The following is a 72089-nucleotide window of genomic DNA, read 5'->3' as shown; positions in this document are numbered from 1 at the left end:
CTGCAATTGGAAGATCATTCACTAGTAAAAGCAAGTTCCTGTGCAGCGTCTTGGTTTTTCCTGAGGCATTATTCTCTGGTTGTATCACATATACTGGGTTATCTGTCAGTTTTCTCTTCACCATATAAATTGTCTTTTCCCAATAAGAGCGCAGTTTTCCAGGCCCTCCACGTTCTCCGACATTCTTAACTAAAACTCTGTCACCTGGTTTTAGTACAACCCCTCTCATTTTCTGATCATAATAGGACTTTCCCTTAGCACTCGAAGCAAAACTGTTTTTGCTAGCAATATGGTATGCTTCAGTCATTCTTCTCTTCCATTTTTCAACATACCCGTTTTGAGTCTCATTTTCTGTCTTTTCTGATAATTGAAACAATAGATCCAAATGATATAAGAGAAAATGTGGAGAGTAACCTGTGGCTTCGTGGCGCGTACAGTTATATGCATGTACTACCTTTGCAAGGTGTTCTTTCCATGATTCTTTCTCTTTGTCTGTCAATGTACGAAGCATCTGAATAAGCGTTCGGTTCAATCGCTCAGCAGGGTTCCCTTGTGGGTGGTAGGGAGATGTTCGGGAATGTCCCACTCCAGTCAGCTGTCCCAGGGTCCTAAACAGCTCGTTTTCAAACTCCTGCCCCTGATCATGATGGAGTTTGTTAGGGAATCCAAAATGGGGAATTTTTGTATATCCTTTCCGCTGCAGTGCGACCAGCCTTATTTTTCGTCGGGTACGCTTGTGCAAATCTTGTGAAATGATCGACTATGACTAATATGTACTCATAACCCCCCTTGCTCTTCTCAAGGTGTAGGTAATCTATATAAATTAGTTCCAATGGTGAGTTGCTCATGGGGGCACGTATATGGGTCAACACAGCTTTTCTTTGAATCAGTTTAGCAACTGCTCTGCGCTTGGCACAAATTGACATGTCAGGCTGTTCATAGCTTTTGGTTTGCTTCTCAACAAAGGAGTCAGTTAGCGGAGGAGGTGATTGACATCCTGGTTGATGGTGATCCGTCTGGGGCATTCCTTGACTTCCGATCACTGGTTCCCCTGTTGCAGTGTCCGGCTCTCGTTTCCCTGGTTCTTTTGCCTTTTGAGACAACCAACGGCTCTGTGACCCTCCTCTCCACACACAAAGCAGTGATTACAGTCCCGTCTGTTACGTTCACGACATGTCTGGCAGTCGACCTCTCTCTCTCTCTCTCTCTCTCTCTCTCTGGCGTTGTTCTGGGGTTGGCGATTCACAGTGGTCGGCTGGGATAATGCTTGTGGTTGTTGAGACTTTACCAGGTTCGTCAGTTCTTCCACCTTAGCCGTTAGCTCTTTAACAGGATGTGGTTTTGTTTTGACTTCTTGTCAGCTTGGCTGTGTTACTGCGAGAAGACCCTATTCTCCTCTGTCGTTCACTTTCTTCACTGGTGATCTGTGTTACTAGGCGCAAAATTGCCTCATCACTGACATCACAGTTTGTCAGGAGGGGTTTCAACTCAGAATGTAGGCTGCTGTGTTTCGCTCCTAGACCCTGATAAACCGTGTGTAGGAACACATCCTGAACTGTGGCAGCGGTGTATTTAATGCCTGCATCTGACAACTTGGACGTAAATAAGACCCTCTGTTTCAACCCAATGACTCTATAGAGAAATTGTTGAGGCGCTTCACCATCTTCTTGTTTAGCACACATTAACTCTTGAAATAATTCAGTACTGTTTTCCTCCCTCAGGTGTGCTTGCAGGAACCCCTTCAGCTCCACTACAGTCAAGTCATCCTTATCAATAAGCATGTCTTTGAAAATCCCTGGTTTCACTATTCGCAGTACCCCGCGAACGTTTCTCTGTATCAGAAAACCCTTCTTTTACTCCTTCCTCAATCTGTTTACAAATGTTATTGTAACTAATATCAGAGGAATGGTCTCCAAATTGACCACCTTGAATCTTGAACTCTTTTCTTTGAAAGTATGCCATGTCTCGAAGGGAGAAGCTTCCCTCACACCCTGGTTGAGGAGCAGATGGGGTTTGTGGCCCATTAAAGCCAGGCTCACAAGTCTGTGCTGATGACATAATAGTCTCTCTCAACCTCTGTCCCAGTTGCTCATAATTATTTATCATGTTCACCAACTCGTACCATCAGGCACACCCACTGTGACAGGACTAGCTCCGGCAACACCACTGTGAATGCTGGACATGGTCAAGCTAGTTGGTATAGTATTGTCTGTAGCCAGCATCATATGAGATTCCTTCGCATTTACATTTACAATAACATTTCCTTGGTTCTGAGTAAGAGTCACACAAGATGTCTCAGAATCATTCCTTCCACTCTTAAGGGCATCAATAGTATCATTGAGTATCAACAATTTGACCATCCCGCTATCTTCTAAGTCAAGTAATTGCTTACTGTGCAAATATGAACTGATGAAGTCCAAACACCCTTCATGATCAGTCGACGAGAGTTCGGGTTGGTCCTGTCCCACCTCCGTACTGACGTCCTTGGCAATATGGAACAGCTCCTGTGCCGAGAGGGTGAGAAGACTTTTCCCAGTGTCCCACAATAGGCTCTTCCTCTCGTTCTGCGACATCATAGCAACTCTTCCACTCTTGAAATGGGTCACAGCTTCAGCAATGACAACTCAACAGCCCACAACAGCTCACCGCTCCAACCACAGCAATTTTCTGGCAGTGTCTTGTCTTGCTCCCAGGTATGATGAATGGATCCGCAATACCGCCTCTGGTTAGGAGATGGCGCTAGATTCCGGACGAGCCCCCAAGATTTGTTACGGGTCCCAGGACGGTCAACCGTCGCAAATACTGTGTGCAGATGAAAGAAGACAACACGATATAAACAGGTGTCTCGTATGGAGTCCAAGTAGCGTCTGATGAAACGTGTTCCCAGAGCGCAGTAACACTTTTTGTCCCCCTCGCAACTCCGACCCCAGATAATAGTTCCGTTTCACCGTCTTATATCAGTAATTAAAAAAAAAACACTCGCAAAACTCCAAGAGAACACAATAGCCAAATGATCAACATAAATAACATATTACATTTTTGGCAGATTGTGGTCATCCATTTAGGGATGCCACATTGACGGGATACATTGTACGACTGAACAATTTATATCCCACTAGTACGCATTATTGTTAATTATGGGGGTATTGTGAGTTGTATTTGTTGGCAATATAGGAATATTGCAGTTGCATAACATTTTGTGAAAAAAGAAATGATCGTGAATACTTTCCAGATCTTTCATTCATCATCATCATAGTTTTTTTGGAATTGCAGTTATGAACATGATGGCAGCTGACGTGTGTAGCCACGTCAAGGTGGTGGTACGAGTAAGGCCTGCCACTGAAAATGAGAAACGCCGGAACGTGATCCAGGTCGTCGATAACCACATGCTCGTATTTGACCCCAAAGAAGAGTACCAGTCATGCTTTGGCACACAAAGAGTCCGAAACAGGAATATTAACAAGAGGGCTAACAAAGACCTCAAGTTTGTTTTTGACAATATTTTTGATGAGTACTCTACACAACAAGATCATTTTGAGAATACTGCCAAAGGTGTTCTAGATGGTGTGATGAACGGCTTCAACTGCACAGGTAGTTAAATGACTCTTAGTCAACCGTGGTACTCTGATGGATTTTGTCTTCCATTGACATATAGCTTTAAGTATATGTTGATACATATTCATTGTGGAAGATTTTTTTAGTAATTTCAAAATAGGTTAAATATCTTCGTTTATCATATGAATCCAGCTGTGCATTAAATGGTTTTAAAACACAAATACACTGTGCTGTTTCCATGAGAGCTGCTCATCTATACTGAAATTTCACCTCTGACCCTCGATCTGATCTCTTTCCATGAATTGTCAAGGACAAGTTAGCATCCATTTCAATAGAAAACACCATTGGATTTTTTTTATTTTCAACATTTATTTTAAGTAATATATTATATGTATAATCTTAATACATTATGATAGCGGAAATGGGATTGAATAAGTATAACGCTGGTTAATAGCCGACCATTCTGACTGAAAAGTTTCAGTTGGAATTTTTCTTCAAACTAACAAGTGAAACATCAGTTTCTTACTCGATATCAGGAAACGATGGCTCGCGAGCCGGATGTGGCTCTTTTGACAACCGCATCCAACTTGTAAATGGGAATAGCACGAGGTGTCATCACTCTAAAGCTCAGTGAGAACTTCCTATGATGTTGTTTTTCTTGAAAAAATCTCCAGGGTAGAATATCCTGGAATAAAAGGCCAAGTTGTGTTGTCAAGGAAGGCGGCCCTAGGCAAGGCCCTATTTCAGGGTTTCTTGGACATTTAAGTTTTCTAGGCGTGTTTGGGACGTTTAGGATGAGGAGAGTGACGCCACGTGAAGACATGCTGTTGTCTGGCGTGCTCGGCAGTAAGTCGAGCGGAAGTAACATCACGCCATACCTCTGGGCGACGGAGTGCTGTTGCTACATGACCTTTTCTTTGCTTTGCCATTTGCACCTATGGACAGTGGATTAGCAAAACAAAAACACAACACCAAAATGTCCAAATAAGTGCACAGTCACTGCAGGGCAAATTCTCGTGGTCCATGAGACGAGAAAAAGATAGGAGCGGTGCCAGATCCATGACACTCCCACCTCCTCTACTGTCATCCAAGTTCCTTGGTCTGTCACATGTCATGTCAGCATCCCGTTCCTCCCACTGGTCGGCGCCAGCCACCTCTGTCATGTGCAGGACCATTTTCTTCAGCTCCTGGTGCTCCAGCTCCTCCACTGCTCTCAGGGACCCGGCATCATGCTCTGATGTGAATCGCTGAGTGTAAGTATGCAGCAAGATGTTGACCATTCTGGTGGGGCAAAGGGCGGTTCGTTGAATCAAACACACACACACACACACACACACACACACACACACACACACACACACACACACACACACACACACACACACACACACACACACGACCGCACAGCAGAATGTGAAATCCTCAAGACAACACACTTTTGCTTGCGCTTGTTCTCCTGGTCCTGCAGCGTGGTGGGTCGGATCGTGGATGGGTCGGGAAACTGAAACTCACTGACTGCCCAAAATTAATCCATGGTTCAATTCAAAGGCTCAATATAAAGAATATAAATAGTATCTTATTGTGAGCCAATCAGAGGAAAGTCATGTGTCATTAAAAAGTAGAATTCTGTTCTTTTTGGATAATGGAAAATGTGTTAACTGCCTTTCCAGTATTTTCGTTGGCACACAAATATTGGATGTGCATTCTGTCGTCCTCGCAGTAGCGCTGGCACAGCTCCGTCTCCTTCAGCTGTCTCTCTAGTTGCAGATGCTCTCTCCTGATTTGGGCACGGCATGAGAATATTTCATGCAGAGCCTCTGCAGCGGTAACATCACACGGTTAATATCCAAAAAGGATATGACGGCAAAACTGAGACAAACAAAATGCGTTTAACAACTGACCACTAGAGAACACGAGCCATGTTTCACTTGCTGGTGGTGGTGGTGGGGATGGCGTAGCTTTCAGTCAGATTCTGTGCAACCTGACTCTGTTTTAAAATCATTGTTAAATATGCATTCAGAGACAAGACATTTGCACTTAACATTGCTATTGGTAGCTTGAAAGGACTTGTGATGTCATTTCCTCAAAGCAAATCAAACTGATCCTGCATTTGAGGACTAAAATCAGGACAGCGCAAAGGTGAGCGGAGCCTGAAGCAACACACTTGCGTCATCACAATCCACACCACCACTCATACTGTATTAGGGCTGCAACTGGGGACCATTTGGATAGTTATTTGGAGCAACCGCCAAGATCTAAAAAAAGCAAGCTATTCACACGTCTACTGACTTCTGGTACGTCTCACCGTTTTATCTCTGCTTGTTGCTGAGATGGGAGGGTGTTGGCGGTGCAAGGCACAGTTCCCCTCTCTTCATACTGTTTAAGTTTCTGCTTTAATTGCACAATCTGGAAGACCAAATTCAAAGTTAAAAGAATAGACATGCGAGACATTTGTGACAAATGCATCTGTGAGTTTCACTAGATAAAGGGAGTAATAAAACATTTTTGAACCGTATTAATACGTGAAACTATTAACACTCGTGAAAAATTACAGAGAAGTAGCCCAGTAAAAGCTTGGGAAACAACATCAGGAATTAGCACAAGAAATCACTTTAAAAAAATAAAAATAAAATCGAGATTTTGACATCACGCCATTTACCTCTTGCCACTGCTTCTCACATATCACTGCGCACTGGCCGATGTGACTGTCCAGACTCGTAACATTCCTCTTAAGCTGCTGGATGAAAGGGTGACGAGAGAGAGAGAAGAAGGAAACTCCAAAATGTCAAACCTGTATTGATTTATGGCCCCCTGGAGGTAATAAAACCCCCTCCCCTTCCGGAGGTAATAAAACCCCCTTGCCCCCTTTTTTATGTGAACAAGAAATTAAAATAATAACCCTCCCCTTTTTTTTATATCAACAGGAAATTAAAATAATAACCATCCCCCTTGTTTTATGATAGGAAGGGAAATAATTAACCTTATCCTCCCTTGTTTTATAACAGGAAGGAAAATAACGAAGGGAGGGGTTCGGATAGCTGTATAAACATCACCCTGTGTGTATATATATGTACCCTTCAGACTGTTGCAAGCAGCAAGGAACCGTCGAACACAAGCAACTTGCAATGTTTGTCCCGACACTGAAGCGTGGATCACCAGTGATCAGCGACACGGCTGTGACTGTTATCAAGGACCCGTGGATGGGTGCTGGGGCTCCCTGTAAATCTATAATGTACCTACGGCGTACGCAGGCACCACCCGGGGAATCATTGCAGAATGAGTGGTCTCTAGAGCCTTACAGACGCCGAGGGAGATGGGGGTACACGTTCAAGTATGAAACAGCTGAAATGTACATTTATCAGTTGGGCGATGACGAAACCTTGAATGCCTATACGGAGCTGGCTGTTATCGTCTAACGACTGGGGTGTGCTGAGCCGGAAAATCTTCCAAGGGCTGAAGAAGAACAACAACAACAACGTCAGAAGCCTGGAGCCGTGACTAACAAACCTGATCGAATGGAGAGCAAGCCGTCCTTCATGGCTATATGGCTGGCTAAAATCTCAGGATCAGGATGATGGTCCTTCAGGGCCATCCATAAAGTATCAACAGGAGTCACGGGTGAAGAAGAAGATTTCGTCCTGGAGTATTTTAATTCTGATTGCGGTGTATTTCGTACTCCGTTAGCAACACCGATGGATGCTTGGAGTAATAAAATTCAGGAGATTTCTCCGAAAATCGACGGCCTCTTCGACCATAGCCGCTTATGGAATGATGCCCTTGTGCTGAAAAAAGCACTGACCTTTTAGTCCTGCCCCCTTTGGACCGCCTACTCGCTGATGGCTGCTATAAAGAGGATTTTTTCCAGAGCGACACCCTGCAGATGTACCCTTTGGAACAAGCACGTCCAAGACAACAATGAGGACAGAAGGTATTATGAGACGTATCGCCAATATCTTCCTCGGAGCTGCTACAGGCGGCACTGGGTACGGAATGAACAACTCCTCGACGACCCCTCTATTTACTGTGGAACACGTTACGGGTGATGGTCATGAGTACGTCGGTTCTAACAACGACACGACAGCCGGAGCCTGACCTTCGTTGACCATCGAAGACGACACAGACGACTCTGATGCAACTGAAATGGATGAAGTGGGTGATGAGGAGGAACCTGTAGGGAGAGCAACAACCTCCTACCCCAAGAACGAAACTGTCGGCGTGTATCCGCCTGCTTCATCCTCAGCTTCTCAAGACCAAGAACCAGCAGCTCATGATGAAACGGATGGCTGGAAAAGCGGTTTCTTCCTGAAAGCTGTAAAGACAGTTGTATTTCATCTACTAGGTAAAACCATGCGCAGGTATTGGAGGGAGATCTGCTGCGGTTGCCAAGTAGATCATCCCAGCCAACTACAACACAGCTGTCTTGAAGAGGTGGAGGATGTTTTCTACAGTCTTAACTTCCACCCGTTGATGAAGAGACTCTGTAACAAGAACTTTCTGCCTGCTATACAACACTACTTGACCCTGAATGACATACAACCGGAGAAAATGAGAACCAAGGCTACGGCTGAGACAGTCATGCTCGAAATGAGGTCTCCAAAGTCAAGTGTCTGGAATGAATACATCAAACATGAGCCAGAGGATCCTCTAATTGAACGTCTGGAATCAACAAGTAGAATCTGGAATAGAACGCCGGTCCTGGTCCATGTCACAAACACGAGATTCCCTCGTATGTGATACTTTTTTTTTTCTCTTTGTATAACATTACGTTTGAATCCTGACATAACCTGTTTAATAAAAAACATTAAGAGGCATATTCGGATCTCAGCTCTTTCATTTCTCGTTTAACATGTCGGTGAAACACATCATTAAAGAGTTTCTTACAATCCTCTTCACCCCGGGAGCTATGGAGGTGTGGATCGCCTTCGTGGAGGGGTGCAGGTTGAGACTGGAAAACCAGTCAGTTCTAAATCTATTAAAGTTTTTTATCAAAACAGGATGCTTTGCATAACACCTTGCATAAACCAGCGAGAGTAAACTTTCCGAGAAACAGAGTATTTGTTCACAGGCCTCTTCAACAATTCCAGGCCGACCTATGCGACATGCAGGCATTGGCTAGATATAACGTCGATCAAAATTACTTCGATTGAGATTGAGACAGTGAAGGCGTTTGAATCAGTGCTGGAGGAGAGCTGGACGCCTGCAAAGCTACAGAGGATGACGGGAAATAATTTTTCAACAAGAGTTTCCGGGCTTTGATGGAAAGGATGGGTATTAATCATTTTTCAACAGCGAGTGACGTTACGGCCTCTGTGGTTGAGAGATTTAACCGCACTCTAAAAAATCGGATGTGGAGATATTTTACAGTTAAAAACACCCTACGTTACATCAAGGTTTTACAGGATATAGCAAAGAGTTATAATCACAGCTATCACAGTAGTATAAAAATGACACCGATGGAAGTAACTAAAGAAAATACTCTGTTTGACAATCTTTACAAGCCAAAATTTAAGGAGGGCGATCATGTTAGGATATCAAAACTACGAGGTGTATTTGACAAAAAGTATGAGCAGATTTTTACAGACGAGATATTTACGATAACTGAACATATTCACTGCAACCCGCCTGTGTATAAATTGAAAGATTTCGATCACAAACCCATCCAAGTATTTCACGTTGAAAAGATTCTCAAGGAACCCGTCGTTAAAGGAGGTGACAGAACTGGCCTGAAAAATTCAACAGCTGGGTAAAAGCTTCAGATATAAAAAATATATAAGACGATCGTTCTTTACACCAGGCATCATATCATTATGTACGGCTCAAAGAACGCTGGCTTCTATGTGACTTTACCATCAAACGCCAGTGCAAGAGTTTTTAAAGACAACTCGATTGGTACTTTCCGTGTTGATTTAGCATAACATATCGATTTAAACGGAAAATGGGAGGTTGCTTTGACGGAGATTACATGCCCTCACACATGGCATAATATTCCAGAGGATGCGGCGTCATTTTACTGGACACCGAACCCTGGAGGACCTGATTCCAACACAAACACGGTTCCCACGAGAGGTTCAGATTTAGATGCTAACACGTCGCGGCGGCATAAAGATGAATTTCATACAGCCATGGCGAGACTTAGGGCTCCGGATCCTGACGCCAGCGCCTCAGCTCAGAGGAAAAAAGACAAATCGCGAGGGGTTGATTGACATTTCAAAACTGCGGGAACAGATATTTCCAAACTGAAGTTCAAGGGTGGATATTACAGCTCGGTCAGAACCTAGTGCTTTTTAACTCTCCTTTGGCTTACATGCTAGGTGTAGAGCCTGGTAACTGGATCCATTTTTGCGAGTTCAGAGCGCCCCGTCCAGTTGATTTAAAAGCGGGGTTTTACCATCTCTTCTGTTACAGCGACGTTGTAAAGAGACGCCCTCCAGGACGACGTGTAACACAGAGCTCTAATAAACGTACAAACAAAAAAAGAAAGAAGTCAGTTGACAGAAGCAAACGGGCCAAGAGGAAGTCCAGAGGGAGCTCTGATATATTTTAAAAAACCTTATATACAGTAACATGGCACTCATACACCAGAAATCTGCTGAATGCACATTGGCAGAACTGGATTTATTCACGCCGCCGGTGACGCAGCTTTCCATCGAGGACAAAGTTTACACTGAAATTGCTCCAGTAGCCGCTATCAGCGATGGAGGACCGATTGAGTTTTTTATATCGGGAGACGGCGAAAAGTATCTAGACCTAAATGACACCCTTCTGCACGTGCGTGCAAGATTTACTAACGCCGATGGCACACCGCTGGCTAATGACGCAGCAGTCAGTCTCATCAATTACCCTCTAAACACAATCTTTGAGCAGTGCGAATGATTTCGCAGTCCAGTTCCACTCACTCATACAGAGCTATGATCGAAACAGTCAACTTTTCAGGCGATACTCTTAAAACACAGTTTAGCGCCGGTCTTTTTTACCAAGACACACTTGGGTCAGTTGACTTGATCATCACTGTAAACGGTCCCAACACTGGCCTTAATAAAGGGCCAGAATTCACGAGAAGATCCAGAGAAGTACATCTTCTCGGTCCTCTCCACAGCGACATATTTTTCTGTGAGAGACTGTTATTAAACTCGGTCGATTTAAGAATTAAACTCACCAGGGCGAATGATGCCTTCTGCCTGACCGGACCCCGCGATTCCAACTTTCTTCTGAAAATCCTCGGCGCCTCTCTGTTTGTGAAGAAAGTCACTGTTTCACCAGCTGTGGGAATAGGTCATGCAGCGGGTTTGTTAAAAGGAAATGCTCTCTACCTTCTCTCACGAGTCAATGTAAAAACATACTCCATTCCAGAAAACTCAAGAATATGCACCCAGGAGAATTTATTTCTGGGTTCAATACCTAAATACATGGTTTTAGGGATGGTGCATCATGAGGCATTTAACGGTAGGAAGATCTCTCCCCGTTTTTCATCATTACGATACTGAATATCTAGCACTCTGTCAGGATGGCCGACTGATCCCCGCAAAAGCTTTTCAACCTCAGTTTAATAACAGTATAGCGGTCAGAGAGTTTTATAACATGATTGTAGCTACAGGAAGAAATTTGAAGGATCTACCCTTAAGCATTGACCGCGAAGGTTTTAACGGTGGTTATTCACTGTTTGCATTTAATCTCAATCCAGCCGACGGCAACGACGCTCTCTCCCCTGTGTCAAATGGGAATTTAATACTGGAGATGAGATTCAGAGTACCCTTACCAAACACCCTAACACAAAATGTGTACGCTTGTTATGATTCCATTCTGGAGATTGATGCGAAAAGACAAGTGCTGGTGGACTACTATTAAAAAATTATGGATAGTCTCCAGTTACAGAGGCTGCTGAGAGGTCTTTTGGGCGACACATTTTATGGTGTATGACCGTCGGATAAGTTGCCTCAATTGACACACCCCCTCAGACTGCCTGCATATTTCATTGTCAACACACATCCGGCACATAAACCAGGAGAGCAGTGGCTGGCTTTAAGTCTCGAAGAAGACGGTAGAACAACTTTCTTTGACTCATTTGGAATGGGACCCTACTTTGCACATTACCCTGAAAATATTTTAAAGTTTCTCAAGAAACATTCAGGCGACATCAAGTACAACAATGGTCAACTACAGCACCCTCTATCGTTTGTATGTGGTCATCATTGCGTCTTCTACCTCTGTTATCGTGCTTGAGGGCTGTCTATCGAAGAAGTATTATGTCTTTACAGTGACGATACCAAAATGACCTCTTGGTAAACAACTTTGTGAAAGGACATCAACAATGTCTAAAAAGATGTGCACACTTTCCGTGGAAACAACAAAACTGTTCTCTTCTGTATTTTAAAGACTATTGTAACGTGTGACTAATCTTATTTTGTTTGTGCGTGTGTTTAAAAAAAAATCTGTAATCTCATAGTAATTCAATAAAACATTTTATTGATGAAAAGACAATAACTGTGTACAAGACAATTATTCAGGAAACCCATCGATGTGTTAGAGACAATTTCTTCCCTTTGGTCATTACTCGCATCAAGCGTCGTTGAGGTGTCACTTTAGGGTCCTTTGGGTCGGGAGACCAGCTCTCAGCTATACTTTTCTTTCGCGAGATAGACTTCGATTTAAGTCTCTGATATTGAGCCCTCGCTTCAGGATTGGACAGCAGTGTGAGAGGGATGTTTAGCTTTAATAATGAGATGAGAAACTTGGACCATCCCTCAGGTAATGATGAACTTGTTTTCTTATACGGTTGGGAAAGGTACTTGAATATATCACACGAGACCCTTTTACAGCATTTCCTTCATACATAAATTGGCCATTCATATTCCAACCATCACCGTTTTTGGATATCCTCAGGATAATGTAATGTATATGATAATGCATATATACTTTTGACGGAAGGCTATTTAGAATATCCTTACCCAAGTCATCTGTAACAGAGGGTGTTTTTAGAACACTTTCGACACGACTGTCAGAGTCGTGGGGATGATCGCTGACTCCGTCTCGTTTTAAAGTCAGAGTTACTCTCCTTTGGTCTCTCTGATCCTGTTTTGTAAAGGTTAAATATCTCTGCAATAGAGCATCATACTTTTTAATCTTCTCATACGAGTTTAACTGAGAATCATTTAGAATGGTCCTCATCTTCTCATTCAGTTCGTCTTCGGCAGTTTCACGGATGTGGGAGGTTGGAGGTTGGTGATAACTGGTTAATTTGCTGAGGAGAGACGAGATACATTTTCTGGATAGTCTTCATAGTGTTTTACTTCTTTACAAGTCCTCCTATTAGATTCCCAATGATTGGAACGGCAGCCGATAGCAACGGCAACAGGGATCCTCCCGATTGCTTTTTAAGAATCCTTCATTTACGCTTCACGCACGCCTTTTTATTAGCCAAGAGTCTGATGTTTTTCTTCTGTTTTTTTCAGTTTTTTGAACTGAGCCTGCGACAACGGTAAAAAAGAAAAAAAAAAAAAAAAATCTGTCAAATCTGCCGAGGCCTGCCTCCAATTATCCGCCCACCACGCTGGAATCCCAGGCAGCCTTAGTCCAGCCGAGCATTTGATGTTGCCACTCAACATTTGATGGAGAACAGGGTGGCTTTGAAAATTGAGTGTAAACTTGCCTGCCAAGTTTGACGTGAAGAAGGAGGGGACGGCGCTGGTGGGGAAGAGGAAAAGTGGGGAGACAAGGAAAAAGCCGCTGGATGGAAAGCAGCTGCTGACGGCTGGAAAACATCATTTTAAACGGACCCAAATGTGGCACTGGAAACCGGTGCCAAGTAGTCAGCGTTTCATTTTGCTGATGCATAGTAGAGCTGGAGACGATGTTTAGAAGAAGGCATAAACCTCCATTATTCTGAGGAAATAACCTGGAGTCTCCCTCAAACGTGACTCAGTTAAGCTTTCTTCATTCACACTGGAGCTGAGGCAGTGGGCAAAATCATGCTATCAGTCCTGTAGCTGTGAGGACCGACAACAGAGAGGATTCTGACAAACATGACGAATGAGTTCCTGCACTCGGCTTCTCCTCGCTCGCGAGAACCATGAAGCAGCCACACTGTACTGGCGCCTTGCGTCATTATTCAAAGGCAACATGATGGAATGCGTCAACTTTTTACCCTCATGTTGGCTTCTGACAAGTTCTGACAACTTAAATTAGGGTTTGCTTGTTATTCTACACTTTGAGTCGCTGAAAATCTAAGCAAAAAGCTGAAACATCAGAAGGTACAACAGGAATGTACGCGATTGCTTGTCAGTCTACCTGTGTCCTGCGTGTCATTTTGCAGTAACTAAGGTACACAGCTACAGCAAATCCTGCTGCCTTTGATCTTTGGCGTATGTTTCTGTTTAGCCCAGAATTTCATTCAAAAATTAAGAAGTGCAAGAGGGAGCAGCTGAGCTTGAAGCTTGGGAATCTAAACACACTCTGAAGGCATTAAATAGTAACCATGCAGCTCGAGGTGACACTGAAGTCAGCATGTCCCGTGGCACATCCTGATGTCCTGAGCACTGTGTCATGTGGAGGAAGATGGAGGTTGAGGCTATGCCATGGGGTGGCACTTTAAGTCTAAATACTCTCATGTCACCAGGACTTTGTGATGTGTTTAAGTCTTGAGGAGATATTTGAGTAAAGAGAGAACCAGGTCTCAAGACTCAATCAAAATAAAGTAATCAATCACTCGTCCATACTCTTCCATTTCAGCATCAGAACCTTGGGATAGTAGTGGGATAAGTCACTCACCACCCCATTATTTAAAACAGCGGAGAAGTTTATGAATCCAAAGTATTTTGAATGAAAGACAGAACAAAGTGAGAAGCCTATTCATCAGCCCCTATTTACCTCTGAGTCATATTCATGAAAAGCAATGACCTCACTCCTTGTTGGCTCAGGCAACAGGTAAGTGAAGAGGCTGAACCGGTCGTGTTCAAACTAATGACTGCTGAGGGCAGACCGATGACGGTAAAGTGAAACTTTTTTTTCAAAACATTCAGGGTGATCTCACCGAGAGCTTGAATAAAGTCTAAAGTTAAGGAGAACTATGCATCAAAATGTCTTTACGTTTCTTTGATGGAGCATGGTATTGTTCCTTCAGTAAACCTGCGTTTCTTTTTTTACGCGCTGACATAACTTAAGCAGACGTTTTTGGTATGTACACAGTGTGACGTTGATGAGGAAGTATCCCAGTCCTTAGTCTGTAGCGTTCTGGACATGAGGGTGTTAGATCAACAATTAAGTGCCTGTGAGCGCCAGCTGTAGTGTCTTCAATGCTTTCTAGAAAGAAAGCTCTTTGAGACGGTTAAACCTGTTGAGCAAGAACTTTCATCTGCATTTTATTGCTATTCTTAAACAATACAAAGTAATTGCCATTCAGACTAATAGTACGACTATATTGACCACGATGAAATAAGTTTTGCGTCAGCATTATAACACTCGTATTTTTATGTTGTCTGTACTGGGTAAAAATTCGAACAACCTCAGGGTTTTCAGAAGCTTCAAAAAAACATTGTCAAGAATAATCAAATGTTTTCTATCAGAAGGAAATACATCTTCATTTTCAAAAGATTCATGTAAACCTTCAATGAATTTGACATTTTTATTCATCTTTTGCAATTCACTGTACATAGGTTGAAAAGAAGTATAAAGCCATACAATATTTACATTGACATCATCCATGACATGTTCACAATTTTCAAGTATACATTTTACAAAATGGGTCTTTCCTGACCCTGATGGTCCCACCCCAACGTGGATCGAAATTAATTTATTCCATAATGACCCCTCATCCACTCAAAACTCAGAACCCAAAAGGTTTGGTTGTGCCGTCCGATAACAATCGCCTCTTATCGTACACGACCCGGAGTTTTTTCGTAACTGATCTGTTTTTTAAAGTGATGTTCTTTTTATCCCTCACAATGATGTGTTGACGGGTCTCAAGCACGCCGTCAGGAGAATACTCTAAAAACAAGTCATCCAGTGTCACCACAAACAACGGGGAACCCTTTACACATGACTGTTAGATTGTGGATGAAAGGTTTGAGGCCATCCTGAAAGAGGGATCATTGTTCAAGTTTTTTGATCCTCAGATTATCAATTAATGTGTTAATATTCTTCTGCGAGACGTACAGTTACTCTCTCCTCACTGGCATCAACAAGAAATATCTGTAAGGTCTCCTGCTGGTCCAGAACTCAATCATTGTTTCTCTGAATGAGCACCTTTGAACACATGTGTAACTTGTTGAATCGCCCAGGTTCTAGGTCTAAACTGAGGATACCACATATTGTTGTACTTGTTATTTAGAAACAATACAATACAAGGGACCTGCCATGATGTATGGTTGAGAGACTGCTACACAGGCAGACAAGCAGAGTCACATGTGTCTGAATTGATGGCCTGGTTTTCATAGGCGGAGTGAGCATCTAAGATCAAGATGGAGGTCGCCGATTTGTGATGGCTACTAGTGAGGAACAGATAAAATGTCATACATTGAAGATTTTGCAAGCTACTCACAAACATTCAACATAAATATTTGCCTGCATTCAACTTTTAATTTTCAATTTTTATCATTTCTATCTTTTGCAGGAGATAACTATTCCATCACTTATGTTTAAACCACATCATAGTGAGAATATATTCCAACAGCATTAGATTTAGCTCTTTCAAAATTTCAGATTTTGTTCAAGGATATTGTCGATATCCATTTGCCTTTGGAATTAATTGAGATTCCTTGCAAAAGTATCCTATTGACGCAAATGTTGACAGTAACGTTTGAAAATCGTAACATGGTCCTAGAAATTGCAGCACCTTCAAGAGTTTCTCCACAACCAACAGAAACACTACATCATTACAAAATATAACCCAAAAAGTACTGTAGTAACATGCAAACATGAACGTCAGTCTACACTTTGACTCCAAAGATCCAGTGGAAAAGCCTCATAGAACTTCATATCCAATATGTGTTCCTTCCTTCCGTTTAAAGTTCTTAAAGATGTTGATGAGATGTTTATGAGATGTTCATACAAATTCTACCAAGAAGAACACACCCAAACCAATGACAAGCATTGTCTAGGAGTTGTAAGTGATATGTTCATCAATTCCGCATTTACCTACGGATGCGTAGATCCAACAAGTCCAACATTTCCCCGCTGTGGGACAAATAAGGGGCACTCTGTGCTCAAGATTCAAGATTGTATTAATCACCGTGGTCACCCTCGACATTTTGGGTCCTCTCATTTGAAATGATATTTTCTATGTTCATATTTCGTCGTATGCAGTTACACTTTAAAACTTAACTGACTGATGGATGGATAGGTAGATGCAAGTTCATAAAAAGGAATAAAAGCCTTCTGCAGGATTCAGTGCCTCATTGAGAGACTACTAGCGTAAAAAAAAAAAAAAAAAAAATGCTTCCACGCAATTCGTACACCTTGTGAATGTAAACAGATAGAAGATAAAATACTATCCAGCTTGAAGATATGTAAAGAAAATGTAAGTCTAGGACGATTAAAAATGAAAAAACTGAACGTATGTCAGAAACTACAATGTCAACCCTGTGATTTGTTGTTTGTCAGTTAAAATTGGCAGTGATTAGTAAAAAGTTTTACTTGTAAAAAAAAAAATATATATATATATATATATATATATATATATATATTTATTTCATACTATTTCGTGAAAAAAGCGGGGGTTTGTGACTGGTAGCGAAAATAAAATGTTCTTGACATCTCAAAAGTTATACATCTTTTATGTTTTTCAAAATTTGAACAAATGAAAAAAGTTTGTCAAAATTTTTAAATAAAGTATATCTAGTTTCTAATAATATTTCTAATAATATTCATCTATTTATCCTATCGTAGATGGTTGTACAAAAACGTCAGGCTTTAATTCAGGATTACTAATACAATTTGTGTAAACAGACAGTTTCAGGTACATGAAAAGATTAAGAAGATTGGGAACATGCCAACACGTTTGTACATACTAAAATGGCTTGTTGTCTTATAGTGAGAATGGAATGTCTTAAATTTGATGCACGTGTGTGTGTGTGTGTGTGTGTGTGTTGAGAATCTAATGGATGGAGAAAAGCTTGAAGTAAAAGGAAAAATGTACTTACAGACTTCGGTGCTGCGATTATATTTTATAAGATGAACAGCCAGCCTACCAAAACTATTCTTTTATGGTTACTTGAGAACACAGACAAAACAGACAAGACAAAACCAGTTTCACAAACCTACAATGTCAACCAGTTTAACAAACAACTGGCAAAGTTGTTTGTTTTTAAAACACTGAAAAAAAAGTTTTAATATTTGAGACACAGGTGATAAATAATAACTGAGAATACACCTGTAACTTGTGAAAAAAATATGAAAATACAACATCTGAATTTGTTCACAAGCTTTACTTCAGCATTAAAATTTTGTGAAAATGAACAACAGAAACACTATTTTTTAAAATGGAAAGATTTAATCTAAACACTCGGGTTACTTTTTTATAATTCTCAATTCATACATTCAAAGTTTCACCTCAGCTCGAAGCAGGTTAGTCTCTGGATCTGATCTAACTATCACATATGATGTTGGAGTAATTGCGTCATTGAATTTCCTCCGCAGGGTGGCTGAGTGCACCCTTAGAGATAGGGTGAGGAGTTCGGTCATCCGGGAGGAGCTCGGGGTGCAGCCGCTGCTCCTCCACGTCTAGAAGAACCAGTTGAGGTGGCTCGGGCATCTGATCCGGATGCCCCCTGGACGCCTCCCTGGGGAGGTGTTCCGGACATGTCCTACCTTGAGGAGACCCCGGGGAAGACCCACGTCTCGCTGGAGAGATTATGTCTCCGGTCTGGCCTGGGAACGCCTAGGATCCCCCGGGAGGAGCTGGAGGAGGTTTGTGCGGACCGGGAAGTTTGGGCTTCCCTGCTCCAAATGCTGCCTCCACGACCCGACCCCGATAAGCGGTAGAAGAAGGTGAAGGTGAAGGTAATTGCGTAATGCATGCATAATTGGTTGATTCATCCTGATAATATAAACTATGATATTTGTTTTTATCCTTTGGTGCAACTTTTAAAGAGTTAAAACATTCAATTACTTCTACACTTGTTGCCTGGTTTTGAATAGATTTTTTAATTTTTTTTTTTTTTATTAGCATTTTTAAAAATGCTAAACACAAAATGCACACTACAAAACTAACATGTCGCACCGTACTGCTCCCGCATTTGGCTATTTTCACCTGAAAATAAAGAATGAAGACACATTTAAATCAATGAAAAGCATGGCTTGTAATATACACATTTTAGCCACTTGTAAGGCAAAAAAATAAAATAAAATAAAATTAAGGGTTAACATACTTTGGATATTTCTACACTACTTGTCTTACTAGCGATAGCATCAAGTATAAATGAATGTTCATTCAATGAATGTTCTGTCCCTCCTACATTGTAGATGTGTTACATGACAAGTTATAGGACGTTTGTATAGCTATTGTATCGCATTGCTTCACAATTGTTACATTGCAGGAACACATTCAGTCATTTCATCTTGCATGATATAGGGACTGAAAAGAAGCAGAGTGAAGAACAGTTCTTGTAACTTATTCTCACTTTCCCTCATTTTTGCCACAGTGTTTGCGTGTCGCTGTGTGAGTGTTAAGTTTGTTGTGTGTTAAGGTCTATTTTGCGCTCTCGAAGGCTCAAACGTTGTGTTGCTCAGTCTGGTCTGATCTAAATGTCACAGCTAATGATGAAGTAATTTTGTACTGCTCGCACGTTTGATCGTTTTACCCTTAAATTACAGGGTACAGTGCAAACTAAAAGTAGTCCATTTTTTTTTTTTACCTTTAGTGTGACTAGATTTTTTTTGAAAAGCATGACTCAGTCAAGCAACGACTGATGAAAATAGAATGTTTCTATATTTTATCGTCTGACTTGAAACAGCATCATGTAACTTTAAAATAATAAAATCTCTCTTTGTTCCAGCTCCAGAGGTCCTTCCATCGCCACCAGAAGGTTATCGGCTGACTCGAATCTAATATTAGAAGTGACAATGCATCTAGTACATAATATCATGAGATATTAACAGAAGCTTATAAATGATTAAATATATTTACCTGTATCACTCTGCGTTAATTATTACCCAGAGGGGTAATAATTCCTATAAAAGAAGAGATGAATATGATAAACCAACATGACAAAGTTTCTATAATAGTTTTTTATATTCACCTATAAAGCATCCGTGGCTAGACTGGTATCTATTGAAGGGAGCACTGCAGTCGGATCCGCGTGTACGCCACCGTCTTCAAAAGTTGGTCGCATTATTGCTCGAATAATGAAATCTTTTTACTTGTATCACTCTGCGTTAAATGAATGTCACACAGATGGGTGACGACATCTGTGAATGAAAAGAGATGTGATAAACATGACATAACGTTTTATATAATACTTATAATACTTGTATATGTAGATACACAGATATACTGTATATATATATAGATATATTCACCTATGGCGTGCAGAGGAAGAGGCATCCATAGCGAGACTGGAGTCCGTTTGAAAAGGAGTCCGATGAAGTTCTGGCAGGCCTGGTCAACAGCAAAGGTTACCCCTGAACTGATGTAAAATGTGGTCAGAATCAGGGTCATCGAAATACTCCATTTGTGTTAGGTCTTTTGTTGATTTTGGATAAAACAATGTTGGAAGAGCTCAGCATTTGCTAGATAGCTCAGAGGTGTGAACTTTTTCCCCTGTCAAATGATGCTATTTGGAAAGGAGGGGTGTGTGTGTGTGTGTGTGTGTGTGTGTGTGTGTGTGTGTGTGTGTGTGTGTGTGTGTGTGTGTGTGTGTGTGTGTGTGTGTGTGTGTTGTCTGAAGACAGCGAGGTTTGCCTTCAGACAGACCTCTCTGTCTTCAGATTGTCTCTTTTGAAGATTCAACCGGCCGGGAAAGAACTCACATCTCCTCAGCAAATTAACCCGTATCATGGACTCTGTTTCAGTGTCTGAGAAAGAGTCAGGCCTAGTGACTGTTGTTCCCCCACTGTTTGACCTCATTTTTGAAAGTATTTCCTGAGTAAGTAAAAAATCACTCACACAGGGTATAAAATTAAATAGACCGATTCAACAGAAACTCATATGAGTCGGATAGCTGTGTCATTTGAACTAATGCTGAAAACTAAAAGTATTTCTTTCTTTTGTTTTATCCCTGTTCACTCAACCTTATTTTCTGAAAAACTAAAAATATTTCTTTCTTTTGTTTTATCCTTTCATCGCTTTACCCTAGTTTCTGAAATCTAAAAGTTTTTCTCTCTTTTGTTTTATCCTTGTTCACTCAACCTTATTTTTTTGAAAACTAAAAGTATTTCTTTCATTTGTTTTATCCTTTCATTGCTTGACCCTAGTTTCTGAAAACTAAAAGTATTCCTCCCTTTTGTTTTATCCTTGTTCACTGAATGTTATTTTCTGAAAAACTAAAAGTATTTCTCAAACAAGTAGAAATTATCTGTTTTAAACACATTTTGAAAAAATGGTGCATGAGTTGGGTAGCTGTGTCATTTGAACTATTAGTGAAGACTAAAAAAGTGTTTTGTTTCTCCTGTGTTATCTTTAAGAAATATTTCAAGAATGAAAAACTGTTTCATAAGATGTTAAATAACTTCTAAAATGTTTAAACCAGAAATAATATTGTAGCTACTAACACTGTGAGGATGCAGCTGACCCCTCCCATGCATCACACAGGATGGAGCATCCGCCCTCGACCTTCATTATTTTCCTTCCTGTCATAAAACAAGGGGAATGGTTATTATTTTAATTTCCTGTTGATATAAAAAAGGGGGAGGGTTATTATTTTAACTTCTTGTTGATAGAAACAAAGGGGGAGGGGTTTTATTACCTCCGGAAGGGGAAGGGTTTATTACCTCCGGGGGCCATAAATCAATACAGGTTTGACATTTTGTGGTTTCCTTCTTCTCTCTGATGATGGATATACCCCCACAGCTCCACTCCCTATGACTTATCCTGAGAGTTTTCAATCGTTCCTTATTATTATTATCCTTATTATTTCTCTTTGACTGTAGTCCGAGCGTAGCGGAGATGGGAGAACCTTGGGCTAATGTGGAGATGAACTCGCCGGGGCTCCGCCCTTAACTACAGGTCCGCCATGCAGGTCAACTTGAGTAGGTGGAGAGAGTATCCTCACCACATAGTCTGACCCGAGATAAACCATGTGGAGTGCAAACAGGACAGAACTTCAACGTCCAGACCTCACGCCTTAAAGATTGCAGCCGAACCGTGGTGGCCACCACTGCGGATAAGTGCGCAGGAGAAGCGTCGCCAAAGTAGGTGAAGATTGACCGGTGGCCTGTCTCATATCAAAGAGGGGTGGCGTGCCAAGAGACCTGCTGCTATCTCCACACGCCAGGTCTCACGCCAGTCCTGCCTACTAGACGTCTTGCGCCAACGACCTCACCCCCAAGGTCCCTGCTCTGGCAACTACACAGGGGAACCTAAAGCCATCCCATAGCCACAGCACTTGTTTGAGACCAACGTGGATGAACACAATTGGCACAAATTAAACGTCCACATTTGAAGGGAAAACTCGCCAGTGGAGAAACGTTTGGCCCATGACGAAGCGCTGCGGAAGAGAATGATTCTTTCATCTATTGACCAGAGCTGCTGGAAGTACCTGTAAACAGGACAACATGAGGCAAAGAAGAAGCTGCTACGTCAGACAAATAGAAATCTGCAAAAGTTGAGGCGGAACCCGAGGAGGCTGCTCGGCCGGTTTCTGCCAAAGAAACTCCTCAGAAGGCAGCTATGGATGTTGCCCCTTTTTACCACCTGCCAGAGCCACCCACATCTTATCTGTTTTCCCGACGGCCTTGACTCCATTCAGACTAGCTCTCGACCTCACGGGACACACCTTGTGCAAGTGCCAGTGGTTCTCATCCGGGTGGGGGGTAGGACAGAAAGCCTTCACCGAAAAATTGCTGACCTCAGAAGAGGCACAAAGAAATTTGGGAAAAAAGACTAATCGAGAAGACACGTAGTTCTCCAAACCCTCCTGATGGAGGGCAGGACAAGTAGGAGAGCTGCTTTGTAAGCCACCAGCTCCAAAGGAGCCTGATCAAGTGGCTCGAAGGGAGCTTCAAAGAGAGACTTTAATACCAATTCAAGATCCCAATAGGGGCAGATGTGTCTGGAGGTGGGTCTTAACTGGACTAACAGTGGATGTTTACCCAACGGACAGCAGTCCACACCCATTGAGCATTATATACTTTGAGTGTTGCGGGTGCTTCAGCATTTCGAATAGTGAACTGCACCTCAGGGGGGCAGAGGACTGCCTGCTAGCCTTGAAGTAGCCATGCTTTGTTGGGGACACCCCTGGATCGGCGGACCCCTCATAATTTCTGCCCCCTGCTGCTGGACTGTTTGCAGGACTTGAACAGGTTGCAGCACACCCTCGTGTGAGTACTCCAGAACATCTCCCAGGACTCTGGAACTCCTATGAGGTCATCTTGACCACAAAGCTTAACCCCCAGCCTTGCAGTGTGGCCTGACCTGAGAACCATGGGCAATTACCATGGCCGTCCATACCGGACGTCTGACTGGCACCGCCGGCTCCTTTGTCAGACGGCTGTCAAGGAGATGCACGTTTTGCTGCACTAAACCGCCTGCAATGTCACCGGCTTTTCACTCCTCATGAAACGGCTCACTAGACGATGCTCGCCGACGGGGTGACCGTCCAGACCATTGTGTAGCATGGAAAGGGCTGCTACATATACCCATAATGTAGCACTGCACCGATGTTCATTAACCAGATGTTGGAGAAAAGAGAGGATTAGAGAATAGGTGCCGATTTTGGGGAGGCTGACAGGGTTCCACACCACTGGGGAAACAATGTCCATTTAGCATTGTATGCTCTGAGGGTTGACAGAGCTTTAGCGTTCTGAAGAATCAATGGGACATCCGGCATGTGACTGATTGTTAAGCCTGGAGAAGTCAAATCTTGAAGGGTCGTCCTTGTATTGGGGGAGCCCTCGGGGTTCCTGATGCTTGCAGAAGCGCTGACCTCGATGGAGGGAACTCCCAGGGGCCTTTGATCCGCATCTGACACATCTCCAGATACCAGCTGGAGCTGTCTGGAGCCACGAGAATCATTCTCACAGTCGGCAGCTGAATTCTCCTCATCAGAGAAAGAAGAAGGCAAGGAGGAGGAAGGGCAAACAGGAGGCCTTCTGAGTCCAGACTGAGTCCAGCATGACCCCACGAACGTCGTGCTCTGTCTGGGACTGGGACTCTGACTGGGAGTGCGCTTTTCAGGAGGTTTACTCTGTGTCTCAATAGCACGATGTGCTCCAACACCAAGCTGGTGTGCGCTCATGACTCCTGTTTCGACCTGGCTAGAATCAACCAGTACTCCAAGTACGTCAGAATTCGCAGACCTTGTCTCCTTAATGGATCGAGCCCCACCTCCACGCACTTTGCGAAGGTGCGAGGCACTAGAGTGCTGTATTAAACCTGACCCTCGAGCCCAAACCGGAAAAACTTTCTGTGACTCGGCCAAACCGTGTTGTGGAAGTTGGAGTGTGCAAGATCAAGATCCACTCTCACACTCTGACGCACTCCAGGAGTCTCGTGGTAGTCCAGAACCGCTGTCTGGTCACGAATTGGTTGAGGACACTGAGGTCCAGAACAGTTCTCCACTCTCCTGTCTTCTTGGGTTCCAGAAAGTACCAGGAGTAAAACCCAGTGTAAGAGGATCGCTTTGGCACTAGCTCGATTACTTCATCAGAAATGACCGCTGGTTCTCTGAGTTGACCCAGGTCCACTTGAAGTCGCGGAACCTGGGATTTGACTGTGAAACTGAAGGGCGTGTCAATGACCGAGTGTCTTCTCGATCCATATGGGCAGGTGGGGAGACATGCGCTTTCAATTCGGAAGATACTCTGTCAAGACAGGCGCCCTGAGCACAGGAACGTACCCGGCCTCCGGGGCAGGTCCAGGTCGAAAAGGCCATCGGTACTCAGCGCCCAATGTTCTTCAAAAACAGACTCGCTTTTGTCAGCTGGGGAAGTAGGGTCCCAAACTTGCAGTGTACCTTGATCTGACACTGCAATTCTCCTAAGATGGACACCCGAGGGACCGGCCCAATCATCCTCAGAAAGAGATGACTCTCTCGATGACGATGTCTTGCTTGCCTACGAGAGGTTTGGAGTGCTGCAGAGAAAAGAATCACAGACAGACATCGGATCAGCGCCTACTGTGTGATGAAGTGGTGGCTTTCGCGGTCCTGTGGCGAACCCTGCTGGAAACTGGCAAGTCTGAATAATAAGAAGAGTTAATGGCAAAATTGAAACTCTCCCGACTTTTGGCAAGAACCGGGATCTGTTGAGAGACTGGAAAGAGTTATTTGACGCCTATGCTTCTTATTGTGGCGAAGCTGAAAAAAAAACATAACTTCTTGGCTCCAGAAACTTCCCCGTCTCTAGAGACGATATCAAACAAAAACACATTTTGAAGCAGGATTCCGCATTGACTGGAACCGGAAGAGAACTTGGAGGGTGATAAACCCTAATTTTGGGCGGAGAAGAAACAGACCAAATACCAAAGTCATGCATCTTTTTTTTTTTTTTTTTGAGTTAGACTTTGGTTCAGATGCATACTTTTAGATACAAAGTTTTCTTCCTTCGCATTTGGAGGGTGCAGAGCTGAGAGACCGACTGGTCTCTCCAAGAGGAGCAGCGATGATCAGCGCGGCGATGATCCGGACGGCTGGGCTCACCCCTCCCCTTCGACCAGCGACGGTGTTCCCCCTGGGCGGCGGCTGTGTGAGGAGGCGCTGCGAGCAGAGCACCGACGGACTGTTGAATCTCCAAAATCTCTGGTGGAGTGAGAGAGGTTCTGCGATGGATGAGCCTGTCCACAGAGCTCATGAAGAGCCAGATCTCAAGCGCTATGAGCCGGTTGCAGACGGCGTAGACACCATTCCACTGCGCAATAGTGGCTCTGTCAGCGCCGGGTGGGAAGGTCACTCCTCAGGGGAGTAGTCGAGCTCCAGGGGCGAGGGTATCGCGCATCGCACATCGCGCATGACGGCTAAGCGAGATGAAACGCGGCGCCGCATATCCAAACCCTCCACCTGGCAGTAAGCTCTGTACCTGACCACGTGCGGTGCTAGTGCCAGTTTATTTATATTAATATATATATATATATATATATATATATATATATATATATATATATATATATATATATATATATATATATATACTGGGTGAAGAACTAATTCAACCTGTCTGAAGTGAGAGTGAGAGTTGAGAGTTAGTAACATTTTTTTATTTTTGTCGGTCTGTAAACCATCTTTACTTTTCACTAACTACAAGCCACGTGCCCCCCACACTCTGAACAACCTTGCTCTTGCACAGGACCAGAACAACTTCTATTGTCGCTTTGAGCAGCCATTTTGCACCAACACCTCTGTGGTCTCTCCAGCCCCATGTTCCACTTTACAACAAAGGACTATGCTGTCTCTTAGTGACACAACTAAGATGAACGATGTCACTGAGACAGCAACGTCGATCAAAGACACTTTTGATGAGCCACCCCCTCACCTCCCCCCTCTTCCTCTTTCTCTTGACATCATGGAGCAGGACGTGCGCACTCAGCTCAGGAGGCTGAACCTTCGGAAGGCGGCAGGTCCGGACAGAGTTTCCCCTGCCATCCTGAAGCATTGTGCTGCTGAGCTGGCTCCAGTGTTCACTGACATCTTCAATGCTTTCTTGGTGTCCTGTCATGTACCTGCCAGCTTTGAGTCCTCCAATACCATCCCTGTTCCCAAGAAGGCCAGGATCACAGGACTGAATGACTACAGACCGGTGGCACTGACGTCTGTGGTCATGAAGTCCTTTGAGCGCCTGGTTCTCTCTCACCTGAAATCTTTCACTGCTTCTCACCTGGACTCATTGCAGTTTGCCTACAGAGCCAACAGATCTGTGGACGATGCAGTGAACCAGGCCCTTCATTTTGTTATGGAGCATCTGGACTGCCCAGGAACCTATGGCAGGATCCTGTTTATGGACTTAAGCTCTGCCTTTAACAAAATTCTTCCAGCTCTGCTTGAATACAAGCTTCGCCAGCTTGACGTGCCTGACTCCCTCTGTAGATGGATTACAGACTTCCTGACCAGCCGAAGTCAGTGTGTGCGGCTGGGGACGACTGTCTCCGACACTCGGACCCTCATCATCGGGTCTCCTCAGGGCTGTGTTCTCTCTCCGTGGCTCTTCTCTATGTACACTAACTGCTGCACCTCCAGCCACGAGTCCATGAAGCTGATCAAGTTTGCGGATGACACCACCATCATCAGGCTCATCTCAGATGGAGATGAGTCGGCTTACAGGAGGGAGGTGGAGCGGCTAATGTCCTGGTGCAGCTACAACAACCTGGAGCTCAACGCCCAGAAGACAGTGGAGATGTTCATAGACTTCAGGAGAGTAACAGTTTCTCTGTCCCCTCTCATGTTGGCTGGTTTACCTATTCCTATTGTGGACTCCTTCTGCTTCCTGGGAACCACCATCACTGAGGACCTCAAATGGGAGCCAACCATCAGGTCCCTCATCAGGAAGGCCCAGCAGAGAATGTTCTTTCTGAGGCAGCGACGGAAACTACAACTGCCGACGAAGTTGCTGGTGGAGTTCTACACAGCCATCATCCAGTCCATCCTCACCTACTCTATCACCGTCTGGTACAACAGCGCCACCTCCTGAAAATGTGTTTCATGCACCGTTCACTCACTGCTCTGGGATGCCTGAGAACATGAAAATTTCACCTGCAAATATTGGAAAAACAGTCTTTCTAAAAAAAATTAATACTAAACCTATATTTCTGAACTGTATTTCAAAGGGTTATCAACATTTTTTTTTTTTTTTCCTGGTCAGAAACCGAGCTTGTCTCGGGCTGAAAACGCATTTTCTGTACTGTACATTCTCTGCTCAGCGAATGCCTCAGAACATGAAAATCTCACCTGAATTTACAGCAGAAGCGGTCTTTCTAGTAGCTGCAGAATTAATTCAACATATCTGAAGTGGTTTCAGAGCGATAACATTTTTATGTTTGTCAATTCTGAAAACCACTGTCACTCCTGCTGGAAACGCAATATCTGCACTGTTCAGTCACTGCTCAGGGTTGCCTGAGAACATGAAAATTTCTCCTGCATGTATAGGAAAAACACTCTTTCTAATATATTTAACACTAAACCTACATTTCTGAAATGTTTTTAGAGGGTTATCAAGAATTTTATTTTTGACGGTCCCAAACCCACTTTCTCTTCTCTCAGGCATACCACAGAACATGAAAATTTCACCTCCCACTAAAAGCAGAAGGGATCTTTCTAGTCGGTGCCAAACAAGTTCAACATGTCTGAAGTGGTTTCAGAGTGATAACATTTTTATGTTTGTCGGTCTGAACACCACCGTCACTCGGGCTGAAAAACGGTTTACTGCACTGTTCACTCACTAATCAGAATAGCCTCAGAACATGAAAATATCACCTGCCACTATAGGAAAAACACTCTTTCTGGTACATTCAACACTAAACCTACATTTCTGAACTTTCCTAAGAGGGTTATCAACGATCTAATTTTTGCCGATTGTTGGGAAATACACCTTTAATGTATCTTCCGCGTTTTCATTTACTCGTGACAATGACTACCAAAAACCTACAAGTTAAAATCAAAAAGAATTTATTCCTTGCCAGCGGAGTCTATTCACCTACTCAGGGCCCTGGGTCATCAACTATCTCTGCCTTAGCCTCAGCTCAAGTAGAATACTGTGACAAAACTTATCTGGGCCTGACCCTTTTTATATGCTTTCAGCCCATCTTGGGGTGTAGTCTCCACTGATTGGTCCTGGTCTTCTTATGGTCCTAGTCGTCATGGGTCAAATTCAACATGTTGTATTGACTCCACTCAGTCTGGAGCGATGTTGATGAATCCTCCCAAATGTTGCCTATAATAGGTGGTAGCTGAGAACCCGATCCATTCTTCTGATTGGCTTGCTTCTGTCATCTCATCCGTTCTCCATCTGGTCATTTGGTTTACGACCCCCATGGATGATCAAGTCCCATGACAATTGCCATTCCTGCCATTTAACACACACCATTTTTAGTCCACATATTCTTCCATGGATACAGGGTCAACTTGATGATACCTTACCCTTACTCACCGCATCTGTTGAATGCAATCTTTTTATTATTATTTAACAAAACATTCTAAAGTAATTCAATTCAATGATATATCTTTTTTTAATATATTTATTTAGTAATATATCATTATTCCTATACGGTCCGAAACCCACTTTCTCTGTGGCCGAAAACGCGTTTTCTGTGCTGTTCACTCACTGCTCAGCGATGCCACAGAAGATTCAAATTTCACCTCCCACTATAGCAGAAAAGGTATTCCTCATTGGTTCAGAACTAATTCAACCTGTCTAAAGTGATTTAAGAGAGTTATCAACAGTTTTATTTTTGTCGGTTTGTAACCACCTTTTCTTGGGCTGAAAACGCGTTTTCTGCACTGTTCACTCACTGATCAGAATAGCCTCTGAACATGAAAATATCACCTACAACTATAGGAAAATCACTCTTTCTAGTATATTCAGCACTAAACTTACCTTTCTTAACTGTATTTCAGGGGGTTATCAACATTTCTTTTACCTGGTTTGAAACCCAGCTTATCCCGGGCCGAAAAGGCGTTTGCCGAATGTGGACGTGTGTGTGCGAAGCTCCTGAGATAGAGTTGACTTTTCTCCCTCAGATCTTTATAAAAAAAAACGACTGAACACAAAGGTGCTGGAGTACTTTATTTTCTTTTGCTTTTTTGCTCTTTTGTAGAGCTGAGGCCCTTTTTGCCTCACTCGCGGATCTGGGAAGCAATGGAAAAGACTATACTGTCATGCTGGAGGTGGAAGAAAGCATTGAAGCCATGGATATCATTAGGGAGATTACCAAGCAATGTGGAAAGCTGGCGTCTCTGCGTCCTATTGGGGAAAATAAATATGAAATGACCATGAAAACTATTGAAGGAATGGAGCAAACTAAGGAAGGATTTACCTGTAGATACTGGCGACAAAAGACTTGGTCTGCAGGGAAATGGTTGTTTCCTTCCTTTATATGGCATCTTATATACCCGACGAGATAATCCTGCAGAAATTGGAATCATGGGGAGTGGAACCACTCTCCCCCATCAAGAGACGACTTTGGCCTGGAACAGATGTCGCCGATGGAACTAGATTTCTACAGGTTATATTCAACAAAGAGACAATTTCTTTACCTTATTCGACCAAGTTCGAGACAGAAACAGGTCCCCAATATATACGAGTATTACATGACTGACAGGTCAGGGTCTGCATGTCATGCATTAAGCTGGGGCACGTTTACCGCAATTGTCCAGAGCTGTCTTGCTTTCAATGTGGCAAAAAGGGACATTATAAAAGAGACTGCAACAAAAACATAGTATTAAGAAGACTTAAGGAAAGGAAGAAAGGAGCGATGAATAATATAGAAATGCAGGACCAAGATAGTGCTATACATACTGACTCCAGCGAAGAGGAAAGACAAACGGAAGAGGCGGGACAAACAATGGAGAAGAGACAGAAACAGGAAGACATGCCAGAGCAAACAACTAGCTGAAAGGAGATTGGAGAGAAAACGGAACTGACACAGCAAAGGGGGGTTTCTGAAGATATCCAGCAGATGTATGCAATGAAGATAACAAAAGCCAAGATAAAGATGCCTATTGAGAACCACCAGTGGAGAGCAAATGTGATGAAAGTGAAGATGAAGAAAGAACTGGAGCGGAAAAAAGATATTGATATTGATGGAAAAACGAAAAAAAAAAATAAAAAGATGTACAACCAAAGACAAGAAAAAAAACATGCCAGAAGAAAAACATGAAAAGAATATGTCTGATCAAGAAAAAGCAAGATCTGAGATGGACATGGACAAAATACATGACAAAATGCATGAGGAAGTAATGAGTGGAAAAATAGGAAATGGCTATAAACGAGTGAAGAAGAAAGTGAGATGAGTGAGATCTCTGGTGATGAATTGATGGTAGATATTGACGAGGAAAATCTCAATAAATATTAAAAAACCTACTGTGAAAAATAGAAGAGAGAAAGATGAGGAGAGAAAAATAATTTCTAAAATACCAACAAAGACATCAAGAAGATGATAGAAAGAATGCTTTTGTTTGAAATGTTTAGTCATCAAATACATTCAAGTGATTAAAACTTTTATTTTTTATCATTTTGGCGATTGATTTTGGGATTTATTTATTTTTTGTTATTTGGTCTTATGAATCCTCCTTTTTAAATTTCGGTACAATGACTACCATAATATCCTTTCACGTAAATGGCCTAGAAAGTAGTAAAAGAATGGAGAAAGCTATACAATTACTAAATGCGGAAATTATTTGTTTACGAGAAACACATTGGGATTCAGAGAAAATGGAATGTTTTAGAAAATAATGTGTTTTTTGTTTGTTTTTTAATGTTTTTTGTAGTAATGGAGACACGAGAACAAAAGGATATTTCCAAGGGTGCAGGAATGTGAAAAAGATGAAGTAAGAATTGTAGGCATCAAAATCATGAATGATAATACAGAATGGAAAATCTTTTCGATATATGCGCGAAATGATAAAGAAGAAAAGGTATTATTTTTTGAAAAACTGGATAAGAAATGTCATGGAAATTGTATTGTGATGGCTGATTTTAATGTATGGTGTGGAACAATAGATGTTGCTGCGAATATGGCTTTTAAAAATGATATATCAAGTAAAGTCTTAATGAATGTAATGAAAAAAAAGGATTGATTGATGTATGGAGATCAAAATTGAAAGGAAATATTCAAGGCATCAAATAGTAAATGGAGCATTAAAACAAAGTAGAATTGACTTTATTTTATGTAAAGAGGAAATGGCAAAAGATTTTAGAAATTTTAAATATATTCAAACCAAATTAAGTGACCATGTGATTTTCAAATGTGTATGGGGTAAAAAGGAAATAATCAAAGAAGGTGGGATATGGTGTATGAATGAGGACATTTTAAAGGATGAAAATTATCGAAACCCAATTACCCAAAATGTAATTGTAATTGCTATGGATTTTAAAACTGACGTGTTGAGCTGGTGGAAGAAATGTAAAGAATTGATAAAGTAAACATCAATAGAATATAGTAAAAAAAAGAACCATGAAAGAAAAAAAGATGACTTAAGAAAAAGACTAAATGAAGAGAGTAAGCTAATTGAAGAAAATAAAACAAATGAAATAGAAAGATATTTAGAAATTAAAAGATCAATTAGATAAAATGGAAGAGAGTAAATGTCAAGGAGCAATATTAAGGAGCAGAGCAAGATGTCTTGTGGGTGGGGAAAATGTACAGGATATTTTTTGAAAATTGAAAAGATAATGAGGCAAATCCACGATAAGAACGGGTAAAAAAAAACAGCAAAAAAATTAGACTGCATGTACAAGAATACTATGCAAATTTATTTCAAAAGGCAGAAGAGAAAGAGGAAGATATGAATAAAGTCTTGAAACATATAGAATGTGAATTAAACCAAGAAGAGAAGGAAAACTGTAATGAAAACGTAACTATGGAAGGGATAGAAATCGCAATAAGTGACCTATATAAAAATAAGGGTCCAGGAATAAATGGACTAGGAATAGAATTTGTTGTTTTTAAAGATTAAATGTCCCAATAATTCTAAAAAGAGTTTTCGATGAAATGGAAGAAAAAAATCAGATGGTTGAAGAAATGAACACTGGATGAACTCCCTCTTGGACATCAACAAGACTCGCCTCACTCGGAGAGCCCTGAGGATTACAAGAGACCCCACCTACCCGTCACACCGCCTCTTCACGCTGCTGCCATCAGGGCGAAGGTTCCAGAGTCACCGTGCATGAACTAGAAGACTGAAAGACAACTTCGTCCACCAGGCTGTCATGATGCTGAACTCCCTTCCTGCTCTGCCCCCGGGTCTGCACCAGGCACTTTTGGCTCCATCCATTGCACGTCTGCCCGTCCTGGGTGGGGGACCCCTCCTCTGACGCTCACCCTGAGGTTTCTCAGTTTTCCTCCCGATAGGGTTTTTTTCTGTTTCTGAGTGTTTCCTTAGCCAATGCGAGGGTTTAGGGTAAAGGATATGCAATGCTGCCCATGCTGTCATGAGCCATGTGCTCCCCCCGGTGGTTGATGGACTGATGTGAGGATGATTTTTGTTGCCATGTATCCTGCTGTGTATTTATCAATTCTTTATATTTGTTCCTGTCTGTGATTTTTATGCCATGCGTCCAGGTCTGAGAGAACAGATATTTCATCCATGCTGTATGTCTTGTACTGTAGCATATTTGACAATAAAGTTACCTAAATACCTAAATAGCTGGAAAATACGGAAACTAGGAATAAAAGGAAAAATATTTGTGACTAACGCACTATTAATAAGTAAAATTATTTATATTAGGAATGTTGTTCCCATTAATGAAAGAGTGTTAAAGCAAATTGACATTTTAATAAGAGATTTTATTTGGGAAGACAAAGGAGTAAGAATTAGTAAAGATATATCAGAAAATAGATATGAGGATGGGGGTTTAAAACTAGTCAATCTAAGGATTAAAAAAATGCACTAAGAGTTAAAACTATGTCGAATTACTTAAATAACAAGAATGATCAAATATGGAAAATGTTTTTGGGAAAAGCAATAAGTAAATATGCAGCGAATGAAAATACAGGAATTTTTATGATTTTTAGACGAAGTCTCATGGAAGATATATCGGAATACTATCAAGAGGTTCTGGAGGGATGGGGAGAAGCTCTTAATGAGCTTCATTATGATTGCAGAACACGAAAACAAATACTAATCCAACCGATCTTTCTTCACAATCAAATACGGACACTTGGGAAGGTGTTATTCAACATGAAAATGTGCAAAAGCACATTCAACACTAAACATACATTTCTGAACTGTTTTTAGAAGGTTGTCAACAATTTTATTTTTGCAGGTTCGAAACCCACTTTCTCTCTGGTTGAAAACATGTTATCCGCACTGTTCATTCACTGCTCACCGATGCCTCAGAACATGACAATATCACCTGGAACTATAGCAGAAGGGGTGTTTCTCGTAAGTGCCGAACTAATTCAACATCTCTGAAGTGGTTTGAGGTAGTTAACATTTTAATGCTTGTTGGTCTGAAAACCACAGTCCCTCGGGCTGAAAACGCGTTTTCTGCACTGTTCATTCAGTGCTCAGGGATGCCTGAAAATTTGACCTGCCAGAACAGCAGTCAAGGTCTTTCTAGAAGGTGCAGAACTAATTCAATCTGTCTTAAGTGCTTTAAGAGAGTTATCAACATTTTTATATTTGTCGGTCTGTAAACCAACTTTTCTTGGGCTGAAAACGCATTTAGTCATTGATCAGAATAGCCTCATGAAAATATCACCTGCAACTACTGGCAAAACGTTCTTTCTAGTATATTCGGCACTAAATCTACCTATCTGAACCGTTTTTCAGGGGGTTATCAACAATTTAATTTTTGCCAGTCCGAAACCCACTTTCCCTTTGGCCGAAAACGGGTTTTCTGCACTGTTCACTCACTGCTCAGCGATGCCTCAGAAGAAAATTTCAGCCGTCATGGGCGATACGTGATGCGCTCGCCCCGGGAGCTCAACCTCACCCCGAGGAGTGACCATCCCACCCGCCGCTGACAGAGCCACCATCGTGCAGTGGATTCGTGTTTATGCCGTTGGCAACCAGCTCACAGCGCTTGAGAACATCATCGCGCTCTTTATGAGCTCCGTGGACAGGCTCATCCATTGCAGAACCTCGCTCACTCCACCAGAGATTTTGGAGTTTCAACAGTCCGTCAGCGTGGTGCCCCGCTCGTGGCGCCTCTTCCACACACAGCCGCTGCCTGGGGGGAACACCGTCACTGGTCGAAGGGGCGGGGTGATCCCAGCCGTCAAATCATAGCCGTGCTGATCATCGCTGCTCATCTTGGAGAGACCAGTCAGCTGCTCTGACCTCTGCTCCCTAAGCGTAGGATGAAAACTTTGTATCTAAAACTATGCATCTGTAACAGGTCTGAATACTGTGGCCTTGTCTACAGTTAAAAAGTGGTGTCTTAATGTGGTCAGTAGAACGCCGTCTGAAACAATACGTGGAGTCACATGAGGCTTCCACATTTGTCGATGGTGAGAAAAGTAATCTTTATTTGACATTCTGTTTTTTCATTGCGGTAACCCACGCCATAATTCGATGTCTTACTGAAACATCACTCACAAACATCTCACTTTGTCATACAACAACTGTCAGACATCATGAACCACATGCATAATTCCTTTTCATCTGAATGTATAATTCTGCCATTAAACCTTTTGGCTAGTGTTGAGAAATAATAAAACTTTACTTTTCACCAAACATCGTTATTCACCACAAGCAAACCCAAGTCCACACAACTCAATCACCCGTGCCATGTCATCGTAGGTTGTCAGTATTAGCTTACAAGCGGCACATCCACACAGAGCGAACTCAACGTACAAAGGAAACACAGTATACTTAAAAAACGCGTCACCATCCACACACTTAGATCCCAAATCAGTCAACCCCAAGTGGAACAAACAAGTAAGTAGTTATGAACAAATTTATTTGACTAACCTGAAACAAAATGTGGACAGAGTCACACGAGGCTTCCACATTTGTCGGTGGTGAGAAAAGTAATGAAAAAAACTTCACTTCCTTTTTACCCACACATCTTCAATGCCCAGCCTCTGTCCTACCCTGCCCTCTACTTACTTAATCAACTCCATGTTGAACAATTAAATGACATCTAACACACACTCTGTGACCACACATAAGTGGGCGTCACACACTCCCCAACAAACAAATGACTCCTGACGTCATTAAGTTGATGAAATATGAACTTAAATACTATTCAAAAGACCTGTGTAATATAACCGCTAGGTGTAAACACACAGCAGGGAAACCACTGGTACATCGACAAGTAAGATAGGTGGTTTGGGTTGTGCTGTATTTCCCACACTGTCCTATGTGACACACTAAAGACACTTACTGCATTTACTTCCTTTTTCGATTGGTAGGAAGGCTCACCCATAGAATCCTACGTTAACCTCACAGCTGGCTTTCTGTCACGTCCTGATTTCCTGAGTGTCGGACTAGAATCAGTGTGAAGGTCTTGGGTGTCTGACTGACATGAAGGTGAAATATATGAATCACGCTCTTGTGAAGAACCTTCCAACTGTGTATTGTGTCATTCCTAATATCCCGTTCAATGTGTTCGATTATTATTTGTTTCTAACATTAGTATGCATTTTTAACTGCTTACAAAGTGTTTGCTTGTAGTACTCATTATATGCTGTGTTTTATTCAACCATGTTCACCTCAATCTCATGAATTTCACTCTTTAATTACATAAGGTTTAATCTTTATTGGCACATATGACTATTTGTATCAGTGCTACTTCGTGCTGTTTTTTTCTTGTATGTTGTTTTCAACTACTCATGTTTTTAGTTGACATTAAGGAAAAGATTGCTGTTTTTAGGTGGAACTAACTTTAAAAGCCAATATCATAGCTGTTTATATCACAAAACAAATTATTATATACACATTTTAAGAATGACTGTTTTCACAGTTATCAAGAATGGCGAGTCATGATCCTGGCCGACTGGCAGCAATCGTGGTGTCTGTCATCTTCTTTGCAGTAAGTTTGGTGTTCAACGCCCTGGCTGCGGTGGGAACAGATACGTCAAACTAACCATTCAAATAAAGAAGAGGCGATGGATGAAATTACGACACCATTATTAAGATGAATTGCTATAGGTCCGTACTCTTTAGCTTCACTTGTCCAGATCTTCATGCTCCTCACAACAGGCTTTGCCAGCTTCAGCTTCTGCTTGTATGTGGGAACAAGATGAACCATCAAGTGTTCAGAGAGACCCAGTGCAGCTCGAGGGAGGGCGGTATAAGAGTTGCGGAGCGATGAGTAACAGTGATCCAGCACGCTCTGCTCTCTGGTGGGACATTTTACAACCTGCCTGTATCTGGGAAGCTCCTCACTCAGATTTGCCTTGTTGAAGTCACCAAGCACAATCACAGGACAGTCCGGGAAAGTTTGCTCCACATGCAGAACCTGATCCGCGAGCGCACTCTGAGCCTCACATACATCCGCGCTGGGCGGGATATATACGGCAGCCAGAATGAATGAAGCGAACTCACGTGGGGAGTAAAACGGCTTACAGTTGACGATCAGACATTCCAGAGAGGGAGAGCAGTGCTGAAAGATCATCGTCACGTCCGTACACCAGCGACTGTTGATGTAGAAACACAGTCCTCCGCCTCTGGTCTTGCCGGTGAGCTCCGGAACCCGGTCCGCGCGGTGAAGCTGGAAACCCTCCAGATGAAGCACAGTGTCCGGGATGAGATCGCTCAACCACGTCTCCATGAAACACAAAACACAAGAGGAGGAGAAGTCTCTGTTCGGTCTCAACATCAGCGCCAGTTCATCCATCTTATTGCTGAGCGAGCGGACGTTGGGGAGGGTTATCCTGGGAAGCGGAGTGCGCGATCCTCTTCGACGAAGGCGAACGAGCGCACCGACACGTTTCCCTCTACTCCTCAGTTTCTTCCGCCCAGCCAAAAGATGAACTAACTCCGCAACTGACACCAAAAATACTGGTAGTAAGTCAGACGGAGTCATAGCCCTGATGTTCATCAATTGATCTCGTGTGTAAGAACACGCAGATGCTCCATCAAAACACAAAAATAAACAAAATAACATGCACGATAATTCCAGGCCAGCCTTCCTCGGCGCCATCTTTGATACAATAGTAGACGTAGCCATAGCCGGTCCTGATTGAATGGAAAAAAAAGTCAAGAAAATTGACTGTTAACTATTTACACCTTTTTAATACATTGGTTACCATTGTACAAATTACTACACAAAATAAAATGAAACAAAAATGATGAAAGACCTGAATTAATGCCTCTCTATTTTTAACTGCTCATACATAGGTGGGCACTTGAATAAATCTCTCATGGATCGAATGTGGAAGGATATCAGCTTGCAGGAAACCATTTGACCAACTGCAGAAGAACTTACGACTGTTTCGCTGTCTATGAAGCAAATCATGCTATCATGCTGTCATAACAATGGTATATAAGGGATGCTGATCTCTCTCTGTGCAACCAGTGGACCAGCAATCTGCTCCCTGCTTCTTGCTGGGATGGGCTTTTTGGAACTATAATCTTAATTGGATAGGAAATTCTTTCTTTTCCTTTAGTCCAAAAACATTGACATAAAGTTATATCATCAGTACTGATGTGAAATCATATTATCTATTTATGAAAGCAAGAAAACAACAGTGCAAGGCATCCATATTTTGGGAGTGGCTTGTGCACTGTTCTACGATGTAGATAAACATCAGCAGAAGTCAGACGTAGATGACGCTCCAGATGTTAAAGGCCCAACCTGAAGGAGTGATCTCGGTGTGGAACACCTCCGACACGTTGGCAGTGGTTGTTGTGTGGGGGGCACGTGGCTTGTAGTTAGTGAGCACCTTGAGCCCTCTCCACACCGCAGCCGAGTCATTGGCTGAGAACTGCTGCGTGAGTTTGTCAGAGTATGCGGCCTTAGCTTTCTTCAGCTCCCTCTGAAACCGATACTTCAGCTCTTTGTAGCAGTTCCTGTCCCCACTCTTGCGAGCTGCCTCCTTCTCCCGTCTGATCTGGCTGAGTTTAGTTGTGAACCAAGGTTTGTCAGTTGCATAACTCACCTTGGTGCGCGTTGGAACTATGCACTCTTCACAGTAGCTGATCCATGAAGTCACAGTGTCTGTATACTCTTCCAGATTGTTGGTGGCAGCCCTGAACACCTCCCAGTCTGTGGTCTCCATGCAAGACTGCAGCTCCTCTTTAGCTTCACTTGTCCAGATCTTCATGCTCCTCACAACAGGCTTTGCCAGCTTCAGCTTCTGCTTCTTGCTGGGATGGGCTTTTTGGAACTATAATCTTAATTGGATAGGAAATTCTTTCTTTTCCTTTAGTCCAAAAACATTGACATAAAGTTATATCATCAGTACTGATGTGAAATCATATTATCTATTTATGAAAGCAAGAAAACAACAGTGCAAGGCATCCATATTTTGGGAGTGGCTTGTGCACTGTTCTGCTATTCAACAAGGGGAGAAAATAACTTGCTTTCTGCAAAGGCCTGCTACGATGTAGATAAACATCAGCAGAAGTCAGACGTAGATGACGCTCCAGATGTTAAAGGCCCAACCTGAAGGAGTGATCTCGGTGTGGAACACCTCCGACACGTTGGCAGTGGTTGTTGTGTGGGGGGCACGTGGCTTGTAGTTAGTGAGCACCTTGAGCCCTCTCCACACCGCAGCCGAGTCATTGGCTGAGAACTGCTGCGTGACACAACTAAGACCAACGATGTCACTGAGACAGCAAAGATCACAGTCACTTTTGATGAGGCACCCTCTTACCTCCCCCCTCTTCCTCTTTCTCTTGACATCATGGAGCAGGACGTGGTCACTCAGTTCAGGAGGCTGAACCTTCGGAAGGCGGCGGGTCCGGACAGAGTTTCCCCTGCCATCCTAAAGCATTGTGCTGCAGAGCTGGCTCCAGTGTTCACGGACATCTTCAATGCTTCCTTGGTGTCCTGTCATGTACCTGCCTGCTTTAAGTCCTCCACTATCATCCCTGTTCCCAAGAAGGCCAGGATCACAGGACTGAATGACTACAGACCGGTGGCACTGACGTCTGTGGTCATGAAGTCCTTTGAGCGCCTGGTTCTCTCTCACCTGAAATCTATCACTGCTTCTCTCCTGGACTCATTGCAGTTTGCCTACAGAGCCAACAGATCTGTGGACGATGCAGTGAACCAGGCCCTTCATTTCGTTCTGGACCATCTGGACTGGCCAGGAACCTATGCCAGGATCCTGTTTGTGGACTTAAGCTCTGCCTTTAACACAATTCTTCCAGCTCTGCTTGAAGACAAGCTTGGCCAGCTCGACGTGCCTGACTCCCTCTGTAGATGGATTACAGACTTCCTGACCAGCCGAAGTCAGCGTGTGCGGCTGGGGACGACTGTCTCTGACACTCGGACCCTCAAAATTGGGTCTCCTCAGGGCTGTGTTCTCTCTCCATGGCTATTCTCTCTGTACACTAACTGCTGCACCTCCAGCCACGAGTCCGTGAAGCTGATCAAGTTTGCGGATGACACCACCATCATCGGGCTCATCTCAGATGGAGATGAGTCGGCTTACAGGAGGGAGGTGGAGCGGCTAGTGTCCTGGTGCAGCCACAACAACCTGGAGCTCAAGGCCCAGAAGACAGTGGAGATCGTCATAGACTTCAGGAGAGTAACAGTTTCTCTGTCCCCTCTCATGTTGGCTGGTTTAGCCATTCCTATTGTGGACTCCTTCTGCTTCCTGGGAACCACCATCACTGAGGACCTCAAATGGGAGCCAACCATCAGGTCCCTCATCAGGAAGGCCCAGCAGAGAATGTTCTTTCTGAGGCAGCTACGGAAACTACGACTGCCGACGAAGTTGCTGGTGGAGTTCTACACGGCCATCATCCAGTCCATCCTCACCTCCTCTATCACCGTCTGGTACAACAGCGCCACCTCCAGGGACAAGAGCCGACTGCAGCGCATCGTACGTTCTGCTGAGAAGGTGATCGGTTGCAGCCTGCCACCTCTTCAGGACCTGTATGCCTCTAGGACCCAGAGATGTGCAGGTCGGATCAGAGCCGACCCCTCTCACCCTGGACATGGACTGTTTGTTCCTCTTCCCTCTGGCAGGAGGCTACGGTCCATCCAGACCAGAACCTCCCGTCACAGGAACAGCTTCTTCCCCTCGGCCATCAGACTGTTAAATTTGTGAACAGCCTTGTTGTTATGTTATTCTATTTATTTTATTTTATTTTATTTTATTTGTTTTTTGTTGCACTTTATTTCAAGACACTTTCCTAGTCAGTGGGCTCCCCACTGACCATGGCAATAAATCTCATTCTGATTCTGATTCTGATTCTGATTCTGATTCTACTGCAGCCCTCCTGTCCTGCCATATGGCGTCATCATCAGTTGGTGCTTCAATATCTGTTTTAACATCGGCTAGCTGCTGGTCTGGGACCGAGGGTGATGAGCTCATCTTTTTCTAAAAAGTGATACGTTTCAACACATTAAAGGCATCACAATAGTTTGTGTTGTTTTCTTCAACGCAACAGAATAATGAATGCTGCCCTGGTGTTTCTCATCCTGGTCATCCTCACAAACTACTCAATGGTCTTCTTCATCTGCCATGGACTTAAAACCTATGGAGCATGGCTCAACAAATACCACAAGGTGGACCTGTGGCTTCTGCGTATCATTGTGAGTATGATGGCTTATGATAAGGATGATACTGATACAACGTTTTAGAAATGTATAGGTTGAGGTGATGATTGCCATGTTTCAACATTGGGAACATAAGCTTAAACAACAAATTCTCGATTTTTCACAGGTTCAGAATGGAATTACGATTTACACAACCTGGACAACGCTTGCAACCCTCATCAACCTGGCTATTGTTCTCCAATATGAAGCTGAATTGTCTTCAACCTGTCTGCAACCGTGTCATACTCAATCCTGGCCTGTGTGTTACTTGTGTGGTAAGTAATGTCAACTTAAAATGTACATGCTCATTCATGAGCACGAGCTAGCCTACTATAACTGCGTTGTCTCTTCGACCCATTGCCTTTCATCTACAGTATAAGGTGATTTGTCTGCATGCCGTTATTTCCACTGTTGTGTTCATTGACCATTGACTTTGAGTATCTTGGAAGGGTATTATATTTAAAATGTGTTAATTATTTCGTACTATTCTTGTAACTTGACCAGGTTTCTTTTGGAGAACATAGTACTTGAAAAACACATGAGATACGTCCTCATCATATACCCTGCTGTGATCTTTGCACTGGCTGGCAATATGGACAAAAACTATGATAACATATCACCAAAGCAGAATGGCATTTTCATTCGTAAGAGTTGCACAGAATATTTTTTTTCCATTTCCATCCCTCCAGTCATACATGTTTGTTCATCTGTAACCCTGTGTGTCCTTCGGATTGTTTTGGTGATTTGGAGACAATTGAAGCGGCCTCTGTACGCGCATGCTAAGGTGGGGGACTTGTAGCCAATTGACATCAATGAGAGGCAGAAAAAGATATTTCGCTAAACATTTTGTCATTCACCTGGATATGTGTTGAGTTGATCTCATGTCATCTTTTTGCGTTGTGTTATTTTTACATGGACAGATTTATTTGGTCGGACAATTATCATCTGTATCACTGTACCAGTATATGTGACCCTTATAGTGACCTTTAAAATTATTAACTTCGCTCACCTGTTAATGGGCTCCAATCAAGCCAGTTACTTGTGAAACAGGGTATTAAAGTATAGTAAATGCTTGGAAGTAATTCTGACAGTTTAAAAAATTGAAAAACTTCTTTGTATATATGCATTATAGTATTATTTATTATGATTGCAGGAATCCACCTGGTTATGGTTGAATAAAAGGCAAAACTGACACACAAATATTGATGCTTGGCATGAGGCGAAATAACATTCTGTATACTTAATAATATATATATATATATATATATATATATATATATATATATATATATATATATATATATATATTGTATATAATATATACAAATAATATACACATCTAAAACCTATATGGAGCTATTGGTCCATGTATTCGTATTACGGTAAGAGAGACATTGCTGGTCCTATTTAGAGCCAGAAATGGACAGCGACCAGGTGATCTCCAAAGACTGCTTCAACTAACTCGTGATGAGGAGGACCAAAGAAGAAGAGGGAACCTCTATCAACTATATGATCGAACCACAATGATGTAAACGAACACTGCAACAGTGGGAGTGAAAATGTGGAACCCAAACAGCAAGGTTTTAAATACAAAGTATCTGACACAGAAACTGCAACACTACTCTCTGGTAGAGAACAGACTTCAAAGACCAATAGCAGCTGCCTGACAGTAACACACAATGCAAAATAGTGGACATAACGCGCACACACGAATATCGCACACAGTCACCTATAACCACTGTTCAGGACAGAATCATTCAGCAGCATAGTGTGAGGAGTCCTGATCGCGTCATTGGAGCCCCTCTGACCTCAAGCCAGGACTTTTTTTTTGCGACTGCGCGGAGCAAAGCTGCGTATGACGCGTGCAGATGCGTTTTACGCAAGTCTACACACTACCGAGAGAGGGAGCTGTAGGAATTTAGTCATCGCACTTCTTCGATTATCGAATCTTTTTTTGGCCGATAAATAGTCTTCCAGGCAAGTAGACTTGACGAGGAATTAAAACTTCCATCCGATTACAATTTTCGAATTGACAGTTTAACATATTGTGAAAGCTAAATAAGAATCGGGACTATTGAAGAGAACAATATGCAAATGCCCAGAGTGTGCGCTGTTCCTTACAAGCAAAACACTGGGAGTAAGAGGCCCGGTCAAAGAGTGCGTTTTTTTTTTTTTTTTTGTTTTTTTACAGCAGTGTTGTTTTGTTTTCTGGTTGATTTTACGCAAGAAAGCGTAAATTCAACAACGCTGACCTCTGCGCCTGGCATGTAATTCAAAGCTTCGTTCCATTCACTCTTTTCTAAAGCAAATAAAACTACTACTGCTTTGTAGTAAGTGTAAGCTTCTTTTCATTTCGAGAGATGTAGCGGGCTAAGCTACTATTAGCTGGCTGCATTTACGTAGTAAAGGAACAGGCGTCACAGACAAACACCAGCTTTGTTTAAAGGATCATAAAATGGCACAGAAATACCCCTCAGTGGTAAGTGACTGTTTCGAGTTGGTGTTATGTGCATAAACGAGTAAATACAGTGACCGTGTCCGACTGCGCGACGATGAAAATGTCAACAAGAAGGAAAAAAAGTCATCGTCATCCAGTCCCTTGCTTACAGCTTAAGTACAGTTTGCTTTTGTGTGTTTTGTGGCTTCTACGAGAATGGAAGGCCGTTTTTTACAGTGTGGTCAGTATGTTTATGTACGAGCTGATATCAGATACATTCTCTTGTACTTCTTACTGTAATATGTAGCATTTATTATTTTTCAATTCTTGATATAGTGGTATATTTTATGCTCCCCTATATGTTTTTGTATTTCCGGTGCCTGCTGTTTTCACATTGTATGCATATTTCACTCATTTAAATTAAAGCGTATTAAATTAAAGAGTATTTGCAGATTACTTTACTGTCTTCATTCTCTTCATTCCGTTTATTTCCTGCGGAAATGCGTCGGTGTGTGGGTTCTAATTATTTCAAACTCTTTCCAGAAAAGGCCAAGAAGTAAACTGTGGAACGTGGAAAAGTGGTATTTTTCATGATTTAGTGCACACTGTCAAATCCATCAATTGAATTTCAATTATTACAACACCATCACCCAAATGTGGACATCTTGTAGTAAACTTTTAAGGAGACTGCTCTTCAATTTAGCAGGTTGAGTGGTATATAAAATGGTAAATTGCTCTTACTCATATCACGCTTTTATGCTTTTATGTCAAAAGAACAAGGCAGCAATCTCTTTGTTTTCTATTTCAGTGATAGTGTTTTTTTGTTATCTGAGGTTGTGTTCTGGACATTTGTGTGTATTCCTCTGCAGGACTGAAACTCCCGTGGTCCAACAAGAAACATCCGAAAATCAATAAAAGTCCCTATCAACAAAAACAGAAAGGTAAATGACTGTCTAATACCAAATATCGTTGTCATTGTGGTTGCTTTACAAGTTATATTTATTTTAAATCTGTGTCCGTCTATGAGGTGATATTCTAACAGATTCTGTAATGACCATAAAAACAAATTATTGTACTCATTTTTTTTTTCAGTGGGCCAAGTTCAGAAGAGTCCAAGAGCCTGAGCATCGAGAAAACACCTGTGAAGACATCGCATCTAGGAAGAGAAACAACTCCCTTTCTACAGAAACTCAAAGAAGTTGGACAGACCAAAATGACAAGGTACGTTTGAGTTAGAGCAACTTAAATTGATTGCTGTTGTGACATTTGAAGGTAGTGTTGTATGAACGTATCAAAGGTGTGTTCTTGAACATATACATCGTAGACTTGCAGGGCTTAAAACATGTGACCTTATTCAGACATTGTCTTTCAGAGTAGGGGTGAGTTGTCCGGATTTGGAGAAGATTATAATCTATATGATGTCATGCAATTTATTTCCTTGGAAATGTTCAAGTCCCAAAATATTTGCGCATGAAATATAAGCATTTGTATTTAATATAGATGCTTTGGGTTTTAAGCATGTATTTTTTTCTCAGGTCGAGGAAGCAGTTGACACCTGTGAAAATACCACCACAGCCCAGACCTGAGCCTGATGATGATTTTTTGATTCTGGATCTAGATGATCCACTTTGGATTACCATCCCAAAGAAAAACACAGCACAGTTGAAAGAAGGAGTTCGCCAGAGACTGCACCAAAGGAAGAGGCCCCTAAGGCGGTCATGCATAGTCTGAAAAGGAAGGAAAAATTGTCAGAGGCAATCTACTCCAGTGGAAAGTGTTGATGATGTTATTGTTAACAATGACAAACCAAATAAGAAGCAAAAACAACCCCTCATGAAGACGTCCTCTAAAGAGACTAAAACAGTGGAAGATCCCGTTGGTGGCAAGCGAGACAAAGTGCACTCCCCAGAGACCAAGAAATTAGCTAAAATGAAAGTGACACACACAAATGAGTCATTGACAAAGACACGGAAAGAAAAACACACATTTGAAGGAGAAAAAAATGTCTCTGACGACGCTGTGGAAAACAATCATGATCCACAGAGTGGCATGCATCGAGAAGACCTGGATTCTGTTCGGGTAAGAATGTTATTTTGTGTCATTCTGGTAAAAGACATGCTGAGTTACCTATTGTAACTTCAGTTCTATGAATACAAGCGATGCAACCAATAGCGAATCCCGTTAGACGGCAGAGCACGTATGACAGAATTGAAATGTTTTACCCGCCATTCACCATCTGCTTTAAAGTGTTAGTTTAAAGTCATTTTTACAACCACCAAAATGTAATACAAGTAACATCCGACTTATGACCGGGATCGGTTCCGACCAACCGGTTGTAAGTCAGATTGGACGTAAGTCGAATGCCATTCAAAATGGCCAACGCTATGCTGGGATACTGTGCTGCCGTAACTGTCGTACACGATGCCGGGCTGCAACAGGTTGCGGTGCCAGACATTGAATAAAAAAATTAAATAAGCATCTGCTGGCTGTGGTCATGCGTGTGGGTGGACGTAAGTCGAGCAGGTTGTAAGTCGGATCTTACTTGTAAATATATTTGTAAAACACATAAGCACTTTTAACTAGGGCTGAACGATTTTGGAAAATAATCTAATTGCGTTTTTTTTCTCTCAATATTGCGATTGCGATTAAATGTGCGATTGTTTGAGGTCCTCTTCTCATGTATTTTACAGCAAACACAACTAATAAATCAATCTGTATTGTAATAAACCATATGTGATTCAGTATATATAATTGTTCTTCCTTATAGGCTATTCTTATGTTAAGATAAAGGCAAATGAAGCATGAATTAAAATGAAAGATGGTTTATTTGTCTACTTCAGTTTCAACTGTAGACTTACTAAACTGATAAATCACACAAACTAAAGTGCATATTACAACAATAACGGAAACCAATATGTGGCTTTACCACTCTAACACGTCCAACTCTTCATGTAAACGTAGATTGCACGTTTTAAGCACTGTCTGAACATAAACATAATTAGTAATAAAAAAATAGCCGATTGGACAATAGACGTCACATGACTACCGGAAATGCGCATGGAGTAACAGGCACGTATTGCCGCCACTTCTACGAGAGCGCATCAGTTTTATTTACAGGTGCGAGAAGAGGTGCAAAAGGGTACACGCTCATATGAATCGTGTTTTACGAGTATGTGGAACTTATGCACCCGTTTTGGCTGTTGTTGAGGTGGAAAACTTGGCAATGTGTCACAATTGCAGTTGCAAGAGCTCGTGTTTAGCTACTTGTATCTGTGCACTTAGAAAATGAAGGCGAAATTACTTTTCGTGTTTGTATGAATGTAACTCTTTTTACACGCACGTGCCACGGGGTTTACAGATGCAAAACGGCAGTTACGCGTATGTGCCTCTGACACATGGATACGAGTCTTGTGTTACGGGTATGTGCCACTTTTGCACCCATTTTACCTTCATAGGCTAAAGCCGTAATTTACAGCTCAATGGCTAAAGCTCACCGTTGCGCTGCACCACCAACGTGAAAGTCACATGACCAGTCAAATTGCAGCCTTACGGTTAGAAAATCACGTTTTATCATACTGCGGTATAATCGCAAATCCAATTAATCGTTCAGCCCTACTTTTAACTTGAATCGTACCACTTAACAACTCAGTCACCAAATCGGTGATAAAAACAATAAAGGAGAAACCATTCTAAAAGGTACAAATGCAGTACTTTGTTGTTGATGTAATTCTTTTGTTTACCTTTTTATTTTAAACAGAGGAGGAGCTCATGATATCCCCGACAAACAAAGGTGGAAGACCAACCAAGTCATCATCTGCTCCAGATGGAAATCACATTGAGAGTTGTCAAATCCTTGGGAAGAGGAAAGGAAAGAGTTTTGGTTGGCTTCACCTCAGGATACCCCAGAGCCAGAATCCAAAGATGAATCGCCGGTTGCAATGTCTAAACAAAACACAGCCAAACCTAGTTCACCTGTGAAAAAATCTCAAGCTGTCTTGAAGAGGGGGAAAAATGGAACCGTTTCAGAGAATCTGAGTTGTGATAAAAAGGATAATAAAAGAAGTAAAAACAAAAGAATCAAGAATTCACTGATTCAGGATCGAGTCCAGGAACAAAAATATCTCGTACTACCAAGCCCCTCACAGCCATCTGACCACAGCACACACTTGGGTAAGTTAAACGCATTATTATTTTTAGTCGTAGTTGTAGTCGAATAATTTGTTGTATTTGTATTATTATTATCACACACACAGTACATTTTCATTAAAATAATTGCTTATTCATTTTTTTCTAGCTTTTTAGCATATTCATTTTGTTCTTCTTAGAACTGGCTTTGTCCTGCACCTGTTGTTTCATTTAGTTGTGTTTAGTTTGTATTTGTATTTACCATTAGCTCGGCAGAGAGACGGTGATCTGCAGTTAGATTTTGGTTGCTGAGGAAGCAAGTTTTTGATTGTATGTACATGGGAGGAAATGCATGTTCAGCATTAAGCGCTCCTTTAACCTGTGGGCCACAAAGGATGATGGAGGTTTCACACTTTGTGCCTGGGTATTTTTGTATTTTTCAAAACAAGACGGTAACATTTGTTCATTTTCACAGGACACCAAGAAGCCAACTCTCATCAGCTTTTATCACCAAGCAGAGATAAACGCAGAAGGAAACCTCTGGGTGAATGGTGGAAAGTTGACGCCTTAGAGGAAGCAGAGACGTTGCCACCTGATCTGCCGTCGTCCACTACAATTAAACCTTCAAAAGAAAGAGAAGCTCATCCCAAAAAAATTGGAGGATCTGGACATCTGACTGTTAAGAGTCGTAGAAGAGCATCAAAGCCTGTTGGGGGAGCTCTTGTGTCTCGCTTGAACCAAAGCAGGAAAACCCTTAAATCAATCCCCAAATCAACCACGAAGACCCCCAGTGGAGCACATCAGAGACAGTAGGAGCAAAACATCCTCTTTTGTTTGTTTCTTCATTTAGCCAATATTAGTCATTGTTTTACAGCAGATACCAAGATGAAGCTGAGTTGCCTGCTTCAGGCTCCAAAGTTACACTCATACAGAAGAATGGCTGGAGTGCATGCAAAGTCATTATGCAGGATGAGAGCTCAGGCCATGAGGGGCTGAACAGCACGTAAGCAAGCGCTCAGTCTTCATTACTAACTCATGCTTTTCATTTTATCTTATTTTTTTTAACAATTCATTTGCTTCCAGGTTTGATGTCTGTCTGAGTGGACCATCATCCAGGATTGATCTGGACGTGTGTGAGGACTCGGGTATGTTGTTAAAGCTTGTTTATAAACCTGAGCGTTCTCTCAGGCCCTGCACACCCTTTACACTTGCTAAACACAGTCCATTCTCTCTACCTCACTCTTCCCCTTTCCCACTGAACCAATTGGTCAAACTGGGTTGCAGCCTTGGATGAATTCAATTTATTTACTGTTTCACGGCTAAGCGTTGCCTCGTCTGAAGTGCCTCAATTATAGTTGAGAAGTTCAAATTTCAGGAACTTGTAAATTCTTTTATCCCTTCTCAGGGATTTTAATTTTTACTTCCTGTGCTCTAGATTTGTCATCATCCCAAATGCCTCCCGCTGAGCTGTCGATGTCTGACCTGTGTGCTCCCCCTCTCAAACCTATGGCGCTCCAGCCCGTGAACAGAACTAACCTGACCCGCTGCATGATGAGTCTTTGGTCCTCTCCTGCTGTTGGTATGATTCTTTTGTGTCTGTTTTTGTTTGGTTCAGTGCTGTGTGCACAGCGTTGTTTCTTTCACAAGTTTCTAAAAAGTCTCGAAAGGTTATTTTGTATATGGTTCTTTTTAAATAGCAGAAGAAAAGGAAGTGTTAGTATGAGAGGTAATCAAAAAGGCCATTTTCATAATAAGAACATTACTATTATAGTCGTATGATTTAATATTTAATAATTAAGTATTTCAAACTGACACTTCATAAATTTGGGAAGCTGGAGAAAATTCATTGTCAGACATTTATTGCTCTATGCTTTTAAATAATTAACGTTAGGAACAGAAACTAGAAAACACAGCATTAAACATCATCCAGTTCCAGTGTTGGGCGTCGACCCCAGTCCCAGATCTGCTTTAACCAGAGTGAAAGCCTTGACTTCACTGGTGTGACTGGAACCGTCGTCGTCATATTTTGGCAAGACACGCACGCCGTTGTGGCTCCTTCACTGCAATAGTAATCAATCACACAAATGTGTCTTTTGCTAATTGAAATGTAAAGTTTGGCTGTTCTGTGAGTGATGAATAGCACCATTTGATCCCTTTGACAAGTGATTTATCTCTTTTCTCCCAGTTTCCATTAAGAAAGGTTCTGAACTTCCCAAAATCAAAGTCCTAGCTCATCCGTCTCAATAGCAATAGACAAATGGCAAACACAATGTTCTTTTCAGTTGCTGGTGTCGAGACACTCAAGTGTGAAGCTGAACTCTGCAGTTGTCTTTATGAATCCACTCCCTCAGAGCGTTGGGCATCATGGAGGACAGCAACAATGGAACGGTTTCAAGTGGGATGTTCATTCTCGGCTCCTACATGAAGAAACCTGTCTGTGTGGATCACAGCGCCACCACAGTCAGTCACTCTTCTACCTCCTGTTTTTCCAAAATGTTTGATTTTTTGTTTCAAATAACAAAAAAAGTTTCGTTTTATTTCATCACTGTAAAGGTGTTCCACTTGTCAACAAGTACTTTGAAGGTGACCATCAATCTACAAGAGTCTTGCTTCATACCGGGTCACTCCTTCATCGTGCCATGTGGTAAGGACCTCTGCCACAAAATACATTCTGGTGAAAAGTCAAAATGATCTGTATTGACTTGAAGAGTTTTTCCCACTGCTGATAAAATATATTATACTAATACAGAAGAGTTGTGGCAGCCATGTGGGAAAGTGGTTCTCTGATGTGGCTGGGACCAGCTGCAGCCCCACTGAGACCCTCGAAGGAAAGAACTGTAGATAATGAATGAGTCCTGGGATTGCACTGTAAACTCCTTCACTTCTCTGCTGAACGTTTTCCTGAGAGGGATTGACTTTTTTCAACAGCATCAATAAATTAAACTTTTTTTTTATGTCACTTTTCATACAAAATGCAACAAACGCTTTTCTCAAGAGGTTCGGTCCACTCTCATGGAAGATAAAGACTGTGGACCGTACGCATGCCCTCACGCTCACAGACATCTCGATACATATGTGCAACACGAACAGATGACCCATCATTTTCTCAGCGCTCACTTGTCTTTTCTCCACCAGGCCACACCTACAGCATTCACAACCTCACCACTCTGCCTGCAGCCCTCTTCTTCACCAGGATACAAGTCCAGGCTGATGGAGACGTATGCAGATGTACATTTTGTGTATCTTTGGTGACTACAGTTGTTTAGTTTTGTCATAGTTTTGTAAATAGTTCACTTTTCTGTGAAGCAGTTCTGTCTTTCAGTGTTGTGTTTATACAGAATAGGACTTTTTACTGCATATCATTTTGGTAAAAGTCAAGGTTTTATTGTTATTAAGTTGTCAAAAACGTTTTTTGGGTCGCAACGCCCTCATGACTTCAGTAAAATTCTTTGTTCACTTTGCTTCCAGTATGATTTGATTAATTTTCAAGTTGTATGTACTTATGTCAGTGAAGCAGGTTTGAAAACCACCTGTTTCCAAACTCTATTTTTGGTCCTTAATTATAACTCACTGGCATGTTGACATCTGATGTATCAGCACAAGAACAAATAACAGACTGTGCCCAAGCACTGGTTGCACATGTCCCTTGACCATGCAAGCTCATATCATATTAACAGTCTTGAGGAAGCGTTGTCACTTCCAGAATGTCCAAATGATAGTCATGTTTGGCCTGGTACAGATGCTGCATTTGACCAGTGACAGAGCTTTATCTGTCCAATGTCAAACCCTTGCTGCATGCTATTGCAGACATCGGGACTCTGGAAGACCTTAGTAGTGTGAGTGCTTCCCATATTTCCAAATGTTGCCTCCACGCTTAACTTGTTACCAAGACAGTTGTAGAGATCTGGGAACAACTGACCAATGAAGCCAATGATGTGATGGTGATGGATATACCCCCACAGGTCCACTCCCTATGACCTATCCTGGAAGTTTTCAATCGTTCCTTTTTTCCATCTCTCTTTGACCATAGTCCGAGTGCAGCAGAGATGGGAGGAATATTGTGGTCAGAGGGCAAAGCCCTCGCTTCACCTGCTGGTCTCTCACACGGACCAAGAACTTGACCGAGCAGTAGAAGTAGTAGAAGAGGAGGCCACATGGTGATGGATGCACCTCCGCCAGGCACCTCGCATGACCCAGCTGGAGGGCTCCGTCGCCTGTCCCATCCCTCAATGACCAAAGTTCGGGTGTAGCAGAGATGGGAGAACCTGAGGCTAACGTAGAGATGAGCTAGTCGGGGCTCCGCCCGTAACTCCAGGTTCGCCAGGCAGGTCAACTTGACTAGAGAAGCGTCACGAAAGTAGGTGAAGATTGACCGTAGGTGAAGATTGAGTGGCCTGTCTCTAATCACAGAGTGGTGGCGTGCCAAGAGACCTGCTGCTATCTCCAAACGCCAGGTCTCACGCCAGTCCGGCCTACTCAATGTCTTGCACCAACGACCTCACCCCCAAGGTCGCGCAAAATGTTGTTAGTCCGAATGTAGTGAAGTGGCACCAATAACCCTCCATACAGTGGGTCTGGACATCCCCCTGGGGCCCTCTCGTTGCCAAATCAGGTGCTTCCCTTCTCCGGCAACTACACAGGGGAACCTGACGCCATCCCACAGCCACAGCACTAGTTTGAGCCCAACGTGGAAGAACTAGGCACTAATAACCGTCCATATTTGGAGGGAGAAACCGCCAGTGGAGAAACGTTTGGCCCATGACGAAGCGCTGCGGAAGAGAATGATTCTTTCATCTATTGGCCAGAGCTGCTGGAAGCACCTGTTAACAGGACAACGTGAGGCAAAGAAGAAGCTGCTACGTCAGACAAATAGAAATCTGCAAAAGTTGAGGCGGAAGTCCCGGAGGCTGCTTGGTAGGTTTCTGCCAAAGAAACTCCTCTGAAGGCTGCTATCGATGTTGCCCCTTTTCACCACCTGTCAGAGTCACCCATAGCTGATTTGTTTTCCTGAAGGCCTTGACTCCATTCAGACTAGCTCTCAGTGCACTCACGGGCCACACCTTGTACAAGCTCCAGTGGTTCTCATCATTCATTTGTTACCTCAGAAGACGCACAAAGAAATTTGGGAAAAACGACTAATCGAGGAGGCCCATAGTTGTCCAAACCATCCTGATGGAGGCCAGGACCAGGAGGAGAGCTGCTTTGTCAGCCACCAGCTCCAAAGCTGTCTGATCAAGTGGCTCGAAGGGAGCTTCAGAGAGAGACTTTAATGCCAATTGAAGATCCCAATAGGGCCAGATGCATCTGGAAGTGGGTCTGAGTCTTCAAGATCCCTGCAAGAACTGGACTAGCAGTGGATGTTTACCCAACGGATAGCAGTCCACACCCATTGAGCATTATATGCTTTGAGTGTTGCGGGTGATTTAGCATTTCGAATAGTGAACTGCACCTCGGGGGCAGAGGACTGCCTGCTAGCCTTGAAGTAGCCATGCTTTGAGGGGACGGCCCAGGATCGGCGGTCCCCTCATAATTTCTGCCCACTGATGCAGGACTGTTTGCAGGACTTGAACAGGTTGCAGCACACCCTCGTGTGAGTACTCCAGAACACCTCCCGGGACTCTGGAACACCTATGAGGTCATCTTGACCACAAGGCTTAACCGCCAGCCTTGCAATGTGGCCTGACCTGAGAACCATGGGCAATTACCATGGCCGTCCATACCGGACGTCTGACTGGCACCGCCAGCTCCTTTGCCAGACGGCCGTCAAGGAGATCCACATTTTGCTGCACGAAACGAATGTTGCTTTGGTATGACGGAAGGTGGTGTGCCCAGGGTATTGTCGATATCTCGGATGGCCAGGGCCTCACACCGGACCTGTCTATGAGAGTTGCTGCGCCACCGCCACGCCCAGGGTCTATCCAGCCAGAATGAATGGGTTGTGGAGATGGAGCATTAACAACCCCTCATACATGGGGTCTAATTTTACACTCTGGGTGGCAGGAGCTGCTGCCTCGCCTTTGCCACCTTAAGCTGAAATAAAAGTGGCATTAACAACCCCTCATATATGGAGTGTAACTTACACTCTGGATCAGCAGGAACTGCGTTGCCCTCTTTTAGCCACTATACGGCTGAAATAGATAGTGGCATTAACAATCCTCCATACAGAGAGAAAAAAATATTTACTGAGCAGCTACAGTCAGGGTTCTAGTCTGAGGTGAGCAAGAAAGAGGGAGTTTATTCACAAATGAACAGATAGTGATGCAGGAATCCTGTGGATCTCGGCACGCTGCACACTCCACAGCACTGGAATGAAGCAGATACTGGTGTCCCCGAGCCAGTGCTGTGAAAGAGGGCCTACTGGTCGCTGGGTTCGGCTGCTCCTGAAGACAGAAAGAAAAGAGGGAAGGAGGATGCAGACACATCAGAAAAATAGTGGTCAGCAAAAGTAGAGATTGATGACCAAGAAGCTGCCTGGCAGATTTCTGACAGAGATACTGCCTTGAAAGCAGCCACAGATGTTGCCTGGCCTCAGATCGACTGTGCTCTCAGGGATTCCTGTGACTGTTTTCCCGCTGTCTCATAGGCTTTCATCATGGCAATTCTAAGCCAATGTGACAACCTGTGAGGGGACAGTGCCTGCCCCTTATTACCACCTGCGAGAGCCACCCACAGACTGTCCGTCTTTCTGAAGGGTGGGACTCAATCCAGTTTAGCTTTTTGCGCTCTAACCGGACACATTTTGTGTAAACGCTCATGCTCCTCGTGCTGCTAACTCATGCTAGCTCCTGGGAGGCCTGACCAAGTGGCTCAAAAGGGGCTTCAGACAGTGAATTGAGTACCAGCTGCAGGTACCAGTAGTGACATAAAGGTCTTGAGGTAGGTCTAAGCCTTTTCACACCTCTCATGAAACGGCTCACTAGACGATGCTCGCCGATGGGGTGGCCGTCCGGACCATTGTCTGGCATGGAAAGGGCTGCTACATGAACCCGTAATGTAGCTCTGCTCAGACCATTGTTAACCAGATGAAGGAGAAAATTAAGGGGCCGATTCTGGGGAGGCTGACTGGGTACCACACCACCGGGAAAAAAAATTGTCGAATTAGTATTGTATGCTCTGAGGGTTGACGGAGCTTTAACGTTCTGAACAGTCTATTGGACATCAGGGGACGTGTGACTGATTGTTAACCCTGGTGAAGCCAAACCTTGAGGGGTCGTCCGAGTATTGGGGGAGCCCTCGGGGTTCCTGATGCTTGCAGAAGCGCTGACATCGATGGAGGGAACTCCCAGGGCCCTTTGATCCGGATTTGACACATCTCTGGATACCAGCTGGAGCTGTCTGGAGCTACGACAATCATTCTCACTCTCGGCAGCTGAATTCTCCTCATCAGAGAAAGAAGAAGGCAAGGAGGAGGAAGGGCAAACAGGAGGCCTTCTGAGTCCAGACTGAGTCCAGCATGACCCCCACAAACGTCATGCTCTGTCTGGGACTGGGACTCTGACTGGGAGTGCGCTTTTCAGGAGGTTTACTCTGAGCCTCAATAGCACGATGTGCTCCAACACCAAGCTGGTGTACTCATGACTCCTGTTTCGACCTGGCTAGAATCAACAAGTAGTCCAAGTACGTCAGAATTCGCAGACCTTGTCTTCTTAATGGATCGAGCCCCGCCTCCACGCACTTTGCGAAGGTGCGAGGCACTAGAGTGCTGTATTATACCTGACCCTCGAGCCCAAACCGGAAAAACTTCCTCTGACTCTGCCAAACCGTGTTGTGGAGGTAGGCGTCTGCAAGATCAAGATCCACTGAGGTCCAGAACAGTTCTCCACTCTCCTGTCTTCTTGGGTTTCAGAAAGTACCAGGAGTAAAACCCAGTGTAAGAAGATCGCTTTGGCACTAGCTCGATTACTTCCTTTGACAGGAGAGCGCGGACCTCCTCCATCAGAAATGACCGCTGGTTCTCTGAGTTCACCCACGTCCACGTGGTCTCGCAGAACCTGGGGTTTGACTGTGAAACTGAAGGGCGTGTCAATAACCGAGTATCTTCTCGATCCAAATGGGCAGATGAGGAGACAGGCACGTTCAATTCGGAAGATACTCTGTCAAGACAGGCGCCCTGAGCACAGGAGCGGACCCGGCCTCCGGGGCAGGTCCTGGTCGAAAGGGCCATCGGTGCTCAGCGCCCAATGTTCTTCAAAAACAGACTCGCTTTTGTCAGCTGGGGAAGTAGGGTCCCAAACTTGCAGTGTACCTTTATCTGACACTGCAACTCTCCTAAGATTGAGAGCCGAGGGACCGGCCCACTCATCCTCAGAAAGAGATGACTCTGTAGATGATGATGTCCTGCCTGGCTCTGTGAGGTTTGGAGGGCTGCAGAGAACAGAATCACAGACAGACATCGCATAAGACATCATACAAGGGAGCTGAGAACAGAACATGTCTGGCATGCAGCTCCTACTGTGTGATCCTCTGAAGAGGTGGCTTTCATGGTCCTGTGGCGACCCCTGCTGGAAACTGCCGAGTCTGAGGAATAAAAAGAGTTAATGGCAGAATAGAAACTCTCCCAACTTTCGGCTGGAACCGGGATCTGTTGAGAGACGGGAAAGAGTTATTTGACGCCTATGCTTCTTATTGTGGCGAAGCTGAAGAAAAACATAACTTCTTGGCTCCAGAAACTTCCCCAGGGACAGTTCTGTCGTCAGGGATAGAGACCGTTACTATAATGCTCTGTCTCCTGAGATCATGTAAAAAAAAAACGAATTTTTGAAGCGGGAGTTCACACTGACTGGAACCAGGAGAAAACTTGACGGGTGATAAACCCTAATTTTGGGCAGAGAAGAAACAGACCCGATACCAAAGTAATGGATCTTATTTTTTATTCAAGTTAGACTTTGGTTTCGATGCATAGTTTTAGATACAAAGTTCTTCCTACGCTTTTGGAGAGAGCAGAGGTGAGAGCAGCTAACTGGTCTCTCCAAGAGGAGCAGCAATGATCAGCGCAGCTATTATACGGCTGCTGCCTCCGGGCGGCGCCTTTGTGTGGAGGAGGCGGTGCGAGCAGAGCACCATGCCGACGGACTGTTGAATCTCCAAAATCTGTTGGAAACTGGTGAGTCTGCGGAATAATAAGAGTTAATGCCAGACTTGAAACTCTCCTGACCTTTGGCTGGAACCGGGATCTGTTGAGAGACAGGAAAGAGTTCTTTGACGCCTATGCTTCTTATTGTGGCAAAATTGAGGAAAAACTAAACTCACTGGCTCCAGAAACTTCCCCAGGCACAGTTCTGGCCTGAGGGATAAGGAGGCAGAGAGACCGTTACTATACTGCTTGGTCTCCTGATGTCAACCAAAAACACATTTTTGAAGCCGGAGAGCTGCCACTCGAGTTCGCACTGACTGGAACTGGAACCGGAAGACAACTTGGCAGGACCCGATACCAAAATAATGCATCTTATTTTTATTCAAGTTAGACTTTGGTTTAGATGCATACTTTTAGATACAAAGTTTTCTTCCTACGGTTTTGGAGGGAGCAGAGGTGAGAGCAGCCGACTGGTCTCTCCAAGAGGTGCAGCGATGATCAGCGCGGCTGTGATCCGGACGGCTGAGCTCAACCCGGCCCTTTTGACCAGCGACGCTGCAAATCCAAACCTTCCACCTGGCAGTAAGCTCTGTACCTGACCACGTGCGGTCCTAGTGCCAGTGGAGTGTCAGAACTGCGCCAGGAATAGTCCGGAATGAATTGGACGAGCAGTGGATGTTTACCCAACAGACGACGGTCCACACCCTTTTGGCATTATATGCTTTGAATGTTGCGGTTGCTTTAGCATTTCGAATAGTGAACTGCACTTCGGGGGGCAGAGGACTGCCTGCTAGCCTTGAAGTAGCCACGCTTTGAGGAGACGCCCCAGGATCGGAGGTCCGCTCATAATTTCTTCCCCCTGCTGCAGGACTGTTTGGGAGGGAGGCAGGCTCCAGGGACAGCTGGACACAAACATATTCTAGGAATGTTACACAAGCCTTTCTACTTCACTGGAAGTGCCAGGGCACTCCGCAAAATGTGATTGTGAAATTACAGAGGCGTGAGTGAGTGACTCTGTAATTGTGAAATTACAAAGGCGTGAGTGAGTGACTCTGTAATTGTGAAATTACAGCCGGAGCTGGGGCATCTGGCACATCAAGAGATGAAGCTTGAGACCTGAAGACGAGCGGAGCGCCTCGTCTGGACCATGAAAACTTCAGGCAGGACTGAGGTCTCATCGCAGTCAGGGGAGAACGAGTGTTGCCCGTCCTGACGCACCGGTCTTTCATAGCTAGTGATGCCGACATCCTCCTATTCACGGGAGCAACGCCGTTTAGCTTCAGTCGAGCACCGAGGCATGTCAGACTTTATCCGGTAAACTGCAGTGGCGCCGTCTGCCTGTAAATTCTTACCTGTCACATGCGCCGCCGGAGTCGGCGAATCTGGCACACCAAGCGAAGAAGCTTGAGACTTGAAGAGGTGCGGAGCGGCTCATCTGGACGACGGAAACTTCAGGTAGGACTGAGGTCTCGTTGCAGTCACGGCAGAGACTTGTCGCATCCGCGCAGGAACGGATTTAATCGCAGGAAACTCAGCGCTTGTCGCGCTCCGTGCGTGGACGTCGGGCAGCAGCTTCTCCCGGGGCAGTCGGCTGACTGGAGGAAATTTCTGTTTGTGTGGAAAATGTGTTTTAAATAAAACCATTGCTTGAAGCATAGTATTTGCGTTTTTTTTTTTTTTTTTTTTCTGATTGAATTTGCTCCTTCCAGCGCCTCGGCCTCGAGCGCTCCTGTCCGCGAACCTGGCAACACTGCTCAATGATGGTCGGGACATTTGATTCGTTCTCCCAAGTGGGTTGAAGAGACACGCCCTCTGATAGCCAAAGCTGAAAGGAAAACACACAGGAGGTATCAGCACAGCAGGTTTTTTTCACGGTTCCAACTTCCAACAAATCGGATGATGACACGGCAACATAACAAGAGCGCCCCCAAGTTGTGACCCCAAATAAGCCCATGACACATGATAACATCTCCTGCCCCTCAAATTATTCACGTCTTCCAACTTCTCTCCCAAAGTCCATGTCCCCAAAACCACCATAAACACTTCGAGTCTAAAACTTAATAAAACAAAAAAATAGTCATAAAACAGAATGGAACTTAAACGACTAACCCTAAACAAAACTAAACAAAAACATAGAAAGAATAAGAAAATAGCAAGCACCTTGGTCCAAAACTCCTCTTCCACTTTTTGAACATAGTCTTTCAGATACACTGGGGGATTCCTGGTCCTTTTTGGTCGTACTCTTCCTTGAGACGGTGAGCCTACCATGTCACTGTCTGTCTGCTTTTTTTTTGTTTAAAACTGACTTCTTCACTGTTCCCTTCACTTGTCTCAGTCTCCAGTGAGATCCCAACCCCAAGTGGATTCTCCACTTCGACATCCTCCACAGTGGGTGCGGGTCTCTGTCCTTTTAAAATGGACCGACTGAAAACCTGGTCTACGTGTCTTCTTACAGTTTTCCCATTTCCCAGCGCCACTGTGTAGGCGACTGGTCCTGTGCATTCCTGTATTAACCCTGGAATCCACTTAGGCCCATAACCATAGTTAATCGTGAACACCCGGTCACCTGTCTGAAAACTTCTGAACTGAGCATGTTGATCATGCTGAACTTTCTGGTTTGCCTGTTTCGGTTCCATTTTCTTCTTCATATTTGGGTGTATCAGATACAACATGCACCTCAATTTCCTCCCCATAAACATTTCTGCAGGAGACAGTCCTGTGGTTGACTGTGAAGTAATCCAATAACTGAATAAAGCTCTACTCAGTTTGGTTTCCAGAGAATCACCCGATGTTTTTTTCATCAACTGTTTGAACGTTTGTATCACTCTCTCTGCCATCCCAATAGAAGAAGGATGATGCGGTGCAGATGTGACATGAGTGATCCCATTGCGTGCCAAAAACTCTTTAGTGTGTTCACTCACAAAACACTGGGCATTATCTGACACTATCATTTTTGGGATACCATTAGTGCTGAAAGTGGCCCTCAAGCAGTTCATAGTAGCCACTGCAGATGCTGACGAAACAGGGTAGACCTCCAACCACTTTGAATGTGCATCAATCACCACCAAGAACATATCACTGTCTATATTAGGCCACCACATGTAGCTACGAGCCAAACCCTTCATTTGACTCATTTCAGGGTGCAATTGATGCTGCTTCAACATCAGACCACATCCTTTTTCCGGAATCACCACACGACACGCCCACAGTACACACCCATCTTGTTCACTCGGCTCCTGTTGCTTCATAGTGGGCAAGTACGAGGTCTTTACTGGTTCACTTACGAAGCTCTTCCGAGTTGACCACTGAACTCTGATCCTGCTCTACCATCAATTCCTGGTCTTCCGAGTCTGGATCCCCAGGTTTCTCTGGAAGTGGAAGTCTACTCAGAGCATCTGCGTTTGCATTGTCCTGTCCACGTCGGTACACCATGGCATATTTATATGTTCTTAAAATAATAGCCCGTCTCATAATCCTCTGAGAACTAATGTGTGGCACAGCTTTTCCTTCATGAAACAGACTGATTAAGGGCTTACGGTCTGTGTACAAATCACAAATTTACGTTAAGTACTGCACCCCAAAAATGACTAAGCCCTCTTTATCCAACTGCGAATAGTTTTTTTCTGCTGCTGTGGGTGTGCGCGAGGCATAACCCATAGGCCTTTCTGCTCCCCCTTCCAGCCTGTGTGCCAAGACTGCCCCCACCCCATAAGGTGAGGTATCACATGACAGTACCAGTTGTTTTTGTTCATCGTAATGAACCAACACTTGACTGCTTTGTCGTAACTTCTTTGCCTGTTAAAAAGCCTTTTCTTGCTCAATCTCCCACCTCCATTTCTCATCTTTCCTCAGTAACTTGTGTAATGGAGCCAGCACAGTAGACAAGTTCGGCAAGAATTTGTTATAAAAGTTTAGCAGACCTAAAAAAGCTTTCACCCTCGTATTATGCTAAGGGTCAATTTGACCCATATCCGTTTTTGTGTTAAAAAAAAGTAGTGGTTATCCTTACTTTTTCTTCATTAAATTTTGTGACTTTTCCTCATCAAGGGTCATGAACAGGTGTGTAAAATCTGGACACTTTGATGTCTAGTGACATGTCTGTACAGAGTTTGTATACAAAGATGATATTGCGGGTCATTTTGACCCGGATTCTTTAATGTGGGTAAGTGGCTGTTCAGATCAAAAATAAACACGTCTTTATGATATACCTATTTAGACTGCCCAGCTATGTGTATTTTGATTGCCTCTGAATAGCCATTTGGACCCAGCTGTGTGTAGAGGAGAAACTTTCTCTCCCTTCTTCTTGTCAGTGTTCTCATGTATTCTTTTTGACAAACACACCAAAAATGAGCTACAGAGGGTTTACAGTACATGCCCAACAAGCCCGCCAAGTATGGCATCAAAATATGGGTGGCCCTGTGATGCAAAATCTGGCTATGTCTGGAAAATGCAAGTATACACTGTAAAGCTACCTGAAGAAGCACCCGAGAAGAATCAGGGGATGCGTGTGGTGATGAGTGGAAGGTCATAACATCACATGTGACGTCACATTTACATTTACATCCTATCTCCTTGGAAATTAACTTCAGAGGAGAAAGCTGAACAGTGGGAACAGTCAGAAGAAATAAGCCAGACCTTCCCAAAGAAATTCTGAAGGTGCAGGGCAGACCTCTGCATTCCTCAATATTTGCTTTCAGTGACAAAGCAACAGTTGTTTCACACTGCCCAAAGACAAACAAGAATGTTCTTGTAATGAGCAAAATGCACAGAGATGCATCTCTCAGCATAAGAGAAGACATGAAGCAACAAATGATCCTGGACAACAACTCCACCAAAAAAGGAGTTGACAATCTGGACAAAGTCACAGCAACATACAGCTGCCAGCGCAAGACTGCCCATTGGCCCTTGGTGATTTTCTACAACATCGTGGATGTGTCTGCTTACAATGCCTATGTCCCATGGACTGAAATCAACCAGCAGGTGAATGCCAGCAAACTGTACCAACGTCGGCTTTTCCTGGAAGAACTTGGCAAAGCACTTGTCACTCCCAAGATGCAGAGTCGAGCAAGGCCACCTCGATGCCCAGCAGCTGCCGCTGTCATCGAAAAGGTCAAGCTCACATCACCCAACCAATCTGCAATGGATGCATTGGATACAGGTGTGAAGAAACGGAAAAGATGCCAGATCTGTGCGTCCCGAGATGAGAGAAAAACAAGTACCTGTTTTGTGAAATGCAATAATTACATCTTTAAAACGCACACAGTTACATTCTGTCCATCATGTGGAGAGCATTGAACATGTTGAACATTAAAAAATGGGGCAAGTTAAATGAAAATAAAAGTGTTCGTGAGGAGGGAAAAACTTAAATTGCTCTTAAATATAGTGTTGAAATTGAAAATGTGTTCTATGTCTCTTTTACAAATGTTTATATATTCTAAAATGAAGATGTTATTGGTTCAATCTTTTTTTTTTGACTGTTTTGAGTGGATTTACACAGTGTGTGTCAAAATGACCCGCAACAGAATCAATGTAATTTTTTTTCAACATAATACGAGGGTTAAGTTCGCTCACAGAACGTGCTACCAGAGCTTCTTGGACTGCTTTGACCTTCGCTGACATTGGATGCAGGCCTGTCCTGTCCACCTGATGACCCAAGAATGTTAATTTGTTTTCCATGAACTGACATTTGCTCCGTTTCAACCGCAGCCCTTTATCCTCCAACCTCTGCAGCACTTCGTTGAGTGTTTGCAGATGAGAGCTGTCATCTCTTCCTCTCAATATAATGTCGTCTAAATACACTGCCACATTTGCCATACCTTGGAGTACATTCTCCATGGTGCGTTATAGAATAGAATAGCCTTTATTGTCCTTGTACAGTGTACAACGAAATTTGAGCGCTACTCCCTTGGTGCAAACAATGTACAAAAGAATATATATAAAAAAAAAAAAAAAAAAACAATCAAGCATGCACTAAAAATTAAATAAAAAGTATATACACAAAATAGCAGGACTGGAGCTTAGTCCAAAAGGCAGACGTTTATATGTAAAAAGACCTCTGTGAGTGTTGACGCTCACAAACGTCCTTGATTTCTCTTCAATGACTATTTGCTGATATGCATGGCTCATATCGAGTTTTGTGAACTTCTGCCGCCCTGCCAGGCTTGCCATCATATCCTCCATTGTTGGAATCGGATACTGTTTGGTCGTGGAGACTTTGTTCACTGTTAATTTATAAACTCCACAAATCCTCGCGCTACCATCAGGTTTGAACACAGGCACAATAGGTGCTGCCCATTCAGAGAACTTCACAGGTTCCAATATTCTTTCCTCTACTAGTCTCTGAAGTTCCATTTCCATTTAATTAATTAAATGGAAATTAAAAATTAAATTAAATAATTAATTAATTCAAGATGGCGCCGACGAAGGCTGGCCTGGAATTACCGTGCATGTTATTTTGTTTATTTTTGGGTTTTGATGGAGCATCTGCGTGTTCTTACACACGAGATCAGTTGATGAACATCAGGGCTATGACTCCGTCTGACTTACTACCAGTATTTTTGGTGTCAGTTGCGGAGTTAGTTCATCTTTTGGCGGGGCGGAAGAAACTGAGGAGGAGAGGGAAACGTGCCGGTGCGCTCGTTCGCCTTCGTCGAAGAGGATCGCGCACTCCACTTCCCGGGATAATCCTCTCCAACGTCCGCTCGCTCAGCAATAAGATGGATGAGCTGGCGCTGATGTTGAGACGGAACAGAGACTTCTCCTCCTCTTGTGTTTTGTGTTTCACGGAGACGTGGTTGAGCGATCTCATCCCGGACACTGCGCTTCATCTGGAGGGTTTCCAGCTTCACCGCGCGGACCGGGTTCCGGAGCTCACCGGCAAAACCAAAGGCGGAGGACTGTGTTTCTACATCAACAATCGCTGGTGTACGGACGTGACGGTGATCTTCCAGCACTGCTCTCCCTCTCTGGAATGTCTGATCGTAAACTGTAAGCCGTTTTACTCCCCACGTGAGTTCGCTTCATTCATTCTGGCTGCCGTATATATCCCGCCCAGCGCGGATGTACGTGAGGCTCAGAGTGCGCTCGCGGATCAGGTCCTGCATGTGGAGCGAACTTTCCCGAACTCTCCTGTGATTGTGCTTGGTGACTTCAACAAGGCAAATCTGAGTGAGGAGCTTCCCAGGTACAGGCAGGTTGTAAAATGTCCCACCAGAGAGCAGAGCGTGCTGGATCACTGTTACTCATCGCTCCGCAACTCCTATACCGCCCTCCCTCGAGCTGCACTGGGACTCTCTGACCACTTGATGGTTCATCTTGTTCCTACATACAAGCAGAAGCTGAAGCTGGCAAAGCCTGTTGTGAGGAGCATGAAGATCTGGACAAGTGAAGCTAAAGAGGAGCTGCAGTCTTGCATGGAGACCACAGACTGGGAGGTGTTCAGGGCTGCGACCAATAATCTGGATGAGTATACAGACACTGTGACTTCATGGATCAGCTACTGTGAAGAGTGCATAGTTCCAACGCGCACGAAGGTGAGTTATGCAAATGACAAACCTTGGTTCACAACTAAACTCAGCCAGATTAGACGGGAGAAGGAGGCAGCTCGCAAGAGTGGGGACAGGAACTGCTACAAAGAGCTGAAGTATCGGTTTCAGAGGGAGCTGAAGAAAGCTAAGGCCGTATACTCTGACAAACTCACGCAGCAGTTCTCAGCCAATGACTCGGCTGCGGTGTGGAGAGGGCTCAAGGTGATCACTAACTACAAGCCACGTGCCCCCCACAGTCTGAACAACCTCGCTCTTGCACAGGACCTGAACAACTTCTATTGTCGCTTTGAGCAGCCATTTTGCACCAACACCTCTGTGGTCTCTCCAGCCCCATGTTCCACTTTCAAACAAAGGACTGTGCTGTCTCTTAGTGACACAACTAAGACCAATGATGTCAGTGAGACAGCAAAGATCACAGTCACTTTTGATGAGCCACCCCCTCACCTCCCCCCTCTTTCTCTTGACATCATGGAGCAAGACGTGCGCACTCAGTTCAGGAGGCTGAACCTTCGGAAGGCGGCAGGTCCGGACAGAGTTTCCCCTGCCATCCTGAATCATTGTGCTGCTGAGCTGGCTCCAGTGTTCACTGACATCTTCAATGCTTCCTTGGTGTCCTGTCATGTACCTGCCTGCTTTAAGTCCTCCACTATCATCCCTGTTCCCAAGAAGGCCAGGATCACAGGACTGAATGACTACAGACCGGTGGCACTGACGTCTGTGGTCATGAAGTCCTTTGAGCGCCTGGTTCTCTCTCACCTGAAGTCCATCACTGCTTCTCACCTGGACTCATTGCAGTTTGCCTACAGAGCCAACAGATCTGTGGACGATGCAGTGAACCAGGCCCTTCATTTCGTTCTGGAGCATCAGGACTGCCCAGGAACCTATGCCAGGATCTGCTTCCTACCACCATCACTGAGGACCTCAAATGGGAGCCAACCATCAGGTCCCTCATCAGGAAGGCCCAGCAGAGAATGTTCTTTCTGAGGCAGCTACGTAAACTACGACTGCCGACGAAGTTGCTGGTGGAGTTCTACACGGCCATCATCCAGTCCATCCTCACCTCCTCTATCACCGTCTGGTACAACAGTGCCACCTCCAGGGACAAGAGCAGACTGCAGCGCATCGTAGGTTCTGCTGAGAAGGTGATCGGTTGGAGCCTGCCACCTCTTCATGACCTGTATGCCTCTAAGACCCAGAGACATGCAGGTCGGATCAGAGCCGACCCTTCTCACCCTGGACATAGACTGTTTGTTCCTCTTCCCTCTGGCAGGAGGCTACGGTCCATCCAGACCAGAACCTCCCGTCACAGGAACAGCTTCTTTCCCTCGGCCGTCAGACTGTTAAATTCATGAACAGCCTTGTGTAATGTTATTCTATTTATTTTATTTTATTTTATTTTATTTTATTTTATTTTATTTTATTTTATTTTATTTTATTTTATTTTTATTTTTTTTTTGTTGCACTTTATTCCAAGGCACTTTCCTAGTCAGTGGGCTCCCCACTGACCATGGCAATAAATTTGATTCTGATTCTGATTCTGATTCTGATTCTGATTCTGATTCTGATTTTCTTTTAATGGCAAATGGAACCGACATGGGTTTGTAAAGGGCGTGGCATTCTGAACCACATGAATCTTGGCTGTCGTCCCCCTTAATGACCCTAACTCTTCTTTGAATACCTTCTCATGTCGGGAGAAATCGGCAGGGAACTGTCCACCTCATCTGTTTTGTGGACAAACTGCCCCTCTATCCGGAATGCTTTCATCCAGCCTCTGGCCAGAAGACTTGCTCCTGAACCATTCACAACAATGACAGGCAGCCATTTGATCTTATCATCGTGTTCAACCTTGACCTTAATTGCCCCCACCACTGGAACCTGATGACCTCCATATGTTTTTAACTTTATCTTGCAATCCACTAGTTTAGTGTTAGTTCTGTTTTTCACTAACATGTCAACCATCTGTTGAGCCTTAATAGTGTAAGTGCAGCCGGTCTACCACAAAAACCACCTTCTTTCCATTTACCCTCAACACTTTTTTAATCGGCTCTACTCCAGTTCCAGTTCAGTCCCTGCTGCGTCTTCTTTTATCTGTCACTGTAAACATCTCTTCATTTTCACTGTCATCCTTCTCCTGCATGAAATTTGTTCGATGCGTTGTACCTTTCCCCCTTTTTCTTGTTTGTTTTGTCTCCCTCACCTCTGTCATACTTTTACAGACTGTCTTTAAGTGACCCACTTTTCCACAGTTATGACATCTGACCTCCGCAAACCGGCAACCTTTGGCCAAGTGAGTCTCTCCACCACATATGTAGCACCTTCTCGACTCCATGGACATTGCCCGCGTCTCTTCCACTTTGTTGACCGGTGATGATCCACTTCCTTGGAGTGAGTCCTTCACACCTCGTAGGTTCACCAAGTCTCTATCTGCAGCGTCCATCACCAAGGCCACTTTGAATGCTATGTCAAATGTTAGTCCATCCTCCGACAGCAGCTTCCTCTTTATCCTGTCGTCGTTAATCCCACACACCAAGCGGTCTCTCAGCATCACTGTCAGTGTCTCACCATAGTTACAATCCTGAGCCATTTCCTTAGCTCCGCCACGTAGTCAAAAACGGTCTCTTCAGTCCTTCCATTCCGAGAGTTAAACTTCCATCGTTGCATAATCTCACTCGGTTTCGGATGGAAATGATTCCTCAAAAGGATGACCAGATCAGCATACGAACGATCCCCTGTTTTTTCCGGACACAACAGGTTCCTCATCACCGCATATGCCGGGTCGCTGTCACTGCTGAGCAACACCACGCGCTGTTTATCGTCATCTTCAATGCCGTTCGCGATGAAAAAATGTTCCAAAATTTCACAATAGTCTTCCAATGAATGCGTACCGGCATCGAAAGGCGTCACTGTACCCACAGTAGCCGCCATGATTCTCGCTATGATGAAGAAAATACACAAAAACTTTGGAGTAAGTTACCGGTTGTAAGGTGAAAATTCCATGTTCTGAAGCGTCCCTGAAAAGTTATGGCACAATGCAGAAAACGCGATTTCAGAAATGTTGATAACTTTCGAAAAACAATTCAGACAGCTTAGATTTGATGTGCAACTACGAGAAAGACACTTTCTGCAATAGTGGCATTTGAAAATTTTATGTTCTGAAGTTTCGCTGAGAAGTTATGGTACATTGCACAAAATGCGTTTTCAGCCTGAGATAAGGTGGGTTTCGGAAAGGCAAACATAAAAATGTTGATAACTTTCAAAAAACACTTCAGACAGCTTAGATTTGATGTGCAACTACTAGAAAGACCATTTCTTCGATAGTGGGATGTGAATATTTCATGTTCTGAAGCTTCCATGAGAAGTTATGGCAAAATGCACAAAACGCGTTTTCAGCCTGAGATGAGGTGGGTTTCGGAACGCCAAACATAAAAATGAAGATAACTTTCGAAAAACACTTCACACTCCTTAGATTTGATTTGCAACTAGTAGAAAGACCCTTTCTGCGATAGTGGGTGGTGAAAATTTCATGTTCTGAAGCTTCACTGAGAAGTTGTGGCACAATGCACAATACGCGTTTTAAGCGTGAGACAAGGTGGGTTTCAGAACGCCAAACATAAAAACGTTGATAACTTTCGAAAAACACTTCAGACAGCTTAAACTTGATGTGCGACTACGAGAAAGACCCTTTCTGCTTTAGTGGGAGGTGAAAATTTCATGTTCTGAAGTTTGGCTAAGCAGTTATGGCACATTGCAAAAAAAGCGTTTTCAGCCTGAGAATTGGTGGGTTTCGGAATGCCAAACCAATATATTTTGATAACTTTCGAAAAACACTTCAGACAGCTTATATTTGATGTGCAACGACGAGAAAGAGCCTTTCGGCTATAGTGGGAGGTGAAATTTTCCATTTCTGAAGCTTCCCAGAGAAGTTATGGCACAAAGCACAAAACGCGTTTTAAGCCTGAGATAAGGTGGGTTTTGGAACGCCAAACATAAAAATGTTGATAACTTTCAAAAAACACTTCAGACTGCTTAGATTTGATCTGCTACTACTAGAAAGACCCTTTCCGCTATAGTGGGAGGTGAAATTTTCATGTTCTGAAGCTTCCCTGAGAAGTTATGGCACAATGCATAAAAAGCATTTTCAGCCTGAGATAAGGTGGGTTTCGGAAAGCCAAACATACAAATGTTGATAACTTTCGAAAAACACTTGAGTCTGCTTCGATTTGATGTGCAATTAGTAAAAAGACCCTATCTGCTATAGTGGGTGGTGAAAATTTCATGTTCTGAAACTTCCCTGAGACGTGATGGCACAATGGACAAAACGGGTTATAAGCCTGAGAAGCATTGGGTTTTGGAACGCCAAACATAAAAATGTTGATAACTTTCGAAAAACACTTCAGACTGCTTCGATTTTATGTGCAACTACTAGTAAAACCCTTTCTGCTATAGTGGGAGGTGAAAATTTCATTTTCTGAATCTTCCCTTAGAAGTTATGGCTCTATGCACAAAATGCGTTTTCACCCTTTGATAAAGTGGGTTTCGGATCGCCAAACATAAAAATGTTGATAACTTTCAAAAAAAACTTCAGACTGCTTAGATTTGATGTGCAACTACTCGGAAGAGCCTTTCTGCTATAGTGGGAGGTGAAAATTTCATGATCTCAAGCTTCCCTGAGAAGTTATGGCAAATACACAAAACACGTTTTCAGCCTGAGATAAGGTGGGTTTCGGAATGCCAAACACAAAAATGTTGATAACTCTTGAAAAACACTTCAGAATGCATAGATTTGATGTGCAACTACTAGAAAACCCCTTTCTGCTATAGTGGGAGGTGAAATTTTCATGTTCTGAAGCTTCCCTGAGAAGTTATGGCACAATGCACAAAACACGTTTTCAGCCTGAGATAAGGTGGGTTTCGGAAAGTCAAACATACAAATGTTGATAACTTTCGAAAACCACTTCAGACTGCTTACATTTGATGTGCAATTAGTAAAAACACCCTTTCTGCTATAGTGGGTGGTGAAAATTTCATGTTCTATAGCTTCTCTGAGAAGTGATGGCACAATGGACAAAACGCGTTTTAAGCGTGAGAAGCGTTGGGTTTTAGAACGCCAAACATAAAAATGTTGATAACTTTCGAAAAACACTTCAGACTACTTCGATTTCATGTGCAACTACTAGAAAGACCCTTTCTGCTATAGTGGCAGGTGAAAATTTCATTTTCTGAATCTTCCCTTAGAAGTGATGGCACTATGCACAAAATGCGTTTTCACCCTTTGATAAAGTGGGTTTCGGAACGCCAAACATAAAAATGCTGATAACTTTCCAAAAAAACTTCAGACTCCTTAGATTTGATGTGCAACTACTAGGAAGAGCCTTTCTGCTACAGTGGGAGGTGAAAATTTCATGATCTCAAGCTTCCCTGAGAAGTTATGGCAAATACACAAAACACGTTTTCAGCCTGAGATAAGGTGGGTTTCGGAATGCCAAACAGAAAAATGTTGATAACTCTTGAACAACACTTCAGAATGCTTAGATTTGATGTGCAACTACTACAAAAACCCTTTCTGCTATAGTGGGAGGTGAAATTTTCGTGTTCTGAAGCTTCCCTGAGAAGTTATGGCACAATGCACAAAGCACGTTTTCAGCCTGAGATAAGGTGGGTTTCGGAACGCCAAACATAAAAATGTTGACAACTTTCGAAAAACACTACAGACAGCTTAGAATTGATGTGCAACTACTAGATAGAGCCTTTCTGTAATAGAGGGAGGTGAAAATTTCATGTTCTGAAACTTCCCTGAGAAGTTATGGCACAATGCACGAAAGGCATTTTCAGCCTAAGACAGGGTGGGTTTCGGAACGCCAAACATAAAAATGTTGATAACTTTAGAAAAACACTTTAGACTGCTTCGATTTGATGTGTACCTACTAGAAAGACCCTTTCTGCTATAGTGGGTGGTGAAAATTTCATGTTCTGAAGCATCCCTGAGAAGTTATGGGACAATGCACAAAATGCGTTTTAAGGCTGAGATACGGTGGGTTTTGGAATGCCAAACATAAATGTGTTGACAACTTTCGAAAAAAAAACTTCTGACAGCTTATATTGGATGTGCAACTATTAGAAAGACCCTTTCTGCTATAGTGGGAGGTGAAAATAACATGTTATGAAGCTTCAACGCAAAGTTATGGCACTATGCACAAAATGCGCTTTCACCCTTTGATAAGGTGGGTTTCGAAACGCCAAACATAAAAATTTTGATAACTTTCGAAAAACAATTCGGACAGCTTCGATTTTATGTGCAACTACTAGAAAGACCCTTTCTGCTATAGTGGTAGGTGAAAATCTAATGCTCTGAAGCTTCCCTGAGAAGTTATGGCACAATGCACGAAAAACGTTTTCAGCCTGAGATATGGTGGCATTCGGAACGGCAACCATAAAAATTTTGATAACTGTCGAAAAACACTTCAGACAGCTTCGATTTTATGTGCAACTACGAGAAAGACCCTTTCTGCTATAGTGGGAGGTTAAAATTTCATGTTCTGAAGCTTCCCTGAGAAGTTATGGCACAATGCAAAAATTGCGTTTCAGGTGGGTTTCGGAACGCCAAACATAAAAATGTTGATAACATTTGAAAAACACTTCCCACAGCGTAGATTTGATGTGCAACGATGAGAAAGACCCTTTCTGCGATAGTGGGATGTGAAAATTTCATGTTCTGATGTTTTGCTGAGAAGTTATGGCACATTGCACCAAATGCGTTTTCAGCCTGAGATAAGGTGGGTTCCGGAACACCAGACATATAAATGTTAACTTTGGAAAAACACTTCAGACAGCTTAGATTTGATGTGCAACTACTAGAAAGACCCTTTCTAATAAAGTGGGCGGTGAAAATTTCATGTTCTGTAGCTCCCCTGAAAAGTTAAGGCACAATGCAGAAAACGCGTTTTCAGCCTGAGATAAGGTGGGTTGCGGAACACCAAAAATAAAAACGTTGATGACATTCGAAAAACACTTCAGACAACTTAGATTTGATATGCAACTAATGGAAAGACCCTTTCTGCTATAGTGGGAGGTGAAAATTTCATGTTCTAAAGCTTCCCTGCAAAGTTATAGCACAATGCAGACAACGCGTTTTCAGAATGAGATAAGGTGGGTTGCGGAACTCCAAACATAAAAATGTTGATATGTTTAGAAAAACACTTCAGACAGCTTATATTTGATGTGCGACGACGAGAAAGAACCTTTCTGCTATAGTGGGAGGTGAAATTTTCATGTTCTGAAGCTTCCCTTAGAAGTTATGGCACAATGCACAAAACACGTTTTCAGCCTGAGATAAGGTGGGTTTCGGAACGCCAAACATAAAAATGTTGATAACTTTCGAAAAACACTTCAGACTGCTTCGATTTTATGTGCAACTACTAGAAAGACCTTTTCTGCTATAGTGGGACGTGAAAATTTCATGTTCTCAAGCTTCCCTGAGAAGTTATGGCACAGAGCACGAAAGGCATTTTCAGCCTAAGACAGGGTGGGTTTCGGAACGCCAAACATGAAAATGGTGATAACTTTAGAAAAACACTTCAGACTGCTTCGATTTGATGTCTAACTACTAGAAAGACCCTTTCTGCTATAATGGGTGCTGAAAATTTCTTGTTCTGAAGCTTCCCTGAGAAGTTATGGCACAATGCACGAAAAACGTTTTCAGCCTGAGATAAGGTGGGTTTCGGAACGCCAAACATAAAAAAAATGTTGATAACTTTCGAAAAACACTTCAGACTGCTTCGATTTTATGTGCAACTACTAGAAAGACCTTTTCTGCTATAGTGGGAGGTGAAAATTTCATGTTCTCAAGCTTCCCTGAGAAGTTATGGCACAGAGCACGAAAGGCATTTTCAGCCTAAGA

General features: G+C 43.3%; 1 protein-coding gene across 1 annotated transcript; it reads left to right on the top strand.

Moving 5' to 3' along the window:
* Positions 1-26280: 26280 nt before the first annotated feature.
* LOC128751750 (uncharacterized) lies at positions 26281-29024 on the top strand. The gene is made up of 2 exons (XM_053852941.1): positions 26281-27299; positions 27891-29024. The coding sequence occupies exons 1-2, from the start codon at positions 26455-26457 to the stop codon at positions 27925-27927; spliced, it is 882 nt and encodes a 293-aa protein (XP_053708916.1). The 5' UTR covers positions 26281-26454; the 3' UTR covers positions 27928-29024.
* The last annotated feature ends 43065 nt before the right edge of the window (positions 29025-72089 follow it).

This window comes from Synchiropus splendidus, unplaced genomic scaffold (genome assembly GCF_027744825.2).
Source record: "Synchiropus splendidus isolate RoL2022-P1 unplaced genomic scaffold, RoL_Sspl_1.0 HiC_scaffold_22, whole genome shotgun sequence".
NCBI classification, from domain to species: Eukaryota; Metazoa; Chordata; class Actinopteri; order Syngnathiformes; family Callionymidae; genus Synchiropus; species Synchiropus splendidus.
This window is presented reverse-complemented; position numbering and strand designations above follow the sequence as displayed.

Excerpts from the sequence above, each read along its gene's own strand:
- LOC128751750 (XM_053852941.1), top strand. The coding sequence starts at position 26,455 with ATGAAGTCCTTTGAGCGCCTGGTTCTCTCTCACCTGAAATCTTTCACT. Across the intron at positions 27,300-27,890 it reads ACCTACTCTATCACCGTCTG|GCATACCACAGAACATGAAA; the intron begins GTACAACAGCGC and ends CTCTTCTCTCAG.